General features: G+C 38.6%; 2 protein-coding genes across 2 annotated transcripts; one reads left to right on the top strand and one right to left on the bottom strand.

Moving 5' to 3' along the window:
• Positions 1-22,807: 22,807 nt before the first annotated feature.
• On the bottom strand, positions 22,808-56,167 carry PDHX (pyruvate dehydrogenase complex component X). Its single transcript, XM_059849203.1, has 11 exons — positions 55,997-56,167; positions 49,736-49,819; positions 44,874-44,974; positions 39,961-40,166; positions 38,599-38,697; positions 33,795-33,966; positions 32,235-32,382; positions 30,275-30,333; positions 27,442-27,600; positions 25,250-25,314; positions 22,808-23,992 (listed from the first exon to the last, which is right to left on the bottom strand). Exons 1-11 carry the CDS (start codon positions 56,136-56,138, stop codon positions 23,728-23,730), a joined length of 1,500 nt encoding a protein of 499 aa, XP_059705186.1. The 5' UTR covers positions 56,139-56,167; the 3' UTR covers positions 22,808-23,727.
• A 154-nt stretch (positions 56,168-56,321) lies between these two features.
• APIP (APAF1 interacting protein) lies at positions 56,322-69,339 on the top strand. Its single transcript, XM_059849206.1, has 8 exons — positions 56,322-56,550; positions 58,797-58,897; positions 61,728-61,776; positions 63,119-63,236; positions 64,235-64,370; positions 66,924-67,091; positions 67,626-67,748; positions 68,896-69,339. Exons 1-7 carry the CDS (start codon positions 56,446-56,448, stop codon positions 67,723-67,725), a joined length of 777 nt encoding a protein of 258 aa, XP_059705189.1. The 5' UTR covers positions 56,322-56,445; the 3' UTR covers positions 67,726-67,748; positions 68,896-69,339.
• Positions 69,340-72,089: the final 2,750 nt, after the last annotated feature.

Raw genomic sequence — 72,089 nt, 5'->3', positions numbered from 1 at the left:
CTTTTTTCTTCCTCCATTTAAGAATCAGGCATCTAGTTGTTGGGGTTTTTTTGTTTTTGTGAAATACTTTTAGGTCATGTTATTACAAAGAATAAAAACACTAAGAAAATGACAAAGCACAGCTAAAAGAGAATAAAAAATTCTATATATGGGGTTTAGCTCAGTATCCTCCTGCATCTCTCTTTTTGAAGGATGCCTGGCAGGAATCTATCTCATTTCAATACTGTAGATCAAGAAAAACAATTTATTACAGTAAGGAAAGGGGAAGAAGAGAGGGAGAGACAAGACTGGTTGTGTTGGGAATTGCCTTCAAGTGAGGAAAGAGAATCCTGAAATAAATACATTTTAAGGCTCAGAGGCTGGAAATACAACACATAGTCCTGTAACTTTAGATTATTGCTTGGGTTTCTGGTCAATCCTATGTAGATAGAGGCATAGTTCCATGTGCTGGTGGCTTAGTAGCTACCATACGTATAGCTCTACCTATTAAAGTAATATCTATTTTAAAAATCATATTTTTAGGCCTGCTAAGTTCTGAAATGAAATTTTTTTCTGTGTGTTTGCAGTGTAAAGTAACTATAGGCTATGGAAAATTTCAACCAAAATGGCTGGGTTTTTTCAGAGCATAACATTTGAAAACCCTAGTGTTTTATTCAAATATCCATACTTCTGACATGTTTGTTATTTCCCCAATTCTTCTAACACCTACATACTTCACAGTTTTACACAGTGGCTGTTGCATCAGGAGCATGACTTATTCCAATCCTCTGAGTGCTGCTAAAATTCTAAGAGTAGCTGACTCCCATGTACACCCCATGGCAATGATTACCAAATATTCCACCTCCACAGGGCATGCCCAAGCCCAGGGCAAAGCACAGCTATCCCTGAAACTGCTGAAATCCACACAGCCACACAAACTCCAGGGAAATAGAGGCTGCCAGAGTTAAGGAGAGGACAAGAGGTGACCTATATGCAAGTGGACTGCAAAAAGAAGCATGTGGAAAGACCTGGCAGGGAGAGAAAACCTGGGCTGACTCAGTAAGGAGGGAGGACAGAAAACAAGAGGGAAATCACAGTGTAGAAAAGAAGGAGTAGAAGAGCTCATCTCTGTGTTGAAATTAATAAATGTTGCAGCTGTGTCCACACTCATGCCATTTCTCTCCTGCCAGAAGTGGTGTCCCACTGGATGTAGAGGAAATGCCTTCCAGAAATATGGTCCCTCTACAGTACAGCCTCACTGTCAGATAGCACTCCCTCACTTTCCCTCTAGTGATGGTCTGGGTGCAAGCATTGCCACAGGTAAACAGTCCTGTTAATGCAAGGACTGTGGTAACAAATCAGCTGGAGAAGGAAAGGTTCCAGGGCAACCCCTTAGATGCCTTCCAGTACTTAAAGGGGATTTATAAAAATAGGGAGTGACGCTTTACACAGTTGGGAAAAATGGTTAGAAACTACACAGTTAGGAAAATGGTTTGAAACTAAAAGAGGAGAGCTTTTGATTAGTTATTAGGAACAGATTTTTAACTCAGAAGGTGTTGATGCACTGGAACAGGTTGTCCAGAAAAGTTCTGGATGCCCCATCCCTGGAAATATTTGAAGCCAAGTTGGATGGGGTCTGAGCAACCTGGTCTAGTGAAAGGGGTCCCTGCACATGACTGGGTGCCAGAATTAGATGACCTTTAAGTTCCCCTCCAACTCAAGCCTTTCTATGATTCTATGAAAATGAAGAAATACTAGCATTCATTGGTGTATGTTCATGAATCAGTCTTGATGCATCAGTTCCTTATATGCATAAAGAAACCACCTTCACAATTTCATAATTAATACTTCATTCAGCATGCGTGCTACAAAACACTCTGGGAAGGCAGGAAAGCTCTGAAGTAAAAGTGATTACTCAGTTGGTAGCACCCATAATCCTCACAGAGACTGGGAGGTATGCAGCAGTTAGACTAAGGGCCTGCAGGAGAAAAAGGTGTGCTCAGGATTGAGAATTAAAGGTTAAACTTAATTCCTCTCTCTGCCTCGTATTTTCTGCCTGAAACTGGAGAAGTGGCTTGATCTAATGTCTTATTTTTTTTAAACAAGTGAAGTCTGCATGTTAATTTCTGGGTATCAGAACTGCAGCTGTAGCTCCAGTAAAGAAATCATCTCATTGGCTCACAGCTGCAAGTGAAGTTTGAGAGAGCTATACTTTAGAAGTATGAAATTCAGTTTACTCCTACACATTCTCTAACAAGATTTCCTGCATGTTTCAGATTTGTCAGAACTACACTGTCTCAAATCAAGCTAATTGTTTCTTTTAATCATAAAACCTACTGGAGGTGATAAGATTTGCTTGTCTCAGGGGCCTTTGTGATAACTGCTTTTGAAGCATTCAGGGGCTATAGAAAAGCACAAGTCACTTCAGAGCACATCTTGGTCATCAGACACAGCCCTAAACACCAATCACAGAAAAATGAGGCATGAGCAAAATACTGCAAAGATGCTTGTTAAGTGAGCAGCACTGTGTATGTCATGCAGCAAGCATCCCTGAAGTCCTGGGAGGGTTAGGAGAGAAGGAAGCATGTGATATGCATTGGAAAAGAGAATTGTAATCAGATGTATAAAGAAGCTACGAAAATGGAAGCACAGATGAACCTGTTTCTGCTGTTTCCTGATGCTTGAATGTTTGCCATTGGGACTGTCTTAATGTTCTCTTCAAACTTCATGTCTATAATTAGCAGCTTATTTCCTTTTCTAGTTAATTTCAAGTGGTTTCTTGGGATACTTAGTGGGGCACCTTGGGCCATCTATTGCCAGGGTAAAGTCAGTGACAGTGGGGAAACCAGAAATAAGCAGCAGCTAAGAGAGTGATGAGATTTAAGCTATTGAGATGTGAATATTCCCATGTGATTAGTAAGGAGAGAGATTAATAAAGAACACCCCCCAAAACCCCCATTTTCCCTGGAGTTTCTGGATTATTTACCAAGCTGATATTTAAGCAAAAGAACCTATCCCAGTCAAAGTGGCTGTGTCCTCCAAGAGCCTCTACTGACGAGACAGAATTGAATGGACACAACTTTCACACGTTGGAGCATCTCTCACCAAGACAATCCTTATTTCCTTCTTCTAGAATAAAGTATAGCCTCTTGCTAAGGGACTAAAACTGCTCTGCCTGCACACACCCATCTCCAAGCAAGCCTAGAAAATTCTTCTCCATTTATTCCTCCAAACAGCAGTTTCACAGTGAGGCAGCACTGCAGGGCAGAGCAGCAGAGGCCCATTCAGATAAAAATGCCACTTTAATACCTCAGCTACAGCATTTTTAAACAGTATCTGGGCTCTTCAAAATATAAATCCAGTAAACACTTTCCTCCTGTCCTGCTCAGAGGGAGGAAATCCTTGACAAAGAAATAAACCCATGCCTCACTGTGGAAGATTTTCTTCTCCTGCTCCACAGTGGACATTTTCCAGTTCCAGGATCCCCTGTCAGCTGGGGAGTGTCCTGATACAATTAGCAGAACTTTAATCTTAGGGAGTCACAAGGAGACAGAGACAGCAGATCACATGTGCCAGGAGAGAAACAGAGAGAGAAACTGAGGTCTGTGGTCTATTAATAAAAATTTTATCTGATTGCACCCCAGCTGATTGTTACTACAGCAGATTGTAACAGAATTATCTTAAGGTGACAATGGGAAATTACACCAGCCTGGGAAAATCCTGGGTTCTGAAGGTGTTTAAAATGTTTTTCCCATTAATTAGCATCCACTGAAGGCAGATCAATCAAGGTACATATGGGTGACAACTGCCCTAAACAGGAACTAGTGAAGATTCCTATGATTCACATACACATGGACTTTCCAAAAAAATCCTGCCAGACATATATAAAATCTGAAGTTTTAAAGGAATGAAGGAATTAAGTTAAAGGACAAGGGAAGGGAAGGGAAGGGAAAGGGAAAGGGAGAGGGAGAGGGAGAGGGAGAGGGAAGGGGAGAGGGAGAGGGAGAGGGAGAGGAGACCTGGCAACATATATTCTGTCAAGTACCAAGAATCAAGCAATCCAGCTATTTATCTGCTCTACTTTCAGAGCTCAACACTACTGATCTAATGCCATTTCAAAAGTACTGTTAAGTGAGCAGGGTTTCTTTTCTTAATTAAAAATCCCTTTGCATTCCAAGGTGCCAATCCAGCATTATTCATCAGAAATTTAATTAACACAGTAGCCTCTAATAGTGGAGTTCATTTTCCTATTAGGTTTAATTTCCATTCTAGCAATATTTCTTTTTTTCTCTTAATTACCTGATCACTATATTCCAAGCACCACCAGTTTTATCTCTTTAAGAGACCTGAACTTTATTTTAGTGTCCTTCATATTTTATACTAATGGATCATGGGATTTACTCTTATCTTTTGAATGGCATGAACTAAACTAACTTAGGATGCTGTTTGGCATTCATGACAGAAATGCTATGAAATTCACATCTCAGCATTAAAACTACCAAGTAAACTACAAACCACATCAATTTCATTTCTCCATCCACCAGTTTCACACAGCAATATCTAGTCAACATTTATTTTATGGGTACTTATAATGGATAACAATTGCTATTTATTTGACAGTCCATCATAATCAATTTACTCTAACTGCAGGCTACATTTGAGGATAATTTTGTCACTGCAATACAACAACTGATTGAAATCACATTGCTTTGACAATTGTTTATTTCAGATGACTTTGTGTTAAAATTTAAGGAGGAAGAACATGGTGACTTGAAATCTGATTAGAATTCTGGGTCCTGCTTTTAAATGCAAAGAAATGTTCATTCTATAGTCACAGCAAGTTAACCATCAGCATTCTGTGTGCAGCTGATTTAATCCTGGCTGAAAAAAAATGCACAGCCAGATGGGCAGAATATATATGGAGAACCCTTCCCAGAGCCACGGGCAGGATGCAGAGAATGAAATAAGGTCCAATGTTAGTCATCTGCACCCCAAAACTTCCCTGTCCATAATTCAACAGCTCCTTATTCATGGGTGGTGATTGCTACACTGCCATGGCAAAAACCTCCTCTTCCCAGTCACACCCTAAGCTGTTTTTCTCACCCAGGAAATAAACCACAAGCAGGTTGCTTTGCTGCTTTTCTGGTTTCAACAGTACCTTATTTTGTAATGCATTATATAATTATTGCTTCTTTCTGGCCTGTTCCCGTAATGATTTAAAAAAATAAAAAAATTTCCAAAACAAGTTTATGATTCATTGCATGGAAAAATAGAGAAAAAACAAGTGAGTGTTTTCTCAAGTGTTAAAGATCCTAAGTGGTCTTTTTCCACAGCAAAATATTTTAAAAGAAAGTTTGCTCTGAAGAAATACAAAGCCAGCCCCCAGACATATGCATAGACATTTTAGCACCTGCACTCCCTCTGCTATTTATTTCCAGGTACCTTCTGTGTCCTCTTGTAGGCTTGCTTGGTTTTTGGCTTGCATCAGCAGGATTGAAGCTTGTGGTACTCTCCCCATAACAAAACCAGAGTGATTGAACTCATCATTTGCTCTGTCCATGTCCAAACACCAGCTAAATATGACCAATCAATGCCTAGAAAAATCGAATCTTAAGTGATTTGCATGCAAAATTCTGCAGAGGTACGAGACATACTGCATTTTAAAGCAAATATGAATAAATGCAGAAAACAAATTGCAGATGTGTCTTTCATATAAACTTGGAGTACAGGGGAGACAAGATTTGACAGAGCTGAATTCATATTCTAAGAGCTCCTGGATGCCAGAACAGCACCTATGTGTTAATTAGGAGCTCTCTGTTGTTATTTTTAATCTTGACCTACCTGCAGTGAAATGCCAGGCAGACACATTGTAACTGTGAGCAGATGCAACTTCTCTTCCAGGTTTCACAGGTGTTTGGTTCATCTGGTTTTGTGTAAAAGCAAAGAGAAAAGGGTGTTAAAAAAAATTTTTAAGGGGTTTTATAGCATGAAGTATGAGTTTGAAAGAATAATTTAATTTTAAAAGTTTATGTGAATCTTGAGATTAAACTGAAGTCCCAAATGCTCCTGTTTGCTGCAGCAAGGGCTGCCTTTGCTAGCAGGAAAGTAAAACTGAAGGCAATGCAGCAAGCTGGGGCATGTTATTTCTTAGGAGCTGGTTATGGAGATGCTGTGAGAGCAGCATTAATAGCTGAGCAGTCATTAATTCAGCTGCTCCTGCCTGCTGTGATGCTCAGCAAAGCTCCAGACTCAGTCATAGGAATGTCTGTAGTGCCAGCAGCACAGCAGAACACCCCGAGACAGCACTGGCCTGCTGGCTCCAAGCCTGCACAACCCAGCTTTCCAGAGGTGGAGGAGTCACTTTTCAAGCAGTTTAAATTAAGGGAATCAGCATTTCCAAGTTACCAAGCACCAAGCCTGGGACTCCCCTGCTGTTCCCTTTCCATACTGTAACTCTTCCCAGCTCCAAGAGAGTCACCAGCCATTCCACAAGTACTTAGGCTGAGATTTACCTGAGACTGAGAATTACAACCAGCACTCCCTGAACTCCTCTTGAGAACACAAGTTATTTTTATTGCAGAATAGATATGTCAGTGAAACAACACAACAGTATTTAAAAATCAGTGCCTTTATTCTCCTTACAGCCATTTTAAGAAAACACTTTCTTTTAAAATAGAAGCCTAGCCTTGCCTCACTCTAATTTTTATATTTTCCAGTTACAAGGGTATATCATTGTCCATTTACACACAAGTCATATGGGCAGCATGCAGGCAGGACTGTTTTCAATTTACTTAGTGGGATTTGTTTATCTGTTTGCTTACTCTGATTTATGTCAAATGATTCCTGCAGGCTTAATGTTTCATAAACAAGAAAATCTGTATTTTCTGTTAAATAGCACACTCATCAGTGTGCTCTGACACAGATAGCTTTCTATTATAAACTTCTCCAATAAAATGATATGTGCACAGAAATCAATATGAAACTGAATTCTTTTGATGACTTCAGGTAAAAAAACTTTAGGTAAGAAGTCTCCAAAAATTCAAAGAAAATACCCTGGATGTATAGTTAAAAAAAAAAATTGAAATAGAGGACATGATAATAGACAATTTCATATTTTTATCATATCACCATTAAAAGTTCTTTAAATCTTACTACCTATGATTTATCTGTTGTGATACAAAGTTGCTTTTTTCATAGAGCAATTCTATAACACAAAGTACTTGGACTTTTGCAATGGAGTTACTCTGTACCAATTTAAAAATTATTTTTCCAAGCACAAACAATCTGGAAAAGTCCTTTGAGAAAGGGCAGTTCTCTCTTCCATAAAGGGCATTCTTCAATTTACTAAAAAAAAAAAAATACAAAAAAACTACCAGTTGGCTAAATTGTTCTCTTTCCTAGTTGGTATGTGCATGAATAATACCAGCACGTCATACAAACCAGGTATTTACTCAGGGTATTTTCTGCCAGTAGACACACAGACCCCAACAGCAGCCCTTCAGCCTCACATTCTCCAAGCTTACTCAGAAGATAACCAGACACATCTGGAAAAGACAAGACAGTTAAATGACTCAGTGAAAATTATCAGATTTCCAAAAATTGTCTCCCTGATGCAATAAAAATATCTTTAAAAGAACAAATGAGTCATGTTGCTATAGCAGGGCAACGTTTGCGTGGATTGTAGCTGTGTAGTACAATCATGGAAAACTTTGTGGCAGGGGATAATCACCCTCCTGTAACCCAGGCACGCAGGCTTTGCTATTATCTCAGTCTAGCTGCTCACAGTCCAAGGCTTCCCTTGGCTTCCCTTGCTGTGAACTACCACACTCAGAATTTGACAAATTCCTTTGCTGACACACACGTCATCTTTGGCCAGGATTATTCCACCCAGAAAGACTGATAGTGAAGCCACAGTGTGCTGCAATTCCTTTGGCACTTTCAAATGTTTACTTCTCTGATGCTTAATAAAGAAGCACCTGTAGAGAGAGATGTCAATCATTGAGAAGACAGCACTCCCACCTTCTCCCATCAAGCATTATGACTGAAAGAAGGAATATAAGATATTTACACCTTTCTTTTGCAGGAGACATCACTTCCCACTGAAAACTAGGCTGCAGGCAGGAGGGTTATGCCTATTTTCTATGATAAATGTCTGGCTCTTCTTTTCTCTAAGACCTGAAATGACAGAGCACTGATTCACCATTAGACAGCTAACCCAAGAAATGTGTGCCTGCAAAGAACCAGATCAAAACAGACTCCTACAAACCAACAAGGATTCAGGGAGATCTCAGCTAAGGCTGTGACTGCCAACAATCTAATTTGAGCTTTGAGAGAGATTAGACCTATGGCTTATGTCCTTTAAATAATTTTGGTTCCTGCTACTGAATACGCTCAGAAAGTCCAATTACAAAATTCATCAAGAACATGAGAGTTAAAAGTGGGATCAGATTTCTTACCATCGATGGGATATACCACTTTTACTTTTCAACCAAAACTGAACAATAAGATAATTTTTCTCTAGAGGAAGTAATAATTGACAAGGCATGGGCTTACTCCTGAGCAAGTCTGTGTCAGATTTCCTTTCAGAGGAATGCATGCTAAAAACTCCACTCCACTGAGCCAGAATCCTGACTGAAAGGGCAAATGGGCCTCTGAAGCCCAGAACGGGGTCTCCAACCAGGAATTTCATGTTTTCATACACCTCAAGGAATGACAAAGGTAGAATTCCAAGCACAGAAAAAAAAAGGCCAGATTTAAGAATTGCTTCTCTACTGGCCTCTGTAATTCTGCCCTAAACAACCAGACTGACTTCCAGCCCAACTGTCCATGTATTGCATGATGCTTAACGTCCAGATGTTCCTTTTGTTATCCAAGACTTCTCTCATTAGCTTCCAAGATTTTCAGTAATTTTGACAGCCCAAGAGATTAAGAAATCCTAGGGCATGAATTAGGAATATAATTGTTAGTACTGGGACAGCTGTGTGCAAAATATATGTGGGAAAGTCTCTTATAAAAGCATGTACCAAAGTCTCTTCCTTCTGAAAGAAGCAGTGAATTGGTTGCCTTGTTTGGTAGCACATATTCTCTCAAAATCCATAAAGCAGAGTGTTCAAAGTCAGGAGTGTCTCATTTGCCCCTTTATAATGTTCAGATGCTGGATGGCAAGAAAAAATCAACTTCTGCATGCCAAGTTCACCAGGCAAGGCCATTACAATCATAACAAAAACATGACAAGAACCTGTATTCTTCCTTCATGTGTAGCTAGCATTTACTCCACAAGATTTCATTGGAATGAGAAGCCTCCTTGCATGCACCTCTGATCCCAGTCTGAGGAGCATTGCATCTTCCTCTTTATGCCTTTCAGAGGGAAAAAATGCCTTTCTGAGCTTTGTCAGCTTTCATGCAATATTTTCTTTCCTTCTTCTATATCCACAATTAGTGGCAATTTCAGGTGAGAAGTCAAATAACATCACTAGAGTGTTCTCTCCTGATTATGACCCCATAGCTCTGTTAAGGCAGCAGAAAACACAATACATGAGCAAATGTTGCATTGCCTGAACTAGCAAACTGCCATGTCTGGAAAGTAGGTGAACTGAGGCAGCACATTTCATCCTGAAAATATGACTTCTGTTTGTTAAAATGCAGTTAGTTCAGCATGACATGAAGTCAGTGGGAGGATTAACTCATCTCTATTTCTGTCCCCATGTTAATATGGAGCTGCAGTCAACATTTCAAATGTTACTTTCAAAGGAGATGTGACAAGCATAAAGAGGAACCACTAACGTTCTAATTTTTTTCTTTTTGATTTCACTCAGTTTGCTATGCCAGGCTGAGGTCCTGACTTTCAGAAGAAAAAAAATTCTTCCATTAAGTGTCCAGAAATGTGTTTAGATGAGCAAAACAAGCATCAAAATAGAATGTCTTAAAAATTACTTTATCAAAGAGATCTCACACTAATTGACCAGTAGAGTTTGGTGTTGTCAAGAGATCAGCTGCTCCGTGTACTGAACAATTTACAGATCACCATGCATGAACACTACAATTTGCTGATCTGCTAAAAAACAAACCCAAATCTAGATGACAAACCAATCAACTTTTGGACAAAAGTTCCAAAGATGTTTTGCCATTTAAGCTAGTGGTTGTGATAATTCTGTCTTTTCTTATACAATGCCAGAGATTTGAATAGATAAATTATGGAAAGAGGTGTCACAGCTGAATAGGTTTACTCTGAAAAATGTTTAAAGACATTATACCATGGGCTGAAGTGTGAGCTAATAACTTGTACAAGGCATGTATTGAAAAGGAGAAAGAAACTTCTGTAGCAGATGAAGCTATCAAACAGCATGAAATTGAAAATTCAGTCCCTGAATGCAGAGCTTGATTCTCGGAGTTTGTTTCTCAGAGCCTGCTGCATTTAGGGAAATAAGATATTTGTCACCCTCAGAAGAAACTTACACAAGAAATTCCCTGAAGTGGAAAGATGACACGTACCTCCTCAGAACTAATCAGGGGAGTTAGCTATGCAAACAAATTTCATTAGTTATCAGACTGTTTTGGATAATTTAGTCTCATGAGCCAGGGTGTAATCACCGGAAATTCCCTCCCTCTCCCCACCTCTATGTATAACTTTGAATAGATTCCTCATGTGTCTTGTTCCTGTTTTACTTTAGCTCATCTGTCCTACCACACTACAGAGAACAGCATGCAGAAGTGAGCTCTTACCTCCCAGACTGAATTGCTAGACCAAAACAAGTGACTGGAACTCCTGCTCCACTGAACCTAAGCTCTCTGCACCTGAGTATTCCTGCACTCAGAAAGACTTCACAGAGATAACTTTATTTTCCTCTATACACAGAGACTGGGAGCCACAGAAGAAGGTAGAATAGTGGTCTAGATTCCTGCAGGTGGAGGTCACCCACAGGTTTGGATGAACCCATGGAACTGCCAGCAGGCAGATCACTGCCTCAGGCTTTGACTGCCCCACGGGTGAGCTGCACACAGTGGAAGGCTGCTAGCCATTCCCTGGATCAGCTTTGGGAAAAATGAGCTTTGAATGAAAAGAGCTTTGCAGTCCTGAAAATAGGCCCAGCTGTCAGAAAAGAGGGGAGTGGAGAGAGCATAAAACAAAAACCACAGACTTGCATGGTCAGCTAGGCAGGAGAGCACCTGGAGATGTCCTAGGGTTCCTTTGGCCATCAAGGCAGCTGCACCCACAGCAAGCTGAAAAAACTTGCTCATCTTGGATCTGCTAAGAGAAGGAGAATGTAGGCCTGAACTTTGGGACTGCCATTTTCACATTTTTATTTGAAAATGCATAATTAAAAGTATGTACTTCTATGTACAAAGGGTCTGCTCCAGGAGGTAAGCTACTGACAGCCAGGGTCCAATGTCTGTACTTTGCTTTTCTTAACAAATGACTTTCTGCACTCTGAGAAGCTCCATGAGGAAGTTAAATCATTCTGGAGCTATTTCCCCAGGTAAGGACTTTGCTGCAAGTAACATGCTCAAGAAGATTATTTTCTTCATCTTTTCTCTGTACTGACTTCTGGGTCAGCCTGAGGCTGTTGCAAGGCAGGGTACACCCTCAGAAATTCATTTAAGCACTATGAAAAGGGTGGTTTTCTTCAAGAGTTTTCTTCTGCACAAATTTATAAAGATGATGTGTTTTGTTGAATCCCTCTGAGGCTTTCAGCAATATTGCATTTATCATTTACCATGGTTCCTTTGGAGGTACCGTGTCATCACATAAGCATAAGACCCATCCAGCAAAATACTTACAGATGCCAAAACAGAGCAAAGGAAGAAAACTGCCTCAAGGGAAGAAGGTAAGGAAAGAGATATGAGAAAAGAAGATGAGGCAGTCTGGAAAATAGAACAGTGGGTTCACATGGCTTTCTGGAACTGGAAAGGTTGGCAGCAGGTAGGACAGGTCATTCTGCAAGCCAATCTGCAAGCAGATTCCATACAAATAAAACATTAACTACCAAAGAAACATTCTCTGGTTGCATTGAGCAGAAATGTGCCCCTTGTCCTGGCTATCTACCCCTGACTTCAATGACCCCTGAGTGGAAGACTGAGTTGATAGCCCGTGCCTTGTTTCAGTTGCAGCCATCAGTCACAAGGCTGTGGCTGGCCACCACAAGTTTACCCAGCACTGCAAAGCTTCTGCTCTTTCTGGAGTCTGTGGAAGCTGCAGAGAGGAGCTGGTGTTCACAGGTCACAGTGCATTTGTGCTGCTAGAAACACGCTGGCATATTATAACAATTCTGCTGCTCAGACAGAAGAGCACTGACAGCACTTTTCTTTCTCAGAAGCAGACTGCAAATAATGAATCAGGGAGACACAGTAACACTGTAGTAAACATTTCAGATTAAGCTTATTATTTATGAAGCACAATGGAACTTTTCTCAAGAAGACATAGCAGTGTTGACTCTTCTAATACACTGCTGTCATTTCCTTAGCTTATTTACTGCCATAGAAATTAATCTGCTGTTTTAAGGACAACAGCAGTTACTTTGGTGGTTTGGCAGTGGATCTAAATGTCAGGCATGGAAATCCTGACATTCTTAAAGTTTAAGATAGTAAGTGTTTTATTCTATTATAGGCTGAAGAGTAAAAAAATACTGTGGAAAATTCAGGTCCCAATAAGAAGCAAGTTTCTTCCAAATCTAGAGGACAGCTGTATTACAGGCTTTGATTCTTGTTTTCTTCTCTCCATACTAGAACTTGAAAATTTATGAGTGTTATACCTATGTCCATACTTAATTGCAAATGACTTATTTTCCAGACATTTTCTCTGCATCACTCCAGCTGTTATAAGGTCATACAGTAAGTCAGAAGGCGGATTTTTTTTTTAACTTGTCTTAGGTATCAGCAATTCTCTTCCTCCTATGTAATTCTGTTTTCTGTCCCTAGTACAGGCATATTTAGAGAGTTTTCCACACCCTTTGGTCCATTCCAGAAAACAGAGCTTACTTTATAGTAGATTAAACTGAACTTGTTTGGTGAAATAGGCTCAGAATCAGAACACAAGTTCTGATTAATTAATCTGCTTCAAATTCCAGCAGATTAATGATAAACAGTACACTGTTGAAAAGCAGCCTGGAAAGTTACAACCAATTCCAAAGTTCCAGAAAGAATGAATGATATCCCACTGGAAGTTAATCCCTCTGCCTTAGGGATGACATACAATAACAGGTATTTAGCTATTATAGAGAAACTCCTTCCCTCACAAGTACCCACACTACTGTTAATAATTCTGGAAAGATTATCTTCTGTGTAAAATTCCAGATTATGGTTTTTTTTTAGCTAAAGAGCAAGAACAATTTTATAAAAGAATCTGCCATAGAAGGTGTTGATATGTGGATAAGAGATCTGACTCCCTGAAATGTCAGATTTTAAAAACATGGCTGGAGAAGGTAAAGGCAGAAAATCTTTGAAGCACAGTGTTCTCAAGGGGCATACACAAGGGGACAGAGAACCACTCTAAGGCAAACTTCTTCCCTGGTTTCCCAGACCTGCTCTGCTTCCTACAGTGCCAGCCAGGTCACCTGCACCTCCATTTTTGATCTTCATCTCTAGTCTCTGGCATTTGTTTTTTTTCTTGGAAATCCATAACTGTCTTAGTAAGACTCTTTCTGAAACCTTCTATCTCAACTGCCAACATGGCCTCCCCTCCAGACAATTTATCTTCCTTGGAATACAGTTGGAATTGCATTCTCATCTGTTCTAAAAATCAAACCTAATTTTAGACCTAATTACCTAACTTTGAATTACAATAATGTTAATTAATTGTTCATTCTTATTCCAAATAATCAGCTGCAATGGTAGTGGAAAAAAATCCTTTGTGTGGCATTTATGGCAATTAATTTGCTTTGGTGTTGAAGAACAAAGGCATTGGTTTGATGATGTTCTTGGTTTAGGACAACAAAGCTGGTGTGTTGTAATCAACACCAACATGTTCATGCATCTCTTGCTTTCTTCCCCTGTTGCTCTCCTGCCCCAGTGTTGCCCTACTATTCTCTAAAGAAATGTTTTATAGTGTACATGCAAAGTATGTAGTATGTAGAGATGCCTAGCTAATTGGTTTTGGAAAGCAATGTGTGCTGCAAAATGTCTGTTTAGTTTTAGTGAGATTTTTGTCTTTTTTATGTCTAGGTTGAGGGCTTTTTCACTTAAGAAAATCAAAAAATTCATACAGAAGTAGTAACTAGATTTCATATTAATTTACCATGTGTACTGAGGAGAACTATTAAATTTTAACTGTTATTTCTACTCCAAATACACAAAAATTAAGATGACTGTCTTCTTGGCTGGATGTGTTCAATATGAAATCAGAGCATGCTTCTAATTTATTTTTTGCACATACCATACAGTGTTAGTAGCAGTTATGTGTTTTTCAGTTCCTGATTTTCAAAAATTTCTGTGTTTTCTTTCACATGTAAATCATGTGATAAGCACCTGGTGAGCAGGCAGTCCTTGGAAATCTGGGGTGACACTACGTTCGAAGTTTGGAGTTTCCTGGGCACCTAAAATTAAAACTCACCAGTCATTTGTGCACAGTTATTTTTGTGTCAGGACTCACTAGACAGAGCTTTCCTCCCCTTCAGGTCATGATCCAAATCTCCAAGTTAAAGATAACAGTAGCTGATGCTGAAGATTGGATGAGATTTAATCAATCAAAAGTGAAGACAAAAGTGTTTCCTGTTTCTATTCCATTGAAATTCAGTTCACTGCTATGAAAATCTGATACCTACCAGAAAAATAACAAAATCAAGCTGTTTTCCAGCAAACCTTTTGTTATCTTGTTGAGAATAGCATTCTAAATGACTTCTTACCTTTTACAGTGAAAGTACAAAGGTCCTGTCAAAAAAACAAACATTCAATTAAAAAAAAAAATCATTCAAGCTTATTCTCTAGGGAAACAAGGAATGGCAAGTCCAAACCTAGCAGTGGTTTCTCTCTGTGCTTAGTGATGTAACTGAGTGATGAGTTTGTTGCTTACATGCAAGCCTCTGTGTTATTTTACACACCTTTGGATATCCCATCTGGTCTCCAGCTGCCACTGCTGAAAAGCAGCTATTGTCCCCCATTCCTTTTTTTTTTCTTTTTTTTTTTAGTCAGATGTAAAGGGCCACTACAATCACAAAATGGCTTGAGGGATAAAGAAAAAAATTAAAACAGTAGAATAAAATTATAAACCATGCTAGCTTCAACAATGCATTTTATAGATCAGTCAGTGAACAGTCTCTACACAAAGTGATTTGGTAACAGTCAGAGGAACCCTGCTCTAAATGTAAAACACATTTTGTCATTAAGGAGACCTGCTTTAGTGAATCTGAAAGAATTAAACCAGTTTATGGGTAGACAAAGGAATTCTTTAGAAGGAGTGGCAAATCCTGCTGGATTACATGAACAGCTTACAAAGGAGGAAATAAAGTAATCTTAATATTTCTCCCTGCTTCACAGGCTTTCAGTACTTAGTTCAAAACAAACTATTCAAAGAGTTTTCTGGCTAGGCAAATGAATACAACAGCACACACACATATATATAGAAAATAGTCACCAATTCTTACTTAAAGCCACTGCTTTGCTCGTTTGCAGAACTGTGAAGATAAATATCAACCAGTTTCTGTCACAGTGCTGCTAAGGAGTTAGCTTCAGGGAGAAACAGCACAAGCAAGGATTATCCAGAGCCAGTGGAAGTGGACGTAATGATTGAGGAGGGACAGCAGCCTGGGCTACAGAGAAGGAGGCAGCAGGGCTTGAGGTTTTTGCCATAAGAGTAAGATTCACAAACTGCCTAAATTTCAAGAACTACATCTAACAAACACAAACCAAGTGCCTCTGGATCATCTCAATCACAAACAGAATGAGCTCAACCCCAGGAACATCCAGACTTCACATTTCTGAGCTCAACCCCAGGAACATCTGGACTTCACAACAGAAATTGTTATTATTTAAGATGCAGTGCGGGGCACTGTTGAAATCAGCATACAGAATACAGAAATCTAGTTCTCTGGTAAAATATCTCTCACCCTAATTTCTGGAATCTTTAAAATGTCCCTTAGTAGCTGAACCAGATTATAGAATCGTTTAGTTGGAAAAGATCCTCAAGATGAAATCCAAATGTAAACATACCACTGCCAAATCCAGCACTAAACCATGTCCCTAAGTGCCACATCTACACATCTTTTAATACCTCCAGGAATGGCAATTCAATCATTTCCCTGGGCAGCCTGTTCCAATGCCTGACAGCACAGATATAACTCCAGTCACACCATCCCCAGGCTCAGCCATCCAGTCAGTTGTTTACCCAGTAAACACCTATCCAAGCCACGAGCAGCCTGCTTCTCCAGGAGGATGCTGTGAGAAATGCTGTTAAAAGCTTTACTCAAGTCAAGGTATCCACAACCTTTCCCTCCACCATCTACCCATCCACAACCTTTCCCTCATCCACTGAACAGGTCATCTTGATCAGGTTGGTGAAGCAGCACCTCCATTTCCCAATCCATGCTGGCTGCCCTGCACGTGCTGTGTGATCACACTCAGGACAATCTGCTCCATGACCTTCCTTGGCACTGAGGTCAGGCTCACAGACCTGTAGTTCCCCAAACCCTCCTTCCAACCCATTTTGTACATGGGTGACACTTTTGCTGAATTCCAGCCAGCAGAGACCTCCCTGTTTAGCCAGGACTGCTGGTGAACATTGGAGAGATGTTTCAGCTTTCTTCTGTGTGGTCAGTTGCTTTCTGTGTCTTCTCATAGTTTGATTACTTGAAAGAGGTGAGGCAGCCCCAAGAGACACATGAACATAAAGGGCTTCCTCACTGATATTTCACATTATCACTGGAAGCCAAAGGCAGCTTTTTAAGATGTAGTTGGAGCTGCTATCCTAATCTTTTCAGTCTATTGGCACCTCTGTGGACAGTCCCAGCATGTTTTTATTTCAGAAATCTACATTCTCTGCATACGAGCAATAAAACAGCCGCTAAAAGAAGGACAGACAGAAACTCACAAAAATTTAACTCCTTCTCAGAAAGTTGATTCCTCACAGGCTTCAAAAAATGTTGCAGATTTCTTTCAAGTCCAGATATGCTTCTGTTGTAAAAAGGTCTGTTTGTATAAGGATTTCAGAGATAACACAGATTCTTAGGACTTCATGGTGAGGTGAGTCAAGGTTTTCTGGGATTGTTGTAAAAACTGATTACACATTGCCAGATAAGAAATTCCTCAAATTATTTAAACAGCTGACACATAAATGGCCTCTTACTAAAATGACCTCTTACTTTAAGAGTGGTGGTCAGTACTAAAATAATCTTTATGTATACACTTTACTGCTGGCATAAATCTACATCTGAAACAAAACTTGTGCAATTGAGCATCTTTGGAATGTCCTTCAGAATTCTAATGAATGCATTTTTATGCATAGATATAATTCAAAATTTTGTAAAAACATCATTGTGTTTATAAATGTTTTGGTAAACCAGGTCATTATTTCTTCCAGCACATTCAAACTAATTTTAACTGGGAAAAAGGGAAATCGAGCAAGAAGAAATTCTATATTGTTCCCACATGGCTGAAAGTCTACAAAAAGGCCATCTTTACATTTCCTACTGTTGGTGACAGGGGCACCTACTCCAGATAATTTACCCAGCAGTTACATACTTCAAGCAAAGAAAATTGCAATCTCCAGTTGTTTAATCTGTTCTTCGCTTATGAAACTCCAGCTAAGCATTCTAAATTACCACAAAAATAATAGCAAACCACATGAAAACAATTATTTTTAATACCACAAGAACTTCTGAAGAACTGAAGAAACCCCTAAAACCTCCAGAGTCAAAAGAACATATTCTAGAACTTTTAATTAGAACTTGTGGTTGCTATGGGAAAAAAATTGTCACTTATAACAAAACAACATTTTTATGTAATTAATCTAAAAACTGAAAAAAACCCTCAAAACAAACACCCACCACTGTCTCAGTGTTTAGCTGTGCAAGAATCCAGAGTTCTTATGTCACTGAGTTCTCCACAGAGTTACTGTTTTCCTGTCCTAATGTTGCTTTCTGCCACCAGTTAGGCAAACTGTTGTCTCAGTGGAGGATTGTAGCTACTCAGGAGGGGGTTTTGGTTGGTTGGTTTTTTGCTTGTTTTTCTTGATGCTATTTTAGAGATAGCATTTCCTGTGGCGTTGATCTCAAATTCTGAAATTAAAAGCAAATTATCAATTACCATCCATGTTTGATTTGAATGGCATACACAGACACACACTACTGAGCTGTACATAGTGCACATCCACAGGAGGACAATTACCACACTAGGCAGCTTAAAAATTAAACTGGACTCATAGAAAAGCACAGAGTAAAATAATGGCTTAGCATATGCCTAAATCAGTCCCAATACCATGTGTTTTCTTAGATCAGATATGTTAGATTTATCTGTAATCTATGTTAGATTTATCTGTAAATTGAGTATTATGCAACTATTGCAGGTTTTACTTGGTTAGATGTCTTTTTATTATATAACCAAAAAAAAAAGTTTAAAACCTCTTTAATTGGACAAATTATTCTCACACAAGACAACTCTTCCTCCCTCCACAGCTCCAAAACACTGTGATGAGGTAGGTACAAGGGAAAGCTGCTTTCTCACCCAACGATTGCTTCACAGATTCTTCAGGGTGTCTCTCTTAGCCAAGAGTATTTGCCCCCAGCTATCATTGCACCTGTCTCATCACTGTTTGAGCAACAGATGCAATGTTGCAATTACTCTCTTCAAATGTAATCAGGACAGGTTTCTCTCAGGCCTCCCCCAGTGTTGTACCTGTACACACACATCGAAACACCAACATTAAAGCAGAAATGTTGAAGTCTCAGCAGGGGAATTCAGAAGTCTGCCCATGTTCATCCTGTAGCCAAAATCTGACAGGCTTTGGCAAACATGGTTTAAAAAGCAGCAGATGGTCTTTACCTGCCCTTCTCTGCACATACAGAGATTGTACACAGGCCCTCACACACACAGGAATTATGCATTTCCTTTAAAAGGAGGTCGAAGAAGTAAAATTCCCTTTCTAAATGCATTATGGAATATTAAGTTTTGAAGTATCATTTCCTTTAGAGTTTGCCTATAACAATTACACAGTCAGATCATCTGCTTATACTTTATGGCTTAAAGAAATCCAGGCACTCCTTGATAATGTATAAAATACAGATAATGCCACACAAAGAATGCTGCTCAAATACAGGTGAAAAAGACTCCTTTCTTTTGACTTTCTTTCATCTCCACAATAGCGATTGTCTTCAAAATTAAAGATGTCTTCCTGCAACTGCTTAAATCTAGTCTTTGGCTAAAGTGCCTCTCTCAGCTCAGACTACACTTAAAATATAAGCCATGTGAATCTGAGACAGCCCTGACAGATGAATTTCAATAATCACTTCTATGAGTATTATCCACTTCAGTAAGAGGGCCTCGACCCTCTGTGGGCTCTGTCTGCAGCTGTCAGAGCACACAAATGCATATGGATAGCAGCCAAGGAGGTACCTTAGAGCATTGTTTCAGATAATTTCACATATCCAGAAATGTTTCTTCTGCTCCAGCCTGGGACTCACTCAGAATTGCTAGCCCTCATTATGAGCTCTAGTACGACACCACCTGCTTTGAAGACTGTGATAGTTATAGTAGGTTCAAAATATGAATGGACAGAGAAAAGACTCCAAACCTACCTGAAAAAGCTGTAATTCCTCTATATTTGTCAACAGGGAAATTCAAGGTGTTAAAACATCTGATGAATTTCCCTGGGCACGACCAATTAACTTCTGAATTGACTCCAAGAAAACTGCAAATTAGTTCTCTCTCTAAATACTCTTGGGGGTGGGGGTGGAATTTGAATGTAACTTTCATTTGAATCTGTGCATTGTTTGTATTTTAAAGGAATAGTAAAGGTGCTGTAGAATTCTTTCCTAGTATCCTAGAATGAGCAAGTAAGATATTGCACTCAGAATATCAGGTTGAAATTCACACTGTAAGTCAAAAGTTTCAAACTTCAGAAAAGTGTAAGAAGAGTTCTTTTCCTGATCAACCCAGGGATCAGTTCCTGTTCTCCAGGCAAGGAGGAGGAAACAGCATGTTGCTGTCTGTGGAAACCTCCAGAAAGTCAGCTGCTAATGCAGACTGGGACGTGACACAGCAAGTATAAGCATCTGCACAAACAAACAGCCTCCTCAGATATGTAAGCTTATAATTTATTTGGCAGAGAAGTTAAAAGTATACCAAAGCTGCAAAATGAAACATAATTATTTCTTAAAATAGGCAACTGAAACAAGAATTAATTAATGGCTAGGTCAATGGAGAGTTTCTTTCAATTGATCAGATCCCCGCAAACTGAAGAGTGTACTGTAATGCACATCACACAGAAAATGCAAAAATCATGAAACTGATCTGCTGCTTTAACAATTCACTTCACTCTTCATACAACAGTGAGCAGAAAAAAATGTTCACAGCTGTCCTTTCTTCCTGTCTAGGTCTAGAATATAAGAAAAACTTCCAAAGTATAAAAGGGAATCTTCTCTTGTTCTCTTATCTTTTAAGGAGATAAATAGTAGCATTCATTAACATAGCATGAATCACTTTCCTTAGTAGAGGTACTGAACAAACAGAAATGTCCGTCATTTTCCAGCTACTTATTTTCTCATAATGACACAAATGTTTAACTTGCCAGGTAGGGCCATTATTATGGAGAAAGGGAAGAACAGTATGGTTATTGTTGCTGAATAATTATGTACCACAACACCTACAAGTTGAAACAAAATTGACGTAAAAGCAAAGGAGCGCAAACAGAGTTCAAGCAAACAGTGATGGTTTTTCACTGATAAAGATGAAAGATGCAGATTTTGTAAAGTAAGCATGCAAAGTAAGCCTGTAGCTTCTAGTAAGTGATTTTCACCCCAGTTTAATCAACAGGTGATTTCACCCAGATCCTAAGTTTCTGTGTTTCTTGGACATGTTTCTACACATCTCTAGCAGGCTACCATGAACATCCTCCTGCTTCACTCAAGCATGACTACACAGAAAGAAATCCCAAGTTTAAAGTTCAAAACTTATGCTTAACTAAAGAACATGCTGAAAGGTACATCCATAATAGATTAAACGGGAAAAAAACTGATAAGCTGAAAGAAACTGCTATACCGGCTTAGAGGAATCTGCTTTCTATGCCTTTAATATTTTAGGGACAAACAGAATAGAACATCACTGCATATGAGTCAGCAGTGTGCCCTGGCAGCCAAAGGAGCCAACTGTATCCTGAGGTGCAGGATACAGCAATAAGCAGGAATTAAAGAAATTTTATTTTATAAGGAGTAGATTGCAGGAAAAAAAATGCCCAAAAGTCAAACATTCTGACATTGTAATTAGGGATTAAAGTGTGACACACAATTCAATATTTGCCAACAATCATTAAGTCCAAAATAGCTTTTTTTTTTTCTCCATACATGTCTCCTGCAATGGAAAATTATACAAACACAGTATGTATCCTAAAAGCACGCATTTCCAGCACACATTTCCATTTCTATGTTTTTTTAAAAAAGTACTCATAAAAGTAGATGTCTTCATTGTATTTCTTGCTTTGTATGTAAAGAATAGGCTGGCAGAAGACATTTGAAAGAATAAAATACGGAAAGCTAAATTTTTCATCTATAAAAATTTTACTTTGAGGAACATTTGCTTCAAAAGCAAGCATACCCGTTACCAATTATTCACTTTCTGACAATTTACCCATTGTTCCTATCCCAAATCATCAAGAAGATACTGAATATTTAATCTGTATGGGCACATATTTGTTGTCTCACTTCTGCTGAAGTGCTATATGTTGCCAAAGGGTACATTTCCTCTGAATTAAGGAGATTTGACTGCTATCACCCATCTGAACTCCACACATTTCCTTCACAGGCCGATGACTGACAAATTATATCTACTTCAATGCTGGCAAAGCAGGCAGGCATAAAGAAACTGCAATTCAACCTGGTGTTAGCCTTGCCCAGTTCCGAGGCTCCAAAGGTTTATTTAACCTGCAGAAACTGCCTTGCCTGCTGGGACAGCACAGCGGATGAGAGCACCCATACCGGTGAGACGGACACAAATCCCGTCCCATCCCATCCTTACATGCAACAGCGCCTTCCAGTGGCTCCGAGGGCGCAGCAAAAGCACTGCCTCGCAAGAAGGGATCGCAGAGCATGCAGAACTGCAGCGACACAGAGCAGCCATGCAGCCCTCACCTGCGGGAGCACCACCTAAGGGTGCCAGGGAACACACAGCACCACTGCAGAAACACGCACTCAAGTGAAAAGCAGGAAATCAGATTTATAATCTGAAAAAAAATCTGCTGGGCAGAGCAGATTCAGCAAATAATGAGATCTTGTACATTAAGGACAATATAGGAATTGGTCCTTTTTTTTTTCCCCCCACAGTAATACGAGGTTAAACAGCTTTGGAAAAACTGGAAGTCAATAATTTCAAATTGCAAATTAATCCTCAGGAACCAATCTTTAATATGGTTTATCAGTAAAAAACTCTCGGAAGTACAGAATGGCTAATGTCCATTCCTGCACAGTAAACTATATCTGGTAATCAAAGATCTCTCTAGTCAAACTAATAGTTTGTGAAATTTATGACAGAAGAAGCTAAAGAAGCAAACTCATTTATCAAAAACTCTCACCTCAGTTTAAAGTAAAGGCTGTCTTGCAAGTAGCTGTTTACTCGTTGAGCTGCTGCCATAATTCCTACAAATCATTAGGAAAAAGCAATTGCACAAACCCCAGAATAAGACAAACTCCCATAATTCTATCGACAATTTATATTCTCATGAGGTCCTGTAAACACAGTTATTTCATAACATTTACATGCAATATGTGGTTCCATATTTATATGTAAGAAAGATACCAATCTAATTCTGTTAAAGTTCAGGCCACTGCACTTGAGCCTCCGAGTAACATTTCAATTTACACTGATGATGAAACACTTTCTACTTACATCTACATTCCATCCATGCAAAGAACAGCATTAATCAGCAACTATTCAGTGTGCAAAATTTGACCTTTCATACTGGGACCTCTATGAGAACACTGCTTGCACAATTAGGTTCTGGTTTTTTCAATTCTTAAAATAGGCTTTTAAGAAAGACTGGAACAAATTTTTAGCAGGGCCTGTTGCAATAGGAGAAGGGGTGATAGCTTTAAACTGAAAGCAGGTAGATTCAAACTAGATACAAGGAAGATTTCTACAGTGAGGGTGGTAAAAGACATTAGAGGTTGCCCAGAGAGGCAGAAGATCTCCCATCTTTGGAAACATTCAAGGTCAGGGTGGGTGGGGCTCAGAAGACATCCCTGGTCATTGTAGAAGCTGGACTAGACAATCTTTACAAGTTCCTTCCAACCCAAATTATTCTATTAATCCCTTTTATATTTCATGAAGTTTTATTGAGGTTTTTTTTACAGATGAGATTGACTTTCCTATGCAAACATGTGCCATTGGTACTATGTGTTTAAAGAAATGTGGTATGTTAACTTCAAAGTCTTTTAGCTTTACAGTATGAAAACTGGTTGTTACAGAAGACTAAAATCATGAGTGTTTCACATTAATTCATAAATTAAATATTTTTAACAGTCCATCTTCAGCTATTTACTCCTCTATACAGAAAAACAACCCTAAGTATATAATAGTTATCTATGTTGTCAAAACAGGAAGCAATCTTCCCTGAGTTTAATTTAAGGCCAGTCGCATTGGATTCTCTATATTGGCTTTCAAGGTCTCCAGAAACTTTGAAGCCAGTTCATCATCCACCACTCGACCATCACTGGAGAGAGTCACTGTCATGAGCTGATGCTGCTCAAGTTTCTCATTCCCTTCTTCATCTTCCACAATCTTGAGCTCTGGTCTTGCTCGGCCCACAGCGAGAATGCAGGCCTGAGGAGGGTTTATGACTGCTGTGAAATCACTGATACCAAACATGCCCAGATTGGAGATACTGAATAAAACAGAAAAAGAGTTTCAGTAATATCAGCAATTACATATTCCCTCCAAGAAATAATCTATATACAAGAACTACTATGATTTAAATTCCCTCCAAGGCAAAACTCGTTAAGTTAAAAATAGATCTGAACTGTTTTCAGTAGAGCACATTCAGATTCTCAAGGGTTTGGAATTTTGCAATTAAAAATTATGCACCTTTTAAAAAGTCCCATTTCTTTACAGCAATGTATTCTTGCACTGCACACAGTGAAGCCAAAAAGTAAGCCAGCAAAGCAATGTCTTTAAATATACTTTGCCTGTCCCAGTTCCAAGCCAAATGTCTTTTAGACTGAACGTCACAACTGCAAGTTACAATGGCTGCTGGTATCCACTAAGCAATAAAATTTGGGCATCTAGGCATCACTCAGGTATGAGATTAAAACATTTCTGTCCATGTCACCACGTGTCAAGTGGTATATTAGGAAAGGCTTGGATTCTTCTGTGACAAGTTGTCTATGGAGAAGCTGGCCCATCATCTCCTCCTTTCTGGGTATAGTTACAGCAAAGAGTGGGAAAAGGATCAAATGGTACAGTCCAACCATGAAATGGCACCACTGCCTTGTTACCATACACCAGGTCCTGAAGTGTCACATCCACCTGCTTTTTGAACATTTCCAGGGATGGTGACTCAACCACTTCCCTGGACAACCTGTTACAATGCTTGACAATCCATTTCATGAAGAATTTTTTCTTAATATCCAATCTTAACATTCCCCGGTGCAACTTGAGGCCACTTCCTCTCCTCCTGTTACTACCTGGGAAAAGAGGCCAACCCACACCTCGCTACAACTACACTCCTTTTAGGCAGAAAGGGTAAAGAGTGATATGGTCTCTCCTGACTTAACAATCCCAGTTCCTTCAGCTGTTCCCCACAAGACTTGTGCTTAAGACCCTTCACCAGCTCCACTGCCCTATTCTGGACACACTCCAGGACCTCAGGGTCTTTCTTGTGGGGATGAACCAAAACTAAACACAGGACTCAAGGTGTGGCCTCACCAGTGCCAAGTACAGATGAAATGAACCTGTAGTAGGGTAATTGTTTCCCCCTGATACAAGACACTCAGTCTAGGTTTGACCCTCAGAATCATCACAAGGAGTTTCATCCTAAACAGAGCAATATTTTAAAAGCAATGCATTAAAAGACAGTGGAATAGTTGAGGATAAAACAGTTCTGAACCAATGGTGCATGTATTAAATGCTGCTAGAGTTTTACCTAAAAGATCCTCCCTGGTACTCTTCTGGTAACAGCTTTCCATCTCTGGCCTTCTTTGCTAGAGCCTAAAGAAAATGAAATAAAACAGGCAGAGAAAAGAAAGAAATTAGAGTGTTGTAATAGACTTTTTTTATTTCTGTAAGACATTTTAAGTGCCATAAGTAAGCAAAAGTCACTTGCTTTTGGATTTAGGGAAGCACCTCAGTAACACTGCTGTTGTATCTGTAATGATTTGGCATAGACTAGGACACAAAACTTCATTTTCCTACCAATATTGCTGTTCAATAAAAGCTGCTCTCTCACCTTACAAATATTGTTCCAGTTTTTACAATAAACCACCATTCTCCCTGGTGATTTTAGATTATCTACCAAAATACTGACAAGAAATTCCCAGTATTCCTAACATATTTGTTTAAAGAAACTGACAAGGTACCATTTCAGAACTTTCTACCAGATTGGATGAATATATTTCTCCCAGATAAACTACCTTTTGGAGGCTGCCTTTAAGGCCACTCCTTCTGTGATCTCCATTTCATTTGTGATATTTTTCTTTAAAATTCAACAGAAGAAAGCTTCAAATACAGCCCAAGAAATTCATACTATGTTCCAAGATAAGATCACAGAATTGTACAAAATTTTAAAATTCATAATAAGCATGTCAAAGTTACAAGAATACATTAAGCTTTAGTTTAGGCTTTTTCTCATCTCTGAATAATTAGTGAAGACAGCCATAGAAACAGGATTCACACAACAGGATCAATATAAGCATGATATGTTTGTGCAATTGCATTATTTGAATGATGACAATCCAGTGGCAGGATGCATATGACCTGGAAAGAAGTCCACATTAACATGCAGCACAAGGGGATATATAAGCAATTACACAAAGAAAGCACCTGCCAAACTACAGGGAGACTGACAGAGAAGCATCTGCAATTCCAGTGTGTGCACATCAGGGACGTGTTTATTTCAGTAATTCTGTGAAGAAGCTGAAAAGCAAAATGATGTTGGTGTGGACACCTATGTCACGCACATTCCACTTGAAAGGCAAGGGGAATGCTCACTATCATGGCTCCACTGAACATAACAGAAGCTGCATTTCCATCATGAAAACTGCAGGACACTGACCTGTGGTAAGAGAGGTTTGCAATACTGCACACTATTACAGGTAGTGGGGATCATAATGAAAGCACAACATTGAACAACACTTCTCTTCCTGTCATTCTATCACTAAACCCCCAACAATCTCAGCTGACCTTCCTCCTCAACTGGCTACTAGCGTAAGGAATTGTTTTCACAACACATTCAGCATAAGGTAAGCAATATGGGCTGGAAAAAAAAAATATTAAAAACACCCACTGATTAATGTTTTGTGGTATGACCCATCTTTTTCTGCCACAACTTTTCGGCTGTTCCCCTCCATCAACACAGACTATTATGGCTTCTATGGTTTCACACAAAAGGCAAGAATTTACGAAATAAAGCACTGTCTAGTTTGGGGACACTTATGTCCTAGGATCTGCTTCCATTGCATTCCTCAGATGCTGCAGGCCTTTGATTAGCACTCATTAAATGATGAAAAATGGCCTGTCTTGGGACATTTCATCATTCATTCTGCTTTTGCCTGCCAAAAACCACTCCTTTATCTGGCAACAACTGCCATATATCACTTGGACTGGCACCTGATCTATGCAAAATACTGCTCATTAGTCTGAGGATTCTAATGTTATATCCTTAATTGAACTGCATATTGAAAAAAATGCAGACAGAAATATGTTCCATAATATAACTGCAAAGAGAGTAGAAAATGCAGACACAAGAAATTTTCTGGGAAAGGAAAAAAACACAAAAAACCCAAAATCTCAAACTCCAAGACTGGAAATACTAATGAAACTAGCATTAAGTAGCATTCTCTTGAGGATTAAAGAATCACAATTATATTAAATTGCAAAAGTCTGTACAGTTTATTTTTCAGCAGTCTAGCCACCATTCAACTAAATAACACGATGTTATTGTTGATGAAAAATGGAGTTGCAAATTAATAAGAATTTTGAAGTGTAAGTAATGCTGAAACTGCTTTAGTTCCACTGCCTTTGTTATTACTGATGTGTATCTGGGTCACGCTACATTTTCTGCTACAAAAAACTATACAGCTGCTCCATTCCTCAGCCTGCTGCACATTTCAGACCTACCTTTGCAGAGGCAGCAATTTCCTTTATTCCCTTGGCAGCAACATCTTTTATGATTGGCGTAATGAGCCCTCGGTCCGTTGCCACGGCAATGGAGATGTCAATGGACTGCAGCCGCCTGCAGGCTTCCCCATCCCACGTTACATTCACATCTGGCATTTGCTAAAACACAGACAGACAAAAAAAGAGACAGCTGTTAGAAGAATAACAGTGCAATCAGTTATTAAGAAAAAGGAAATTCCTCTAAGACACATAGCTACCTACAGGCACTCACCAAGTGAATTAGCTTGCACTGATTTTATTCATATTTACTTTGTCAAAAAGCATGAAATGAATGCACCAGAAACTAAAAAATGGCAGGACAGACAGAAGTTTGTTTGGCGTTGCCAGGAAAAAAAAACCCACATTATAATAAATTTTTTCACCAATACCACCTTATGATGGCCAGCATGTAAAGCCTCAAAGCAGCACAATTTCTCCCACAAAATAAATCACAGGATGCTGGATTTTAAAGATGGAAATGGAGACATCCTACTATACCCACATGTTGTTTTTCACTTGTGTCTCAAGCATGATTCTCAACAAATAAAATATGCTGCAGGTACACTCACTGTTACTCAGATGTTCTCCTAAAATGTATCAGATTTTTTTTGTGGGTGGACTAAGTTAAAATTGAGATGCTCACTGATAATTTCATTTAGTTTTTTTTAGTTATTGAAATAAAGAAGGTATTCCAGAAAAGATACGGGAGGGACACAATATCAAAAATGACTCTACTGTCTATCCAAAGTAACTGCATTCCTAGGAAGAAGTGGTATGACAGTACTCTGAGTTCCTATTCTTCAACACCAGAATGTATAGTGGGGAAAAAAAAAAAGAAAAGAGAGAAGAGAAGAAAAAAGTACATAGTATTCTTCTTTGCAAGTTTAACAAACTTCTAGAAGTCTCACGGTTCACAAAGTTGTAAGATGCTCTCAAGGGGGTGCTGTGCAACTCGAACTCTTTATATAAAGGTATTCAAAAGAGATGGTAGGGACAGAATTTGTCACCTCAAGAATGAAAGATTTCTTTTTAAAGGACAGCTGCTATAAGGAGCTGTTGTTACAAAGCTCAACTACTTGAGGATATCAGCCTGGAAGTTTTACTTCATTCCTGCACCCTTCTCCCTCCTAGTTCCAGAAAGCAGAATGGTTCTACAGGGCTGTCACCTGGTGAGCCCACTTGTACATTCACAAACTCTTGGCTGTCAAATGTCAAGATCAAGCCGAAGCACAGAAGCCATAACTGGACTTGCGATATCCTAAGTGAAGAAGAAATTTAGCAAGTTCAAGAACCAATACAACCAGTATCTTGAGGCGTGCCATAAACTGTCAAACCAGCTGCAGTCAGCTCATTAGAGCTAGAAGAACACATTTTTCATTGTTCAGAAATAAAACAGTAACAAAATATTCTCTGAAGAGTACCCAGAAAAGAGTCAATGAAACTGCCTTGAATTTAAACTTGAAGATATATTCACACCACCCAGTTTCAGGGGGGAGAGGCACAGGTGGAATGGGTTTTCTTTTTTTAAAGCAGTTGCCCACATCTTTTCCTAAAATTCTGATAGAAAGTAGATGAGACATGAGCTAGATCATGAACTTGTTTCCTCATATACTGAGTTAAATCTGTTGGGTCTTTTTTTAATGTATTACTTTAATAGTCAAACAAATGCTAGCATAGATTTCTAACAAAGCAATAGGATAGAAGAATTTTATTCATTACTTCCATATCAACACAATAGTATTTTCAGCTCAAAAACTAACAGCCTCCTCAGAAGACAAAACACAAAACCTCTTGCTCTTGGTCTCCTGTTCCTTTTACTTACTTTCTGGTGCAGAGATAAGTTATCCTACACTCACAACAGTTCATGGTAAACTTCGGGTGTCACTATCTCCTCACAAAAGGTTTCATTAGGCCACTAAAAAAGCTTCTTGTTATGTACACATTAACAAAAGCACAGCACGTATATTTAGCTCCTCCTTTCGGTTCTGGTATTAACTTGCACAGGTTTTTTTCCAGTCTAAATAAGGCCTCAAATTTCTCTCAGGCACTTGTTTATGAAACTGTGTAGAATCCTGTCTATTTTCTGTCCAAATAATACATTAGGCTACACCTCTTAAAATTACACATTAATATTTAGTACACGTTCAACTAGAAATCTGTTAAGTCTTTTCTAGTCCAGTGTTCTCTCAATCCCATACATTCATAGGAATAGGAATGCTCCCCCAACTTAAACAAATTCCTCTCTCAACTTCTAAATAGTTGAAATTATCCTTACAAATGAGAAAACCAGCTCTCACATCCTTTCCACTGTTTTTCTATTACTGTGAGGTAATCCAGGCAATGAGAATTCCTGGCAATGAGCAGAGTGGTTGCCAGAATAATTTTTATTTCAAAGCAGGTATCACTCAATGTGCTGTCAGAATACACCTGAGGTAATAACAAGGTTTGTGTAAGACTCAGATAGATGTTTGCTTATAACTAAAAGAAATAAGATGTAACTAAGACTAAATGAAAGATCTTGGCAATGGCTTTAGTCTGCTGACAAAACAACTACTGTGATTTGCAGATGTTAACTGCAGTAAGTGGATCTTCACTAAGAAGTACTCATTTTTATAGTTCACAGCACAGACAGTGAAGAGAATTTTACCTGGAAACCTAAAAAAACCTGACAAAAAGTAATACAGAATTACCAGCTTTACTGTGATCCCACTCATATCTCCACATACTCACAAAGTACTTTTCTTGTCTCCTTAGCAGTTTACGACTAAAATTTTTAAGTCAATTATTTGCTTACCTTCAGCGTAACTGCTGTTGCCTTGATAATAAAATCATTTACAGATACTTTAATGTCATCTGCAAAGGGAAACAGAAAAATTTAAAAAAAGGATAACAATCATTGTTCGTAAGATTTGCTTTATCAGCATTTGTGTGATGACAAGATTCTAGTGATTCAGCAGATTTATTTCTTTGAAGCATTAAGAAAAAGTTACTTATCTTCAAACTCCAATAATAAAAGAAGGAAAACTTTTTCCCTCTTGGGACAAAAGGCATATCCATCAAGAAAAATCTCATGCAAAGACACTCAGGACAGTTTCAGGAGATTGAAACTAGTAACTAAAATCAGGAATGGCATCAGAAGCAGGGATAATAGATACAAAGCAGATTAGGCCATAAAACTACCCTGAAATGCATGACATTTACACAATATTAAACTTATCATTCTCACAATTAAAAAAAACTACATTACCCTTCCACCACCATCACTACTATCAGCAAAACTGATCAAGCAGCAAAATCGCCTAATTTTCACATGTGGTTTATGGCAGGTATTATACATAACTTTAGAAATATTTTTGCAAGGGAAAATAATTTATAGAAAATTATATCAAGTGAAACATTCTTAAGTCATCACAAATTTAGAGGAGTGAACCAAGTATCCACTTACCACATAACTGGCCTGCAACATTTGCCATGATTAGTAATCTATGTATAAGAAGAGAGACAGCATTCCAACAGAATATAATGGAACTTTCAATTACTATGCTGCACTGACAGAATTTCCCATCAGACAAACCTGCACCTTCATAATCAAATATACACTGGTTTCTGTTTACATACTACATTCCTAACCCTTGGCAAAAATGTCACTGTCCAGTAGTACAGCAGCAATACAGTTAAATGATCCACATCTGGTAATATTTTGCCCTGCATCACTGAAGTTTATAATAGTAGAACACCCCACAATTTCCATCAGACTAAACATAAAAATCTACCAGGACAAGCTCTATAATTCAATTTCATGCAAAGACATATGGCTTTTCCACCTCTGCATTTAAAGGAAATATTCATTAAGAATCAACAAAGGAAGGAGAGGTGTGAAAAAATTCTAGTGAGTATTCCTAAGATCCATTTTTGGTTCATTCCTTATGAACTGCTGCTGTTTAAAGAAAATAACAGCATCAGAAAATGTCTTTGACATTTGTGAATAAGATACCATTAGGAAAAATAACAGGTAGAAAAATGACCTGGGTACTGTTGCATTAAAAATTAGTCACTCAAAACTCCAGTGGGAGGACAAGCAGCTCCTGTATCATCATTTAGGAAATCTGAATATACCTGTCAAATTTAATTTTAGACCACACAAACAGATAAACAAGCATGGGCTAGTCACTAGCACAGAACAGTTGGCCTCAGTTTCTCAATCAGTACAGCAATAAAAATGTCAATTAAAACTATTCTGCATTATTCTGAATGCAGAGCCCACATAGTTAGGAAAGCTACCATTTGAACCTATAAGCTTTCAAACCATGACAGCAACCATGAAGCTTTAGATCAAAACTTGAAGTGTCTTAGACCTAAAATTATTTTACCCAAGTCACAGACTTAGTACAAGTCTCAGAGGTGCATGTGTCCATCACCAAACAGAGCATCACTACTGCTTAAGCAGCCAGGTTACTGTGGAAAATAAGACTTCAGAGTGATGTGTGAGTTGGCAATGGAACACCTCTGTCTTCCTGTATCCTGACAAGCTGTCCAATTCAATAATTGCCAGGAACTACAGCTTGAGTCCAACATACTGATAAAAAGCTATTTGAATGCATAGTGGTCTACCTATACAAAATCTACACCTCCTGGGGAAGCTCAGGAAAACAGGAAAAATTAAACATTAATATAACCCCATTAGTATCGTGTAAATTAACATTAATATAACCCCATTAGTATTGCCACACGTTAAAGTAAATCAGACTACTAACCTTTGGCCAATTCTTTTCTTAACTTCAAAACAGCATCAATGGCACAGTCAGCAGCAGCATATGCATGAGGTATGGTGGTTTTAGACTCTGTTAATCTCTTAGCAATAACCCTTCGGATGTTGCTAGCTGGGATTTCTGTGAATGTACCCTGAAAGAAATCATATGCTGCATATTAAATATCAGGACACCAAACACAGTTCCCCTTTGCTGAAAGTACTCCAGCATTTATGGATTATCATCAGTGACTCCCGCCCATGTCAACTATCCCCTAGCTATCCAAAAGTGATACATTCCAACTACTGAAATTAACGACAAAGACCATTGAGTGTTTAGTCTGTTTCTATTAACTGGGATCAACACAACAGGTTTTACAGAACCATTCCATTTTACAGTATAGAATTAACCATGTTTAAAAAGAAAATAATCCAAGTATTGAGGCATTTCTTTTCAGCCAGAGTATATAAGCACTGTTCTATCTTCCAGGCTTGGCATATCGCTCAGATTATGCTTTGCTCTATTTAAATTATAAAAAGAACACTTCCTCTGTAAGCTACTGCATTTTCAATTCTCTATATCGCTCCTTAAGACAGGCTTTACTGCATCTTTTATGTTATTCTTCCCTCTCCTTCCAGATATATCCAATAATGTTTCAATGGCCAACTTCTTCCAAGAAGCAGGTCAACTTGCAAGAAATCTCTTAAAATATTAGCGACTATAGAAAGCAAGAAGATAAAGGATTCTGTAAGACATTATTCTGTATACTTTAGCACATATCCCTTGCACATATAAGGATTCTATGAACCCTTAGTACATACTCAATAGTACTCAACACACAATAAATTGCAATATGTATGTTCTGTGCAATCATAAAAATGTTTTATTCTGTAATGGATCTAAGTCTGACCTTTGAAGTTGTTTGGCTCTCTGTAAAGTGGAAAAAAAAAAAAAATAGAGAAAAAGGGCAGCATTTCCTGAATATTATGAATTGTAGCGACACTGTAAACTTCAGACTAAAAAGATACATCAAATTTAGTTCTAGAACCAGAAAACGTTTTTCACAAAAGCTTTTCAATTTCTACTACTGTCTATTTCAGTAAGGGCATTTATTCTTTAAAAAATATTTTCTGGTATTTCTAACATTTCAATTTAACATAGAAACTTAGTTAAGTTCTAGAGTTTGCACAATTACTCTCCAAGGCAATCCCCAAGTAACCTTTTCATTCCTCACTTCTTGACAACTAATTCATGGACACTTACATCTTGCAGGAAAGCAAACAAAGTACAGTAAAAATAAATCATCATTTTCTTCAAGGCCTGCAATATAAATTTTTCCATCACTTCAATTTCAAGCTACACAAAATAGTATGCAGACCATCATTTCTAAGATTGCACAGTTTTAATTATTGCCTTAGAATCACTGAAACACACTAAAAATTGCACATCCCTGAGCTTGACATCTGGGTGGCCTTAGTTTCCTGCCTCTCCCTAGATCTAGAAATCTCAGAGCAGCTTTTGCACTATTCAGCTGTAGCAATATAGAAATCTTAGGAGAAATGTTACCGGTGCAGCAGGTTGTCCTGGTGTGGAAACTGGTGGAATTGCTGGCCTTGGATAAGAAGTCACTGCTGTTGCTTGTGAAGGAGGAGGCACTGCAGCAGGAGCTGGAGAAACCACAGGTTTCAATTCACTGGGTTTACCTTTCTGCTTCTCTTGCAGAAGTTTTAGAGCATCCCTGGTGATTAAACACAGTGAAATACAACAAAGAAACTATTTAACAATTACCTAAGTATTACTATTCCATCACTTATTCTATTTAATTAGCCACTTCTGTACATTTAAATTTCTGTTGTCAAACCAAGCATTAAAAAGGTGATTATTATTAAATGATATTAATTTTGTGCTGCCTTTGTGGTATCTTTTTAGTAAATTCTCATTAACTTCCATGAATAAAAGGGCCTGAATATGCAGTAACAGAAAACATTTGTGTTAGAGAAGCATAACAATCATCATGCAAAGTGATTTTTGAATTGTATTAACAATTCTTCTAAATAAAAGAGTACATTTATTCAGGCTACAAAGTCTAAAGTAAAAGCTGTTTCATCTGTTGTATTTGTAATAATCTGAATTTAATGTAATTACTTAGTGCTAATAGAAAATTGAGTAATATATTTATCACTCATTTCTCTGCACCTTTCTGACATAAATTTGCAGAGTCAGGCACAGATGTTATACAGGCCCATGCTTCCTAACACCACACTGGAGAAACAAAGCCAAAGCATTCTGCAAGGATTTTTTACTGATACAGCTACCACCAGACAATTTTCCTGTTGTGGGCACAGTATGACAGAGAGGAGAGACTCCCATCTCCAAGCCATGACACTGTGTCTGCTCCAGGTGCATTTGTAAGCAACAAGCTAAAGACCAGCACCTATGAGGCTGAACAGCAATAACTGCATTTCCACCACCAGTGCCAACTGCAAGGCAAGTCAATTGTAGAGCTCCTCTCTTTAGTCTTCAGATCTGCTAACAAAAGCCTGTATAATATAACCTAGACAAATCTCTATCATTCACTAGTACACAAAAGTTCAATTCCACAAACTGGCAGAGGAAATTAAATTAAAAATCAGACTCCTTACAACACTTCCAAAGTTTTGAAACACACGCCATAAATACTAAACAAAGCTATCTAGTTTCAGTAGATTTCTGCTTGAGACACTATTCTTGAGTGACAGCCAAGAGTTTGTTATTAAATCTTTATAGAAAGAACAAAATCTCAGGACATTATGCATTCTTCATTCCTCCTAAAAAGTAGCACTCCAGAAACAAGAATTAAAAATTGAAAACCTCTGCAGAATGCCTCTTACCATAGCTGACTTGCTTCAATTTATTCTTACCTTCAATACATACTTCAACAAACAATATTGAAAACAAAAAAGCAAATGAGCTCAAGATAATTTTTTTCCTAATTAAAAGTTGTTACTTCTTTTCCCAAATTAACATGATGGCCAAGATTTGTTTTAAAATTAAGTGTTTATTATTTGACACAACTACTGTATCAGGGAAAAAAAATTAGATTTGATAGAATGAAAATCACTCCCTACCATTGCAATTTGAGACATTAAATTAACTGCATGACATAATGCAAGCTTTTTCGTTAACATTTAGAAGCTACCAAAAATTTGTTAAGGGCTTGCACTTGGCAGTCCTAGGAGAGACCATCTGGTTTTGGTGGTTTTTAGCATGTTAATTGGAAAACATATTGCCAAAATTGAGCTTATTTTTAGATTAAAAGATTCACTCAAGACTTTCTGAAAGTAACTTGTACAAAAGACATAGATAAAAGTCAAGGTCATATGTATTTGTTATACATACATATGAATAGAGATCCCCCATCAATGCCAAATTATTTAACTGGTTAAGAAAAACAGGTACAGCAGTGTTATGACTGTCATGGTTGCTTATATTCAGGCTTGCAGTGTTGCAGAGTTAGAAGAGGCATCGAGCACATAAAATTAAACAGGTTTAAGTAAAAGTCAGGTAAATAGATATTTTATTACAACTGGAAAAGGAAGGGTTGGTCACATCTTTCCAAAAACTCTATAAACTTCTATCAACATGGGTCAGTAACAGAGAAAGAGAGGTAACAAACATCAAAGAGCAGCCTACTTTGCGGAAAAGATATGAAAGTTTAGTAAACATTTATTAAACAAAAATATGCCTTACCAAACTGTTATTATTAGAAATATGCAGATTCTGGCAACTCTGTTCACTTCAGTTTACCATTACTACAGAAGTGTGTAGCCTTTTCACATCATGTTAGCCAAAACCCAAAGAAAGGTGAAAGCAAACTGAGTATTTTGTGTTCAAAATATACTTTTCTTGATACAAGTTAGGTTACACAGACACCTAAGAATCACTGAGGATCCAACAGTGCAACAAGAGATGCATGGATTGACACAAGCTTCCTGTGGTGGCAGTTACTGTTACTAAATTGCACCCAACCCCTTTCCCATGTTTCATATTCCCTTTCCACATGTTTACACCTGTTTACTGAATTCATAGATTTCCTGCAAGAAGGCAAATGGTTAGCAGAGATTCAGAGCACATCAGAAACTTCCAGGTATCAGATTTACTGCACTATCATTACAGAAGGAACTCATTCCTCCCATACAGCAGCTAACAAATTGCACACAGCAGAGATCCCAGGGTCAGCTCATACTCAATACATGCACATGAATTTTATCTCCAGAAAAACAGCACTCCATGGTGTGCTGTGCGTTCTTTGCAAGCTGAAAATGCCTGAGCAGCTCAGAGATCCCAAGACACACTGACTTAAGAACAGCTGGGAGCAACAGGGCCTCAGAAAAACACGGTTTTTAATAACCAGCTTTTTCATGGCTGCATTTATGAATCCCTAGACCTTTATGAAATAGAATGGGAAAGGGTAGTAGTAGCTGAAACAATCAATTTTAATATAGCCCTCCCAAACAGTGTCTGAGCTGATGAGTAGAAACACGGTACAATCTTTGACAGAATTTGTTAGTTACTTTGTACTGGCACACCAATTTTCTAGGATATTTCAAGGACATTTTTGAAGAAAATTATATTAAGTGATATAAGAGAATATTACTTAGAAATAACAAATAAAAAACCTCTGCCACTCCTAAAAAAAAATCACACACAAAACCAACAACAAAACAGGCAGGAAAAAACAACAGTTATTCAACCTTGAACAGACACATAAGAGAAATATAAATAAAAGTATACAGATAAATAAAATAACGTCTTGGCCTACTAAGGGAGAAAGTCATGACAGAGAATGCCAGTAGCGTGGAAGTTCCAACTGCTGTTGCAAGTTTTACAGTGAACTGAATTTAAAGATAGAAAGCTGGGGGACAGAATCTTGCTTGCTTACGTAACTCACTATCTTTCTTTCTTGTAGTCTGGTAAGTGCAGCAAAGGAAATATTTCCCTGAATATCTACAGCAGCTCTCTATAAAAATCTGCACATTTCATTTCAAACTGAATATATTAACAGTCTGTAGGCATCTGAAAGATTAACCCCATTTCAAAAGAATGGTTAAAAAACCCCAGACATTCTTCATCTTAAACTGACATTTCATAGTTAAATCTTCTGTATGAAAAAAAGTTTAAAAAAGAAATTATTTTGCTAGATAATTCTCATAACTACAGAAAAATCTTTGCTAGATCTCCATGACAACTACGAAGTGTTAATTTGTTAGCTCAAAGTCCTAGAGGGTTTCCACCTGCCATAGCCTCATTACACACCATAAATTACCATTACACTTACATAATTAAGAAAGAACTCTCTCTGATGATTTGCTGTTATATAGCATATTCTATCTATTCAATTCCTTATTACATCTCAACTCAGCCATAGGTCATAAGGAAGAAAAAAACTTTGAAAAACTGTCTGCCACTTTTCTGGCTCCAGTTCCAAGTTACACTGACCTGGTCCTGGTTATCTCTGAATAGAACTAAAATAACAGTAGCCAGCAAAGTCTGTGTAAGTAAATGATGGTACTTGTCAAAAGAAATAATTTTACTGAGATCAAAAATATTTATTTCTGCCAAAAACCTCACTTCCAATAACATACATACTCATGTGAAAAGAATGCATCATTTCAAGGCTAAATGCACTGAATCTACCACATTTTTTTATACTCAACTTTCTCACTCAAAGGCTTGAGTGCCAATCATTATATTGCAATATTCAAAAAGGTAAAAAACCTACTAGATCTTAACAAACCACAGCTTGGTAAACAAACATTCTTTAAATCATAGAGAGGAAAAAGAAAAATGGGAGAAAAACAAAATTCTGGAATTTCTTATTACACCTCATTGCTCTCCCCAGTCTAATGAAAATAAGAAAAAATTAAAATCCTGACAGATGTTAGAAGAGAACTACAAGAAAAAAGGCAAAAGATCCGAACTCCCTGAAGAAAAGAAGTTGAAGAAAATACCAGAAAACTGGTATTTTATTTTGGCTCTGAATGCATCTTGGGAAGTAAAATTCTTCAGCTGAACAGTAGAAGCTAATAGTGGTGCTTAGGAGGCAATAGGCACCATTGGGCTGAGCTGCAGCAAATATGACAGCAGCACCACACAGCTAAGATGAGACTTAAAAAATACAAATATGTGTTCTGTTTTTTTTCTAATTAAGGCCTTCTTCAAATACTGCCTAAGCCATTCTCCCTATCTTTTCAAGGGATTTTTCAAATTAACTAAACCCATCCATAGCAAAAAATGGAACAAAGACATGGCTTTTTTAATATGCAAACGTTACTCTAATGGAGGTTACTCTAATATCAAAAGCTGTAGGTTTACCAAATTATCTACATACTCTTTAGTGAAGATTCCTCGAGGCCCAGTAGGTGTGACATTGCTTGGATCTAGTCCGTGTGTCTCCAGAATGTTGCGAGCTGCAGGACTTAAGCGAACCCTGAAGAAATGAGGGGAAAACTTAAATTATTTAAATAGCAAGATTAACTTATTTCATTAATGTACATCATGAGAAGCTACATTTCTCTCTGGTCAACTACACAGCATAGCACACTGGCACAGAGTACCCAGTGCATCTTAATATGATTTGCTTTCTAAAATGAGGAGAAAAGCCAACATCTAGAGAAAATGTTTTAGATTTATTAGATAAAAAGCAACAACACACTCATAAAAGAATAAACACTCTGTTTCAAGTCTTTCCACAAAAATCCCCTATTCATTATTTCCCAAAGGAGACTATATTTGCACCTCATTGAATTTTAAGAATGATCCATTAAGCCCTTGCCAAAAAAAACCCATGTCATAAATGATCATTTGGTTCCAAACATGCTGATGCATCTCTAACAGTTGCAGTGAAACAGCACTTCTGTTCTTTGGTACTAAAATGAAAGACATAATCCTTTCAAGGATCCTTCTGTGGATCATCCTCCTGCTGCAGGTAATGCCTGGGCAATGACCTCAGCTGCCGTCCACTTGCATGAGAAAAGCCTAAATGCTGGCAGCATTCAGAACACAGCAAACCAGCAGATAGAAAAGATAATGAGGTTTGGGGGGACAAAAAATATGCACTAATAAGGAGTGATACCCTCAAACAGGATATATCCTGGGACACAAAGTGATTATGGGTTATTGTTATCTAACACCCTGGAGCTGACCCCTCCTCCAAGGTGTTTGCAATGCTTAGAATACCAATAGATCCAAACCAAACTAACAAAGGGCACAAAACCCAACTGGTTTAAGTTTTGTGCACTCCACTGTTATGAAAATATTAGCATAATTTTTTTTTCTAACATCGAAAATGCAAGAGCTTGTAAGGACTCTGGAGTGCACCACTGCTTTATTTTTCTCCTCAAATCAATAGAAAATAAGTCATCGGTACACCTGGTATCTGATGCATAAGCACTATTGTCCATCCTGCATTAGCACAACTTCTTTCCAGCTGTAAGCTAAGAATCCTTCATAATTTAATTGTAGGACAGAATATAAGTATCTTTAATTCTAATAACATTATGCTGTTTGAATTGACTTACCGGGCTTATGAGCAAAGAAATAGTCTAGGCCTGCAAGGTTTATCACTTCACTCATACTGAAACACTCTCAAAAACCAGCCTACTACTAGGTAAAAAGGGACAAAAAATAGTTCTTGGTTCAGTTCTACTGATCTAATGAAGAGTTCCATTTCATAACAAACATAGAAACTTACTGCAATTTCCCAGGTTGGTGTTGCAGTTTAGGAGGGGCTGAAACTGAAGGAGCTGCAGGAGCTGAGGCAGGTGCAGGTGCTGGTGGAGCCACAGAAGCTGGACTACCAGCATCAGCTGGTATTTCAACTTGCTTCCAGTCCTGGCCTTCCTCTACCAGCAGACCAATTAGTGAGCCCAAGCGAACATTTTTGCTTCCTTCTTCCACCTAAATTAAGAACATTAAGTTACATATTACACTGTCTGCTCTGAAATGACTAAAACCAGTAGATGTCAAAGTTTCAGGCATATTAAAGACAATCAATCAGTAAGATATATACCATTTTATTGCTATTATTAAGATATTTCAAGACTGAAATTAATTAACATTGCTATTATAAGAAGAGGAACATTATGCCCCAAATCCCATACACCTTAAGTTAGCCCTTAGAAATCAAAGTAACTTTTTATACACACAGCCTTTGCAGCTCAGAACTAGAACAGAAAAAGAAAAATTATTACAATTCTGCTGAACTTTTCATCTCCTGGATTTTTGAGTCACTCTTACATTCTCATTACTCACAATAAGAAAACCTCTGCATAAACCTAAGAATCTCAGATGTAGAAAGAGCTGAAATAAACAGAAGGACTTTAGGGTGCTGGGATGACAAGGCTGGACACAAGCTAACAGTGTGGATTTGCAGCTCCGAAAGGCAAATGTAGGAGTGTGGCCAGCAGGGAGAGGGAGATGATTCTGCCCCTCTAGTCCACTTCTGTGACACCCCACTTGGAGTGCTTTTTCCAGGTCTGGGGTCCTCAACAAGACATGGACCTGTTCAGAGTGGATCCAGAGGAGGGGCACAAAGATGACCAGAGGGCTGAAGCACCTCTCCTACAAAGAGAGAAGAGAAGGCTTTGGAGAGACATTATAGCAACCTTCCAGTGCTTAAGAGGATCTTAGAAAAGGGAGGGAGAGGACCTTTTTATACAGGCAGAACAAGGGGCAATGGTTTTACAATCAGAGAGGAAGTGTTTAGATTAGAAATGCTTTACTCCAAGGTGGCAAAGCACTGGAACAGGTTGCCTATAAGGGTTGTGGATGCCCTACTCCTTCAGCATTCAGGGCCAGGTTGGATGGGGCCCTGTGCAACCTGACCTAGCGACTGGCATCCCTGGTACAAGATGATCTTTAAGGACCCTTACAAACCAAAACATTCAATGATTCTATGTAGCCAAGAAAAGACAAAAAAATCCTAGCTTTGCTAACAAACCAGCAAAGCATAGGTGACCGTGACAGGGAGGAAAAACTGGAGGTGAAGTGAACAGAGAAGCGAAATTCCCTTGGGGCTACTGCCACTGCAGCATAGTGCTTTAGTCACTAACAAATATATACTGAAGTAAATGCTTATTTCCTCCACTGGGAAGAAAAAGGGACAGAACTTATGCTGGCTCATTCTGCAGTGGAATTTTTATGCAAAGTAGTTTCCATACTCATTTCTCATTTCCCAATTCTCATTTAGGTCATGAATGAGAAAATGGTAACAGATATTAATGTTAGGGAAACTTTACTGTCTGACCATCCAGGAGCCACTCTGGCAGTCACAGTCCCACCGCATGAGGGGGAACCAAAGCCCCTTTAAAGTGGGTGGCTCCCATAACCCTATGGGTGCCTCACCGGGCTCCCTGCACACCCTGCCCCCACATTCATACAGGGCTCCCTCACCAGACTGACCCTGGGTTTCCCATAGCAGAATCTCAGACACCTGGATCCCAAAAGCAATTTTAATTGTGGCCAAGTAACACAAAACCATCTCGAGCTGGTGCCTCTGGGAAAGGACCACAAATAAAAGAATTCCTCAGTCTGTGCTCCCAATAGTCTGGGCTCTTCCTACTGAGTCTTTGGCTCCTGCTGGCACCAGTGTCCAGTCCCCTGGCCAGTGCCACAGGTCCCTGTGCCCTCTGCTGTGCAAAGGGTCAGCACCAGGTCAAGGCCCCTTTTCTGATGCTCCCACCACATCCCCCACCCAGGGAAAAACCTGCAGCTGCACACTCAGTACCTGCTCTAAGTCTATTCCTCAACAATTAATTACAATTCTTAAACAATCATTCATCATCTGTTTTGTTCCAAATTGAACCGTATTTTAGGGGAAAAAATATAATCAGTGTTAATTTAAGAAGCAACTCTGCTGAAACAAAAATCATCATTCTGAAATTACCCTTCCAATATTTCATTCAGTTATTTAATCTTTTACACTGAATCAGATGTGATCATTAAAAGACCTATTCAGACAAAGAAGAAATATATATGCATGAGTTTCTATTTTACTGTTAGCCTGCTCTTCCTAAACCATTTATAGATTATACAGTCAAGAAAAACCAAGAAGGGTTACAGAAGTTGAATTAATTTAACCTAATAAACCTCCTATCTTTAAATGCAAAACCCAAAGCATTAAGCAGACAGTGTGCTCATCTGACTCAAGTTTTCCATACTGAACTCTGTCAAGATGGTTCAGAATTGTAGCTGGCATCAAAGGCAGCCATTTTTGTCTCATTTCTTTAGGAAGTGAGTGAAATCCAGCCAGATGCTAGCTCAGAGGCACAAAACATTTTTAAATTCCAATTAACTACATCACACGTGAAACTTCTGAGTGGCCCTTGGAGGGACAATCTTTTCAATAAGTAATCATCACTCCATCCACAAACCATTTTATAAGCCTTACACAAACATGCATTGAACACCCAAAACAGAGCAGAAATACCCACCAGACAGTGCAGAAACAAGGATCCCACCTGAGCTAGGGGAAAAAAAAATCTGAAAACTTCTGATCTTACTGCTCTCCTGTTATTTTAGTTTCTGAAATATCAGCGTTTTTCTGTGCTTTTTAGAAGACTGGAATAAAAGCCTGTCTATCCTATACTCTAACTCAAAGGCCCACCATTTCTAGCTTCCAAGGATTAAAAGAATCCATTAAAAATTGGGTTTGCATAATGATCTGTTCATGTTACTCCAACAAAGCTGCCTCTCTTCCCTTATTCTGAAAGACATTATAGTTATTTTCTACTTCCTGGCATCTCCTTCTCAGGTTCAGCTTTTGGCATTGGATTGTTACTGGATGATATGGATATAACTAAGGCTGAATGTCACTGCTCCATGACACTGATATCATGTAGCTGCTGGAAAGTCTGGCTTTGATCTATCAAAAAACATGCCACAAGAGCAATAAACACAGAGAAATTTTGAAATTTGCAATGAATTTGAAATACAAGACAAGTAACAAAAAAAAAAAAAAAACCCCACAGCTTCCGAAATAGTAATCTTACTTGTAGCCACCATGAATTACTATTAAAGAAACTAAGCAAACGTTAATTTAATCTCTCTAGGATTAATTCTTTAATACTTTTGACAGAGAGAATCCCTGTATGTCCCCCTCACACTATCTAACAAAGCAGTGTCTGCAAATGAGAATAGGTTGGACAAAATCTTGTAAAGGTTATCACAGGCAAACTGATTTTCAGAAACATTCAAAACAGAAGAAGAGAGATTTAAAAATAGTGAAAGCATGGCCCACCAATTATTTAAATAACTACATGGAAACTAAACACAGATTAAAAAATACATCTGATGTGAGACTTCATCCTGACATGGCAGAACAGATTATATGAAACCTATTAAATGTGTTGTTCCATAGCTGAACACCAATTTAGCGACACAATTAAATGAAGGAAAAATATTTCAAAAACTCTTGTCTATATATACTAGTGCTTAAATGCAAGTTATCCTGTAGAATTGAAGACTAATGACAGTTTTTGTAAGCCCTAATAGCTGGAAATGAAGTCTGAGTTTAATCTTACATCCCCTCTCCTCCATACCCCAGCCCCCCATCTATCTCGAGACTCACTTTTGCAAAGGATGTTGCTCTTGCTTATATAAAAAACGAAGATACCAAACAGAACATCACTTTTCAAATGCTGCCAGAGAGGAAAATACTCTCCCTTTTCTGTTTCTACAAAGGATAACTGTGCAAATACATGCTGATGTAAGAAAATGCAGCTGTAGCAGAGAAAGGAAGTCTAATATACCAAACCAAAAAGCTTTTGTAATAGCAGCCCAAGCACATGTCTCCAGGAACCAGTTTGTACCTGTGCCCATTCTGCTGTTTCCTAAGTAGCTGGACTGCAATTAGGACCAGTATGCCTAATTTGTATGATTATGTGATCCACATCTCATGGGTCGATGTGCCCCAGACGAGACCTCCCTAACCAAATGACGTAATATTTACTGGAAGTACTCATCTTTCATATTTTTATTCATTTTTTTCCAAATTCTTGCAATTCACCCTGTTGTTTACTTATTGTGGAGGGAGAGAAGAAACAGCTGCAATACACCACCAGCTGAGACTGCTTTAGAAAACTTCCTACTCATCCCAGTTCTTGTTCTTTCTATTAAGCTTAATCAATCTAATTTTGATAGAGGAAATTATTAGCTCCAAGAACTCTTCTCTGGGTCAGCCCATGTTGTATAACATGCCACCTTGAATGACTAGCACAAGACAATCCAGCAGAGAGATGACACACCCTGGGTAAAGTACCACCCAAAATTCCAGATTCCAACTGATTCTTAACTGTTTTCCTATAACTCAGAGTAAGAGGTGTCATAAACTACAACATTTCATGGTCATAATTCACCAGGTGTAAAACATACAAAACAACAGGTTAAGTGAAAATCCATTATATATACACCCTATCATGTACCATGTACCAATAGTGTGGTACACACAAGGCACAAATAGAGCAATTATTTCTCCCCAGGAATACAAACAAGTGCATTTTTCTGAATGCTGAGCAGAAATTTAGCTATCTAAACCAGTTTTTGAGGCAATATGCTAAACAACAGTCTGAAGTTATAATACCCTACTAAGAAATGCAGGATTCCTACCAGTATTTTAGCCAATATGCCATCATCACTTGATTCCATGGTAACCACTGCTTTGTCCGTTTCAATTTCACACAATGCATCTCCAACATTCACTGTGTCACCTGCAAAATACAACAGAACTTAAGAATACTTACCCTAAATTTCCTTTCAGATTTGTTTTAACCATGGAAGACAGATATTCACCATATAATACAGTTATTTTGTATTCCTTAATATATTTTGTAGCTTGTTGATCCCCCATCATTACTTATCATATTGGATTTTTCCTTTCCAAATAAAATCACCAAGATTCAAGAACCACAAAGTGCTGTGGCAGAACACTGACATGTTCTCAGTACTGATGTTTTCAGCAGGCCTTCCAAGAGAAGCTACACACACAATGAAATTTATTTCCAGAACTCAGTAGCACTGCCATGAATAAAATACTTAGCTTTCCATATTCACTGCTAGCAACTAGTCAGAGCAAGCTATCTAAAACTGCTTAGGACAATGGTATCATAGTCCAGTAAGTGGTGTCTACACTATTAAAGACATTCAAATAAACCTCAGGAATTTTAATGTGTTTGGGAAAGCACAGCTGCAAGCTTGCTTAATGTCCTATACAGTTCAGAAAGGTCTTTTCAAGCATTCATTCATACTTACTTAGTGAAATAAAAATATGCACAAGTGCTAGAAATTGCTTTTGCTACATTACACAAATCCAAGATTAATTCTGAAGCATACTCTTCCTCTTCCTTTGAAGAATATCCGTATCTGCTAGCAGATGATAAAGATATTATGTGTCTGGATTATTTCAACAAATCACTACTGACTAGACGTCCAACATTAAAACTGACATTACATTAAAAACTCTTAGGTAGTTGAATGTTTTGGCTTCTTACAAAACACAGGTTTTTTTTCCTTAGAGAGACACACAAGCCTAAAACATGCCTACAATTTCACATAAAGTAAATTTCCCCATTACCAGAAACGCTGCAGCAGCATTACCTGTCTAAGCATTTAGCTGAACTACAGATATCACTCTATTGTGCTTAAGGTGCAGAATTAAAACATAAAGCAGGTTACCACCTACATTTAGGTAAGGGACAACACTATAAAAAAAAAATCACCTCCTGTTTAAGGACTACATGAACTAGAAAGGGAAAATGAGGTGTTGTACCTCATTTGTGTTGAATAGACACATCAAAAGCTCAGTTGCCTACATAGTTTTATAAGTCATAAACATTCCTATTACAGAAATTGGTAGATTATTACATTAAAAGGATGAAGTATGATTCTCTAACAGCCACATTCCACTTTGCAGTAACTAGAGCACGAAAACTTTATAAGAGGAGTCAAAACTCTAGGCTCTATACAAGTGTTTTAATTTCACTGGATCCTTAATTCAAGTAGGCCATCTATCAGATTATTAGGCAAGTACTTCTCAGCTGTTAAGAAATCAAATTGTTGGGCAAATTCTGTAATTTACAGAACTAAGACTAGCAAGCAGAAAGGAAGTTAACTCTGTATCTTAATCTGCCATCAGACTGTAAGTGTTCTGCACCATTAAAAAGAAATCTCAGTGCTCAGAGATCAACAGCAGTACCTCCAGGAGGGTAGGCCAGCCAGGCAAATACCTTCATCCATGTGTTTGTCACATGTCACACCTCAACTTGAGTACCTGTTACAAGAAAACTAACTTCATCTTGCACTGGGAGGGCAACATGAAAAGTCTTCTGAGAAATGGATAAACCACTTTTCCACTACCTTTTTTTTTTGTTTTCCTTTCGTTGCTGTAGCCATAAAGTTACCACAAATTTGAGAGGCAATTGAATAAATGCAATGTAAGAATTCACTTCACTGCAGCATTCAAGTCCTGTGCATGTTTCAGTACCCAAGTGCAATAGCAAGGACCATAGTTACTTTCTTTAGAGATTACAATATGTGATAGCTCCTAATCGATGCGCAGTATGAGGTCAGTTACAAACCAGCTTTCCCAATAATTAGGATTGGAAAAAACACTTTTGCAAGCCATATCTTTGCTCTTACACTTTAAACTGAGCAGTATTTGCAACAGAAGTTGCCTGAACCAAAGCTCTCTGTAATTATACATATATAATGCCCTTGGAAAATTTTGGGTGGGGTTCAGGTTTTTTGTTTGTTTTTTTTTTTTTTTGTTTTTTTTGTTTCTTCATTTGGTTTTGATTTGGTTTTAAAGATTAAATTCCCATAGCTAAGCTGAATGGTTCAGATCTCTACTGAAGCAGAGTTTCCTTCCAGGAGATCCAATTGGCATCCAATAGCCTCAGTGCTCTGTTCAGCTACTGACAGACAAGTATCCAAATCACAAGATACAAACTGCATTTCTTAATGTTTCAAATAAAATCAGAGTTGACTGAATGCAGATACTGAAGTCCCTGGAACTGATGTCTCAAAAGGTAGCACAGTTACACTGTGTGTGGATACTGCCAGCACTCTTGCATCCTCTGTTTTCTGCCCACATTAACAAGATCATTTTGGTCTCCTGGGCTGTCAGACTACCAGCTTTCATCAACACTAATTCATACATAAAAAATACAAGTTCTTAGAAACATAGTTTTATCATTGTGAGAATAACTTTATTACCCACAGGAATCAACATGAAACTGCATTAACAATGAGAAGGAAAAGTAAAGCTATCAATTAAATTCAGCGCCTTCCCTTCTGTAGCAGTTAAATTATCTGTCCATCTTGTGAAACCATGAAATGAAAACATTTGAGACTTACACAAAGAACAGAAAGACTATCAACATAGTATTATACTGACCCCTTCTGGTTATACAGTGGGAAAAACATTTTATATGCAAGCAGTGTTCTTCTGTCAACTGCTTAAAAGTATTTCTTTTCTGGGCCATGAGCTTGCCAAACATTCATATTCAGCAATAACAGTGCTTTTACATGGCAAACACTCTAGAGAACTAGGCAGTTAAGAGCATCCCTTACAGAGAGGTGTGTAAACATTAAATCGCTTCACTATTTTCTTCAAAATTTATCTTGATATTGTCTTAATATTTATTGTCCCGACTCTTAGAGGAAACAAAAGCATTGATAGGAGCTAATTATGGTCATAGATGCAGCCAATAAGACAAAATACTATATTTGGGTTTGGTCTTCTTTCTGACTAGAAAACAGAGCAATAAAAATACTAACATAGTTTTCTTTCAAAGTCTAATAACCAATTAAGATTCGGTTTTAATTTAATTAAAATAGCTGTGAAGCTTTTTTTTCTTTTGTGTTAGGGTGGAAGGCTAGTGGAAAGACTGGGAAAAAACATTGTATAGCTTTTACATTCTAACACTTTTTATGAGGAAAGAGGATTAATTTATGTTGGGAGCAAACTAGAATCTACCTGAACTCCTACCATGCTCTCTTTGTTTTCTCTTGCAATTTTGAATGCTATAATTACTGTAAAACAGGTTACTGTTGACATTGAAATTTTACAACTATTGACAACTAACAAATATAAAAAGGACTTTGGATCATTCTTTCCTCTCTGCATCATCTTGGATTTGATTAACTGAAGCTTCAAGTTTCAAGAATCTTCAGTTAATCAAGTCCAAGATGATGCAGATTACAGACTTGATTAACTGAAGCTTCAAGTTTTAAGAACACTGGTGCAATTTCTTTTATTGACATAAATTTCTGAATTGTTCCCAGCAAATTCTGCAGAAATTCTTACTAAAAGTTTCATGAGCAAAAGGCCAAGAAGCTGTCTTTCAGCCACCTCTCAAAATGTATTCAAAATGTAGGAAAGCAAAGCTCTCCAGGAGCACAATAATGGAAGCTGTATCAACACTCAAAAGCATAAACCAAAGGAAAAGGTTTATCTAGGCACAATAGTCAAAACACATTTAGCTATCCAAATTGTGTCTGTCAAAGATAATAAGCTTTGAGTTACTTTCTTTTCTCCAGATGTATTCATCTCTTCAGGAAATCTAAAAATGCCTGTGAACAAGATATATTCCTACTGCTATCCAAATGCCTACAATGCACAATGAACGATAGCTATCTGGAATCCAAAACTACAGTCAAAATTCAGGCTTAATATTAAATTGAAGAAGGGACAGGGTAGGCATAAACAGGACAAAGGTCTCCTGACAGAACAGGAACTGCTGACTTTTCCACAGATCATTTTTCATTTACATACAACCTACGTGAAGACAAAACTTAACTTTTACCCAGACTTTTTATCCAGTTGCTCCAAAATATTTTAGAAGAAGCACATAGTTGTCAAAACACAGAGTTCAGGCTTTTTTTAGATAAAGAGGTTGGTTTTCAGTTTGGGTTCTTTTAGGTAAAAATTTCCCCATTTACTATTAGGGTTATGAAAGTAACTTAATTTCTCTCAGTTTTAACTGTAGACTATAATTAAGATATTAGAAAAGATATTCAAAAAATACCGTATGGTTCATGGTATTCCATAACACAGCAGAATAATGGAAGAGACCCTTCCCAAAGTCAATGGCTCTCAGACTTCTGAAGCCACTGAGCAGCATGACAACACTGGGAATTAAAAACGGCACCCACACACTCAACATGGAAATTTTTCAAAAATATGACCAATGCAACCTTTTGGAAGACAATTAAGCAAAAAAGCATTTCAAGAATGAACAATTTCAAAGCAGGTATAGTTCATGATGACAGTATCCACACACCAATTACTTTGCTTCAAAATACTGATCTATACTATAGATCACTATACCGATCCATAACCAGGAAGAATTACCTTATTTTTTATTTCTCTTATTTTTGTCTCCTTTATTAAGAATTATCCTATTTTTACAGAATAGATTTACATAGCTGAAAAATTACGGAAAATGCGACCACAGAAAATGCTCTCTTACCTTCCTTTTTTAACCATTTCACAATGTTTCCTTCTTCCATTGTTGGAGAAAGCGCAGGCATAAGAACTTTAATACCAGGTGTACCTGCAAAACAAGCATGTGGTTATCCAAACTGAGTACTTTTTCAGTATAATTCTTCACAGTTAAAACTGCTTAACACAAAAGAAATTAAAAGTGCATGAATCTGAAAGATAATTGAACAAAAGATTCACTATGATGCTCTTGTTTTGAAGCCTACATACAAGAATGCCCACCAAAGAGCTCAAAGGAAAAAAGGCATATTACAAGAGAAATGGAAATTCACAAGCCCTGAATTCCTAGACCTGAAGTTTTGTTGATCATCTCAAAACACATTCTCCTTCTCCTGTCATCCTTCTCCTCCTTGACTCAGGCTGTGGAATTTTTTCCAGATTAAAGCATATCTCTTAAATTAATAAAGCCTTTGTGATCCTAGTATTTCAGATGCTGATGATCCACCTCTTTCACTGATAAAGTTTGTTAATGTTTATTTATCCCTTTTACTAGAAAACTATATCTACTTTGCAGAAATTGCTTGATTTCAAGTTTCAGTGATTTTGTCTTAGCTCAGTAAACCCATATGCAGAAGCAGCACTGTGTAACAGCAATTGTGTGCCATGGTAGTGGGATTCTTCTGAGGGCAGAGCTCAGGATACAGCACAGAGCTTGGCTTCACAGCAAATTACACCTCTTGTCATCTCATCCTCTACGCCAAAGTGGATATTAATATGAGAGATACTCCCTTTCTGAACTTTTAAATATACTTATGAGCCCAAAAAAAAAGGCATCTTTCTAGATCAATTTTGTAAAAGCAGTTTTCTAGTACCTGATTTTTGAGGCTCTTTCTTGAACTATTATGTCTGAATTTGCGTTCAGTAACAAAACAGAAACAGACACATAGAAGGTACATTGTATACAATGGCAAGGCTTATTTCTGCTTCATATTCCCTTTTCTCTAACACCCAGCATTAAGGATTGTTTTCATTCTATAGGAAACAGCACCACATTTCTCCCAGTTGCTGTACTGGAGTAGTCAGAAACAGCTAAAAAATGAAACTTAGAAATTATTAATTTTTCAGGTTTTTCCTTATCTATTTTTCAGCTCAAAATTCTTCTAGGTTTTTTTCCTTGCCCCTTTTTTTTCCCCCAGAAGCTGTGCTAAGGCACATGGAGAACAGGGAGGTGATTCAGGACAGCCAGAACAGCTTCACCAAGGGCAAGTCCTGCCTGACCAACCTAATGGCTTCATAGGATAGAATGCCTACACCAGTGAACAAAGAAGGGCTGTGGATGTCATCTCTCTGGACTTACAGCACTGTTCTCTTTAAATTGATGAAAGAAGGATTTGATGGGTGGACTATTTAATGGGTGAGGAATGGGTTGGATCCACAGGGTAATAGTCATCATCTCAATGCCCCCATGGACACTGGTGACAAATCTGTTAAAGGTACTGGCAGATGAAAAGCTGTGATGTGGCAGGTTGTGGCTCACAGCCCAGAAGGCAAACATAGCCTGGGACACAAAAATCAGCATGGCCAGCAGGTCAAGGACAGTGATTCTGCCCTTTTACTCTGCTCTGGTGAGATCCCACCTGGAGAAATGCATCCAGCTCCTGAATCCTCAGCACAGGAAAGGCATAGATGTGTTGGAGGGGGTCCAGAGGACAGCCACAAAAATTATGAGGGAGGGAGCACCTCTTGTATGAAGAAACATCAAAAGAGTCGGGGTTGTTCAGTCTGGAGAAGAGAAGGTTCCAGGGAGACCTTACTGCAGTGTTTCTCTTTTAAGAGAGATGGGGACAGACTTCTTAATTGGGCCAACAGCAATGGAACAAGGAATAGTAGTTTTAATTTTAGACTGGCTGTAAGGAAGATTTTTACAATGACAGAGGTAAAACACAGAAACAGGCTGCCCAGAGTGGGGGTGGATGCCCCATCACTCAGAGGTTGGATGGGGTTCTGAGCAACCTGGTCTATCTGTCTATTTGAAGATGTCGCTGCTCACTGCAGGGGAGATGGACTACATGACCTTTAAAGGTCCCTTCCAATCCAAACCACTCCACAATTTTTTTAAAATGTGACATGGAAACATTGTCGCAAACCTCTAATGAACTAAGCAGCCATCAATGATCCTGACATTGTAAAATGCAGCAAGAGCAGAAAGTTAGTTATTCCCTAAAGTCCCCAAGACAGCAACACAATCAGGATCATGCTACCAAAACCACTTGAGTTCTGTAGGAATGAGCTCCATTGCATGGTTGATGTTACCAGAAGACTGCATGAGCAAATGTACATTTTTTTTTCTCAGTCTTTCTATGGTAGTTTCAGTTTAATATTACTCATGACTGTCATGTTTAAAAATGCATCCAAACAATGTTCCTTGTAACACTCACAATTTCCATTTGAATTACCTCCATGCAACTTTTTAAAAAAGTTTCCTGCAACTTCTCATCTGGGACTAATAAACAGAAAAATGAACTATGTTATGGATGTGAATGCTTATCTGCGTTCATTACCCAAATAAAGTTTTGTAGTATTTTAAGTATGACTGACAAATTAAAGTATGAGTTAACAATTGTCTTTTACTATACATATTTGCCCCAAAAAAATGTTTCTCAATAACAGCAAGTAGAAAACATTACACATTATATGATGCAAAGAAGGGTTCTCAGTTTCATTAGTCTAACTTGACAAGTGTGACTTTGACAACAAAAACATTATTTTGAAGTCATATTCCACAAATATCTAGGTTATTGAGAACTAGTGGACAGATCTCATTTTAAAAAGTGAAAATATAATCCACATTTTTAATGAGGAAAAAAAATTTTTAAACAGTGTGGTTCACATTTCTCTTCCATGAAGAGCTACTTAATCCATTTCCCAGAATATGCTTTGTACTTGGGCACAAATACAAAATATGAGCAACAAATTTGTACCACTGTAACATTTTCCCTTCAATATTATGAGCAACTACCAGAAAACACACAATCCATTCCAGTCCTTTCACCAAGTTAGAAGAGGAACTCCAGCAGCACATAGCCATGAAGTGGACAAATAAATAAAGCTGGATACAAAGTAGAAGATAGGACCTTGTGCACCCATTTAATGCTTCTGTCCAGAGAGGCCCATGCTCAGAGAAGTTCAGGGTTGTTGAAATTAAGAGCCAAATACAGCATGAGATACACAAGAACACCAGCCACAACATGAGTATTTCAAAGCTGTTTTAGTTACTTTTGAGTTAATGACCATAAACACACCAAGCTTCAATGTGCCTTCTCAAAGAAAATCAACCTTACAATGGAGAATTACCTTCACCAAATATTATTTGGCTTCATTAAATTAAAAAAGGGGATAGTGAAAGCAATCCCTGCATTCACATAAGTTAGTTGCACTGTACAGGCAGCCCTTACAAGCACCTTGGGAAGTAAATATGGTTGCTTTGCAACTGTGGGTGAGCAAAATGTTCTGGCAATTAGCAGAAAATCTCAAAGACTAAGCTCATGGGCAAATCAGAATTTAGAACCATAAGCAAACAAAACTTCTGAACTTCCAGTCGCCACCCACTGATTTTTACTTCTATCAACAGCAACTGTGTTATTGCACTTCAATTATGTGAATATAAAAGGAGGAAGACTTAAAAAGAACCCAAACAAACTTCACACAAACAGGAGATTGCTATTCTAAAAAGAGCTCTCTGCATATCCAAGAGAATTTGCTCTTGGTGACACGTTTTAAATGCCCAAGTGAGTCTGGCAACATTTCTGCTGCCTTCCCTCTCCATGAAGGGATTCATTAACCTGTCCCACCAGAAAGATATTTCATAACTTCCTATACACACTCTGCAGTCAGTAGAGAACTGAAAAAAGTACTGCAGCTTAACAACAATGATAAGATTATGAAACATTAAAAACAAAGAAAAATTGACACACTTTAACGTAAAGAGGTCATTCTATTGTTTTCTCTTTTTCCTCTTTCTCTGTGACCAACAAACTAGGAATTCCAATCTGAATTAATTGTTTTAATTTTGCAAAACAACTTTTCCTCTACCAGCACCACAAACAAGGACAGAAACATAGAAAGAAACAAAAAATTCATGTGACGTGACAAACTAGATCCACATGAATCAATACTTAAAATAGTGTCTGTTTCAGAAACAGAAAAGCAGAGAAATAAAAGTAATGCTACAGTAAAATTTACTTATATTTACATTGTCAAACTAGGAACCAAGGGTGAGTTTTATGTCCAAATGAGCTGTATTTTACCAGAGAAGTTTTGACTTCTCATGTTTAATTTTAGAGGCAACAATGAAGTTAAGAAAAATGGTATCACCAAAATACACACCACCTTGGAAAGCTGCTAGTAGGCGAGAAGGGCTGAATGAGGAAAGCCTGAATGACTTAAAGGTGTGATCTATCCACCCTAACACTTTAAGCTTACTGTAAGGAATTAAAAGATATTAGTCATTTGCATATCCAAATTTAGAAATTTACCTCAAGCTACATATTAAGTACTCTCAACACAAAAAACACAATAGAGTGTCTGGGAGAACTGTAGACAAAAGTTATTTAAGGAGTTAAACAATAAGTCCAATTTAGAAGTAGCTTATCGTGCATTTTATTATATTTGCATACTATTATATGTGGAAAGAAGCAAGCTTTTTCTAATAAAATCTGGAAGCAAATAACATTTATTTCAAGAAAGGTATAGACTTCCCTGTATCACACACAGCAGGTTTTACAAAGGAAAATATTTTCATACTGCAAAGCAGCAAAGGCAACCAGTGCTGGAAAGAAGAGAATGTTGAGGTCTAAACCACACTGATGAAACTGGCTCTGAACTACTACTCAGTTTTATTACACAAGGTTAATGAAAGCTCACTTTTTTGTAAGTGCACTTGAACCTCAAAGAGTTCCGGTACTTCATGCTCAGCCTCACACCAGGACCACATGACAAATCACCTGATCCTTGTTTAAATGTTTGACAAGTTGTAACTTACAGAGCAAGTAGGGAAAGATCAAATTTCATTTCAGGATCCGTAACTCTTCCCACATCTCTTAGAGACAGAGGAAAACATGGAAGGGTAAATGATCTGCCTGATAATTGTGTAACAACAAACTCCTAGAAAATTCATCTTGAAACAGTGTTGTCATAACCTCATACCTTGACTTCTATGTAGGAAAGGATGCTAGACACACAATTAATAAATTCTATTTTTCCCTGAAAAAAACAAATGTAATTGCATAAAAGATACATCACACACCCTTCTCCAGTTACTTGAAACATTACCAGAAGAGTAAGATGACAGAAACGTGGTGGAATTATCAAACATGGACCAAACAACCAAACAAACTAACTTTCTTTTTCAGTGCTTAGCTACACTTCCACTTTAAAAACACATTCCGGCTTTCAATGGTGAGAACTTTTTCCTTATCGACATCAAAGTACTTTCATATTAGAAGGCTTAATTTTATGTTCCTCTGTAGACTTCTCTTTCCTCCTTTTGAGACCTTTAACAATTCTCACACGTCTCTACGAGTTTTCTCCTACCAGGCCATGCACATCCCGACGTGCTTTCCGTACCTCCAGAGCCCAAAGCAAACCCAGCCCCGTGCAGAGCGGCTCACCCAGCTCCCCGGCCCAGGTGTGCCCAGCACCCCGCGGGCCCCGCTCGCCTCTCCACGCCGGGAACCCCGCCGGGCACCACAGCTCCCTGTGCCCTTGCCCAGCTCCCGGAGAGCCGCAGCCCGGGGAAGGATTGGCGCCGGAGCGGCTCCCGGAGGGCTATGTCCCGGGGCAGGGCAAGGGCTCCGGCTCCTCTCTCTCCCCGAGCAGCGGCGGTAACAGCACGGGATGAACGCACCGTAACCCTCGTTCCCGTCTCCCTGCGCAGCTGGAAGGGAGGAGGTAGAGCAGGGTGAAGGAAAGGTCCTTTGGGTTTTTCTTTCCCCCCTTCGCATTATCCTGCTCTGATTTTGATTGGCAATAAATCAATAAATATCCCCAAATCGAGTCTGCTCTGCCCACGACAGTAATGGAGCAGCGGGGTCTCGTTGTCCTTATCTCAGCACGTGAACCTTCTACTACATTTTCTCTGCCCTGCCCATTTGCGGAGGGGAGCTACGGAGGAGCTTCGCTGAGAGCCTGACATCCAGCCGGGGTCAACCCACCGCAACCACTCTCAACCTTCTCTCCGCCGCATGTCCTCGCAGACACACCCAGAGCAGGGCACCAGCCCGCCACTCACCCAGCAGCTCCCAGGTGCCGTGCAGGTGCCTCCATCCTGCCCGGGCGGGCAGGGAGAGCCCCGCGCCCAGCGCCGAGCGCCCGGCCCGCAGCAGCCGCAGCAGCCGCTCCCCGCCGCCGCTCAGCCACAGGGACGCCGCCATCTTCCCCCGCCCCCTGACCGCGCCAGGGCTGCCCTGCTGACTGCCTGAGCAGAAATAACCGGGCACTCCCCCAGCGCCGCGGGGCGGCTTCAGCGAGCCCCCCACGCCCCGCCTGCGGCACCTGCCGAGGGATTGGCTGCCTCTATCGCCCCAGGCGTGGGCAAATGCAATCGCTCGGCCCAGCCTGGCTGTTCGTCCCCGGGGCGCACCCGCATCTCATCTAGTCCCTGTCGGCTCCCGGCCGGGGGGAGAGCAGCGGCCTCTCCATCCTGCGCGCGGCGGCTCGGCTCCGTGCCCACTGCCGGGGATGCCCAGCGCTCCTCAGGCGCCCGCGCGGCCGCCCAAAGAAGCCCCCGAGCAAGGACCCCGCGCTGGCCGCGCCATGGCGGCCGCCGGCGGGGACGCGGCGCAGGTAACGGGGCCGGGGGGCGGCGGGGCCGCGCCACCGCTCCCAGAGCCCTCCGCCATTGCGGGGGCTGGGCTGCTCTTGAACCTTGCCAACTGGCCAGCAGTTGGCAGAGGCTAATTAGGAGGGAGGCCCTGGGAGTACTGGTGGATGGCGAGTTGACTGAGCTGGCACCGTGCCCCGGCGGCCGGCAGGAAATTCAGGCAGGAAGATCCAGGCGGAGCCAGTGTCCGGCTTTCCAGGAGCAGTGTTCATAAGCTAAAATACGCGTTCCACCTCAACACGGGGGTGAACTTCTTTACGCTGAGGCTGGCAGAGCGCTGAAATAGGCTGCCCAAGGGAATCTGGGAGTCTTCCCCCTCTGGAAACATTCAAAACCCAGCTGGAGGCTTTCCTTTGTCACCTGCTCTGGGTGACCCTGCCTTGGCAGGAGATTGCGCTGAATTGTCTCCAAGGGTCTCTTCCAACCCTGGCTATTCTGTGCACCTATATAAACGTGTTTTAAAGTTTAGTACAATTTACAGAATGTTGCCAGCTGTCAGTCGGGCATCTACCAGACTCATGGCTCTATGTTAACTGGGGTTCTTTAGGTTTGTTTTGTGATTTGGTTTTCTTTTTTTTTTTTTTTTTAATTGGTCTTTGACTGGGGTTTTATGTATTATCACAACCAGAACATGAGCTGGCAGTGCTGTGCTTCATCAAACATTGAGCATATGGAGGCATTGCCTGGACAAGGCTCAGAACACCTCTCCAGTTTGTGTGACACTGGTGGGGAGACCAGCCCAAGCTTCAAAACCAGCCAGAACTGACAGCAGGGAGATGAGAGGTATCAGCAGTCTAGATAATGTGGCCTGCCAGGAAAGTGGGAAAGAATCCAGTTCATTAAAAACAAAACAAAGCAAAAAAAAGAGCAGCAGACTGAGTTGTTGTGATATATAAAACATTATCACATTGTAGGTGAGAGGGAAAACCATCTCCTGCATGTCATCTTTGGTAAGAGAGAACAAATCTCACTGTCACTGGAGGTTGTAAAGATGAGGTTAGAGGAGGAGATTCCAAACGTTGTCAAACGTTCCCCTCCAGCAATTCAAGCTGCCATCTCCAGTAATTCACCTTTCCACTCTCCACTGCTTCTGCCTCGTGCTCCTGTTCCATGCAGCCTCCCCACCCTTAGTTCTGCAAGTCCAACACCACCTGGAAGCACTTCTTTCTAAACACCTCAGCAAAGGTATTGGCACCAAGTAACCACCTGCCTGCCTGCTGTTTTTGCTGTGTGCTGCTTTTGCTTTGGGTCTCTATTCTGTTGGTGTTGACAAAATACTCCCCCCCAATGTGGATTCTTGCTGCTAAACAAAATATTTTTCTTGGAAATGTTTTTGATGGGCATTAATGACTGATGTGAGCAGTAGAGCAGCTAACCATCTGTCATTTTAGAAAAACTTTTAAAGCTTCTAGTTGCTGCAATAAAAAAGAAAAGAATCCTACATAAAAGCACACCATAAAAGCAGCTGTTTTACTGTGCTAATGTAGATAGAAACCTTACCTCTGACACCAGAGATACCTTTGGTTAGTATATAGATATGGATATTATAGATATGTAATAAACAATGGAATATAGAAAAAACACAAGATGGGTTTTTTTCCTTCTAAAGAAATATTAAAATAATGCAATTTTCTTTCTGACTAAACTGCATATAAAGTAACTTTGTGTAGTAAAAATGTAAGAATGTAAAGTTCATAAAATAATTTTCATGTATTAGCTGTGGTATTTTTGAGTGCTGTTTAAAAATGTGTATTTAATAAAGTCTGATCTACTGAAATTTTTAAATCAAACAAAATAAACCTACAGAAAAACTGATTTAATAGGAAAACCATTAGTCAAGCTTTTAAAAATGGATAACGTTAGATGCATTTATTTTCCCTTTTTTTTGTGCAATAGTCCATAATCCTGCTAGTGTCATGTCTGTGGGCCACTGCACTCAAATCAATTTTAGATGAGATCTCTCCTGTGAAGGATAGTCAGATATACACCTTATTTGGGGGTTTTGTTTGTTTCAAGGTGTGATGTCCCTGGCAGAACGTTAAGGGCATTGTGTAAACATGCAGTTATTTTGTAATTGAAGTTCATTAGCATAAATTAGACCATTTTGCTGCAGTATAAAAGTACTTATCCTTTAAACTCAGTTTGAGAGCTTGAATTCTTAGGTGTGAGGTGTTTCTGATGGTTTCTCATTGATTTATTTTCTTTTTAGGATGGGTTACATCCAAGGAATCTTATCCCTGAGCTTTGTAGACTTTTTTATGGTTTAGGCTGGGTAACAGGAACTGGTGGAGGAATCAGCTTGAAACATGGGTAAGTAATGATGAAAGAGAGATAATGTGGAGGTGAGAGAAAGGTAGCTGTGTTTAGTCCTTGGTGAGGGCATTTCAGTTCCATGAGAAATGTTTGCAACTCAAGAGTGAGCGAGAAGTTAGAGGGGGAAATGAGCAGTAATGCCAAAATTACCCATATAGGAAGAAGGTGAATAGTCTGAATTAATCATTGCAGACCCTTCAATAGAGAGAGACAGCTTCAGAGAGTGACCTTATCCTGTCCCTTTCCTACCTTTTTTTAAGGCAGATGAATTGCCTTTAAAGAACAATGTGTTCCCTCTTTTTCATTTCACTGACTATGGAACTTAGAGTGGGTTACATCAGGCACACAGCTTTCAAATGCCTGTGGTTAAATAAGAGCAGTCTCACCCTGGATGTATTTTACAGGCCAGATATTTCCTCTAAGAAGGAAATTACTGTTCCACTGAGGTAATTTCTAAATTATAAAAATACTTTAAAATGTAAAAATACAAATAATTAAAGCACGACAGGAAGCAGCAATTTTTGGTCTGTGTCTCCTACGAGGAAGCACCACTTGGTGTTTTAATTTGCCTGTCTCCCACCTTTTCACAGTCTCCAGTCCTTTCAGTGGGAGCAGAGCTCCTCTCAGTGGCCGTTGAAAAAAAGATAGGTCCTCGTTTTGCAAAGAACCTTGCACAGTGCCTGCAATTCTGTACCCAGTCACAAGGTTGTGACACAATCTTGACAGTATCTGACCTCTCATTTTTCTGGTGTACACTTGCATGCATGCACAAACAACCATTGCTATTCACAGATAGATATAAATGCTCATGTTTGTGCTCTTTGGACTTTGTGCTGGTCATGTCACCTCCCTGCTTGATTTCGCAAAGAAAGCCACAACAGTAATAATCATGAGATGAATTAAAAGAGGGTAAATTCTGTGGGAAGATCTTTCTAGCACTAATTTGTCATCAGTACCTAGATGTAGCCTATTTTCTTTATCATTCCAGTGCAGCTCCTGTTGGTTTTGGCAAGACAAATGTAATTATCAGAGAATGCACTAATGTAGCGATATAGTTTTCCTTTGTAGCTCTATAACTTGTTTTCTTGGCATTGTTAAAAAAGGAAAATGTAAAGGAACAGTTGATATTTGATTCAAATATAACAACTGTTTTTACCAGGTAATCTTAATCAGCCTTACTCACTGTGCAGTTCATATCAACTATCAAGGAAAAAAATGCCTATTTGGACTTAGCCTAGTATGTTAAAAATGGATGTAGAATTCTTTGTGAGGTATCTTGTATTTGAAGACTTTATTTTATCATCAGATTTTCTGGTTAAGTTCTAAAAAATAAAAAAATCTGTTTTAAGAAAAATTTTGTCTGTCATAAGTTTGCCACTTGATTTCTTGCTCATACAAATGAATCAAGACTAAATTTATGCAATGCTGGCAGTGTTAATTCATGAATGTCAAAAATTACAAATATGATAAAGCCACGTTTTCTGTGCTTCACAGACATTTTACCACTTTGAATAGTACATCATCTTAAGAGTTTTATTTTTGGAAGAATTAAAATCATGGAATTGTTTAGATTGGTAAAAATCCTTGTTACCGTCGAGTGTGCAACCATAAACCTACCACTGCCAAGTTCTCTACTAAACCACATTCCTAAGCACCATGCCTTAAAGGTCTTCTGAAAACTTCCAGAGATGGTGAGCCAACTGCTTTCCTGGGAAGCCTATTCCAATGCTTGGTAACCCTTTCAGTGAAGACATTTTTCCTAATATCCAATTTAAACCTCTCCTGATGTAAATTGAGGTAGTTTCCTCTTGTCCTGTCATTGGTTACCTGGCAAAAGAGACCAACCTCACCTGACTACGGCCTCCTTTCAGGCAGTTGTAGAGAACAGTTAGGTCACCCCTGAGCCTCCTTTCCTCCAGGCTAAACACCCTCAGCTGCTCCTCACAAGACATGTGCTCCAGACCTTTCTCTAGCTCCAATACTCTTGTCCAGAACTACAAAAATCCCATGGTCCATAGGAAATGTGTCTGTAACTTGACTAATTATTCACTAGATGTCTCTGTGCTCCTGAATTTAGTACAAAACTGCTGAAGCCAAATAGTGATTGCAATTCAGAGAGAGAATATAGTTGGGGGTTTTGTGCTAAGAAAATAATGCAGTGCCATCTTGAAATCATTTTAGTTTCAATCAGTTTTTACAGTTTTTCGTTCATGTAGTCCTTGCAGGAAGTGATGCACTTCTACTTAAATTTCAGTCATTTAATTGCACTGAATTAGTGCTATCTCTTTATCAACACAACTAAACATGGAACTGCACTAGAAACCTAACCTGCACAGTCAAAAAATATATATATTTACCGTGTTGATTGTTGATTGCAGATAATTATTACTGTTTATAGATAGTTTATGGATTTTTTTGTTATGGTTTTGTCCCCTGCCTTGTCACAGATCATTATCTGTTTGCAATTACTCCTTTAATTTTTATTCTGAATTCTAGGAATTTGAGTTACTGCTGGGAGAGGCTGTTTTTCTTCGTTGGAAAAATAAGGCTGCACTTCTTACATGTGTTTCAAATTTCTGTCAAGTTGAAAGCAGGGTTTTGTACCCCTGCAAGTTAAAGATTTTATTTACAATTTATTGTACAATTTGATTCTAATTTGAAAACTATCTACCTGTCAATGTATGGGAAGAACAAAAAAGTTTTTTAATTATGAGGGTCTAGATTTACGATTTCGTTTTCAGTGGCTCAAGAGCTCGAATGCCTGTCCAGTGGAACAGTCATTGCTCAACTGTGTTTACTGATTTTTCTCATCTGCTGCTTTTCCTAGAGAAGAAATCTACATCGCTCCTTCAGGAGTCCAAAAGGAAAGAATACAGGTGTGTTAAACTGTACTTTTACCTCAGAGCTCATCTTGAGATGGAGGAAAGTGCCTTTGTTTAGAGTTTCATTTTTCCTAATGTGAAGTGACAAACTTGTTATACTATTGACTACATTACTGAAACAGCTGCTGCTTTCTCCCAGTACTCCACTATCATAGCAAGCCAGAATGTGTTTCAGTGGCCAGTGTAGATTAGTCTTGATGTTCTCCTTGCTTTAAATTAACACAAAGCAGCATGAGAGTGGAGCATTACTCCAGTCCAGCTTTGTTCTTTGTCAGGCTTGGTTGGCTAGACCTGTCTGGCTACAGTTTCAAGTTACCTGTAAATAGACATTAACACCTCATCGCTGTTTATTTTCGTTTGAGTGATTGCAAATATTTGTCTTGATATTCTCCATAAATAAATGGGCTCTCCCTATGAAAAGGTGACCTTGTCTCTCTCTCTGCTTTCCAAAAATCCCAGAATGTAAGAGGAGGGGGAAACAGTAAGCGATACCTATTTTATGACAGCAGGAACTCCCCCCGAATAGAGTAATACATGGAAAGGATTTGTCATCTCATAAATCTGAGGATAAATACAGTGAGGAGGGAAAGGAATTTCTTCACTGATAAAAACTTGGGTTCTTAGAGCAGTGTTTGCTGGGGATGTGGAGAAGTAAGGCAGGCAAAGGTATGTAAGATAACCACGATGCTCTGGTCTGTGCTTGCACTAACAGAGGATTAAGTGCAGTCAGTGAGGAAATCTCCTGTATTTGTATTTTCCTGTAAAATTGTCTTTTCTGCTGATTTTTAAAATAACATTAAAATTTTATTACTGTCCTGAACAATTCTTTGTACTATTATGAATAACTAATTGATGCAAAGGTAACATTAATGTAAAGCTACTAAAAACAAAGTTTAAAAAGAAATAGTTCTACAAGTTAAATGTATTATTTTTTGAGTTTAACTTGTGTCATTTGTTGGTTCTTTTAAGAAGGGAAGAAAAAGTACATCTACATTTCTTATTTTGAATCAGTTACTCCTTTTCCTTTTCATCAGTTGTTATTACTGAGCTACACTATCTCCTTTCTGAGAAAATTGTAGTTTTACAAATATCTGCATGGCAGCAGTCTGAAGAAAAAGAGTACCTAATACTAATTTCCATTACACAATATTGGTAAGTACTATTAGAAGCTGGAATAAATGTGGAGCATTGCAGCACTTTTACAAAGTTCAAATCACATTCTGTATTAAATACATGGTTTGTATATATTTGTTTCCCTAAAGGGAAAACAAAACTTTTTGAGGTTAAATATCAAACAAAACTATTACAGATCAAAATAATTTCTTCTTTCTTACAGCCAGAAGATATGTTTGTTTGTGACATGAATGAGCAGGACATCAGTGGTCCTCCACTGCACAAGAAACTAAAGAAAAGCCAGTGCACACCTCTTTTTATGAATGCCTACACTATGAGAGGTATGTAGCAATGTTTGCAATTCAGCAGTGACTGAAACACTGTATATGTACATCCACAAAATTGCTATTCAGTACCATATTCTTTATACATAGAAGTTACAGTGAAATAAACATGAAACTATAAAATAAATTGATTTGCAAAGGTATATATACAGTGGGATGTAATCCATAGTAACATCCTGTCACTTGCAATTTAATCTTCTCTTGTAGCTATGCCCGTGATCGTGTTTTCAGCACTGATTTTAGTGCAGAATATTGGTAGGTAGCAGTTTTATTTCAGTGTTTTGCCAATTCAGCTATTACAGTTTGAATCCTGTTGCCTCCATTGGGTAAGATTAACAGTTATAAATTAGGAATAGGTGAAAACAGTATGAAACTTTTCTTTTGCAGGTAAATAGTAATAGAGAGCTTTTGATGTCGTGCAAAATTTACATCTGTTGTTTTAGAAGGGATTTAGGGAGTCTCTTCTGGTCTTCCTGCACAAGCAGTTTACATGTGTCCTCAAGAAATAACAACATTGCATCTTTATAAGTAGATTATAATTATTGTCTGCCTATCTTCCATCATGACACAATAAGATGATGAACTTTTTTCAGAGAATCAGCAGATAATTGAGGAAAACATAAAAAGAAAGTAAAAGGCTTTAAACTTTCATTTAACAATAAGTTTGGGAATTCTTTATAACCTCAGAACTCTGATAAAATTAAGAGTGTCTCAGTCATTTTAGTATGGAAAGAAATGTACAAGTAGTGCTTCTGCTGGAATTTGTACAAGCAGCGTCTCTCCTGGAATGTGTCACTAAGACAATCCATAATTATCCCTTTTATGAGTATTTATCTCATACCTTCATTTAAGTTGCTGTATATTTTTTCCTCTCATACAGCAGATCAACATTTGCTAAGATGCCTAATCAAAGGAAATGAATCAAGTACGTGAATAAAATTTTCTTAATAGACCCATTTTAAAATTAATTCTAAATTTTCTTTTTCTGCTCCTAGGGGCAGGCGCAGTGATCCATACACATTCCAAGGCTGCTGTTATGGCTACCCTTCTTTACCCAGGGAGTGAGTTCTCTATTACCCATCAGGAGATGATAAAAGGAATCCAGAAGTGTACTTCAGGAGGCTATTACAGGTACTTCTCTACATTTAGGAGAAGAGGTGTGATAATTTGTTTTCAGCAATATCAATACAAGTCATTTGAGTTGTATACTTGAAAGTGTATAATACAAAGTATTAAGAATAAGAAGTAAAAAGACCTCTGGAATGAATGAGTCACCACTGGTTTTCTGTAAGATCTGAAGCCTGTGTAAGAGATCTGAGATAAAATCTTGTAACGCCAAGGCTGCTGTGGTCTGTTGAGCTACAGGAAGAAGCCAAATAAAGAGCTACATCCTGAGATGTTACCACATCCATGTAACATTCAGCTGAAGCTGGAGCCAGCCAGCACCAGGTTGGATTGGTAGCATTTCCAGACTACATTTGGGTGGACTTCACATATCACTGTCTGTGCTAGTTTAGGGCATGTTAAGAGAGTAGAGGATTTCAGATGTACTTGACAGAGTTTGAAAGAAAATTCAGAATAAACAGCTCATTAAAGATAATGTTATTACTTTTCAAGGATGAGCTCTGAGGTAAGTGCTGAGTTATTCCAAATTATGTGTGATGGCTTGTTTTGAGGTCTCCACCCACAGAGTGTTGAATTGGGATCTGCAAACAACATTTATATAACATGTGACAAGGAGATGAGAAATTGAAATGCTAAATTCTTTCCACTTTTTGATGTTAATTTTTGTATCTAACTATTGCCCTTTGGCAAGGGAGCAAGCCATATGTGATTTTACGCCCAGGCATATTTTATTCCATTTTGGTTGACCTGCCAACTTTACTTTCTTGTCACCATTAGCATGTGCATTTTTAATGTGGTAAAATACAAGCCCTTGTACTCAATTGTCTAACAACATTGTTTTTTTAAAAATCCACAAAAACTTTTTATATGCATTTTGAGCTCTCAAGCACTCCTAAATGTTAGTCAGGAAACATTGTATTTATTGGGTTCCATACCTCCAAGCTTTCTGTGTCATTCTATTAATTTACCAGAAAAACCCAAGAAAGCAAAGCTCCAGGTTATATGGCTCATAAGCACGTGTTCATTCACACTAGACTGATTCCACTGGCTTGCCTCACACAAGTCTCCCCACTGAATTCAAAAGAAAAATGGGACTTTGGATTCAAAATACAAAATGGTGCTTTTCAAAAAAGGGATTGCATGTTGTTTCTAGTTACACAAATCTTTTCTGGAAGCTGTCCAGGAAAGTGCTACAGATAGAATAATCAGAAGTATATGTTGGCCTGAATTTGACTCCAGTGATCTCACACTAGTTTTACCTTTGATTTCCATAGAAGGAGTATTAGATCGGTAGTAAACAGGTTTGAAAGTCAAACTGTCACAAGGTATTTTACATCCATGTTTGAATAAACATAGGCTGCTTATATTTCAATTTTAAAAAAAGAGATCCCAAGTATTTAGCTCATTCAGAGTCTTCGTGACATTTTTTAGGTATTAGTTTTTGACAGAAAGCTTATGGTCCTGCCTAGGAATCAGTTATAATATTTGTAGCAGCTTTCAAGTTCAAGCAGAAAGCAGAACCTAGGAAGCCAATCCATTAACTTATTTGGCATCAGTAGTAACAAACAATCCAAGTGTAATTGTAGTGATCCAGATTAATAAGAGTCAAAGTAGAGCTTCAAATGCCGCCTCAGTTTCTTCATTCACTATTTTTATAGCCTTCCTTGAGAAAGTGTCAGCATTGAGAGCCGTAAGAGATGAGACTTTATCTTCTGAATATTTGATTTCAGATACAAGCTGTTGGTGTTGGATTTTTTTACCATTGCTTTCTTCCCGTGTTTCACAAAAGAAAGTGCTACTAGCATCCACTCATGAAATATCTATGTGATCTCAATGATAAATCTGAACCTGAACTGGGGACTTATTAAAACTATTTAAACAAGTTTCTGCTAGTGTTAATTAAGGTTCAAACAATGCCAAATATCCCAGTCCTCCTTCAGAAGAAACTCTTAGGCAAGTTCCACTGTGTAACGTGCATCATCTTGTCCTTGGAGCTGGGGTTCTCAGGCTCTCTTGAGATCACATGTAGCCCACCAATGACTCCATCACAGAGGATTTATTTTTCATGTGTTGACTCTATTTTCTATTTATATATCTTAGCAGGACAATCTTCCAGGGGCTTTTTGGACTGCCTAAATTAATTTTTTTCTGCTCTCCAGAAAACAGCTTCATTTCCTTCTATATGATATGATTCTTTTAAATAATTTAATCTGAGGTAAAACTTGAAGATGATGCCAGTACAGGATGAAAAGTTTGAAAAAGTTGTAAAGGGACCCAACTACAAAGTGATATGGGAATAAACAGCTACACCTAATAGATTAAAGTGTTGTTTTCTTTTTGTGCCTCAAGTGTAGCTCAGGTATTGCCAGCGTAATATGAGTTCAGGAGTGAGAGATGTTCCTGAGAATTCCTATGCTACAGCATGACTCACAAGAGAAGAGAATAAAATCTAGTGCTGAGAATTTAACACAGTCAGAGGATAATTTCTTTCTTAGGGAAAAGTTTCATACATCCAAGCACAGGGGTTTTTTAAATACATGAAGTTTTTTTTTGTAATAGATACGATGATACACTAGTGGTTCCTATTATTGAGAATACACCAGAAGAGAAGGATCTCAAGGAGAGAATGGCACGTGCAATGGAAAAATACCCAGACTCTTGTGCTGTCCTGGTCAGACGTCACGGTGTTTATGTATGGGGAGAGACATGGGAAAAAGCCAAAACCATGTGAGTACAGTGCAGGAATATGCTGTCTCTTGCCTCAAGATCTTAATGAACTTAATGCTATGTATATTTCCAGCCCATGGACAATGATTCAGAATATTAAGGCCTCACTGCATGTATAGGGAGCTTTTGGGAGTGGATTCATCCATGATTCCATTGCTTGGTTTTCCTTTCATATCAATGCTGGCTGATACGGTTGCCAACATTTTTCTTTCAGACAAGTCAACAAATCCCTCCTCATATGAAACATGCAGGCATTCTCTGCTTTTATATGACACCTGCCAATACTGTTTGTGTAGCCCTCCCTTGTCCCATTTTTGGAATTTACCTTATCTGCTGATGGAAATGCAGCAAATCAATATTATGTAGGAAAATGGCACTTTCCATTCCACAGCATTGGAAATAAACAATAATAGAGCTGTCCAGTCAGACTATCACATTGTTGATAAAATCTTAAGGAAGGAAAATACTAATTTTCATAAAACATGATAAGGCTTGAGCTTTACTTACATTGCATTTTTTCCCTATTTATTTTAGGTGTGAATGTTATGACTACTTGTTTGATATCGCAGTGCAGATGAAGCAGCATGGGCTAGATCCTTCAAAACATCCAGCAGGAGAAAATGGGATCTTGTAAATGTCAACAACATTTATACTCAGGTGTGAATTTATCTGTAAGGATGATCTGTTTGGAGGGAGAGACTACAGATGACACCATCACTTCAGTCTGCTTTCCCACTCAGCAAACTTCAGTAATGCTCATCTTCACCCCCGCCCCCCCCCACTGCATTACCACTGCAGTTGTGCCTATGCCTAAAATAGTGGTCCTTTTCCACACAATGCAGCAATATATATATATTAATAGCTAGATATGTCCATTGGATATTTAGTGCCAATGTACAGCATGGAGCGTGATTTCTTTTTAAAACAAAATAATATCAAGCATTTCCAGAAAAGCCATTGGACTAAAAAGGCCAGAGCCTAGTGAGCTGATGTGGACAGAGATGTCTGAACACCCACATTTGTTCTTCTTCTTGCAGGAACAGGTTTGATTTCAGACCATCTCAGTGACATTACTTATGTGGTGCGTTGGTTGGGGGTTTTAGGGGGTTTGGTTTTTTCCTTCAGTGCGGCTGGTTTGTGTTTCACTGATTAGTGTTACCTGTTTACCTCATGTAGAAAATCACATTGACTTTCTGTTTTCTAGTGTAGCAATGATCAGTTTTGAAAGTTTTCATAAGAAATTTTTGAAGTTAAAGCCCATAGATAACATGAGCAGGGTGTACTTTACATGTAGGATACCTGAAACAATGCTCACATATGTACAGCATGGTATGGCAAAGTGCAGTGGTAGCATAACAGTTCAGAGTTGGAAAATACAAATTTAAAGGTACCAGTACTGAGATTATAAAGGAGTTTCTTGACCAAAGCAGTGGTGTAAATAAACAGGATAGGCTAATGACAAGTACTTGCTCAGGAAACATGAGCCCAGAAGAGTCAGGGACTTGGCTCCTCAGGGTGGCCCTTTCTGCCCGCCCTGGAGGAGAGTGGAGCAGGAGGTGTGCTGTCAGTGAGCCTCTGCCTTAGCAGGTGTTCAGGGTGCTGCTGCTGCCTGCAGTGATGGAGACACACTGGCTGCCACACCTGCACAAAGCTACCTCATGGCCCACAAGGGCCATTCTAAAATTACTCCTCAGCCCCTGCAATTGGATAAGTTGGGCTACTGTAGTGGCATCAATATTCCTTTGCCTATTTATTGTGACAAGTTTTAGAATATTTTTGCTTTTACTTTGTTTCTTCTGTACAGGTTGCTTACATGATGATGGGAGTTCCAGCTTTCACCCCACACTGTTGAAGCCAGAAGGGGGTGCTGATCCTCAGCTGATTGACAAATGTCAGCAGGAACTTCTAACTGTTAAACACAGCCAAGAATTAAAGGAGAGTTAAAAAATCCCAACTACTGAACAATCATTGCAGTTTCCAAGTCCTGCCAAATGCCACAGTAGAAGGAATGAAAATGCAGATGCAAAAATACTTTGAGAAACTTTGGAGAACTAATGTCACATTTTAGTTTTGTGCCTTAAAAATTCATATTTCAACAACCTGCACTTGTTGATCCTGCCCTAATGCTACATCATTTAACTTGAAATAAGTCTGCATTTCTGAAAGTTATTGTGGCTTTTATTCTTCCAGAAAAAAGTGAGGACAACCCCTTAATTACAAGTTAATAAAGTTTAAAGCATTGTTTGAACTGTTGATTCCTTCATACCATGCTCGTGTTTATGTTTTTGGGTTTTTTTTTCCTTTTTTTAAATTAAGCCTGTAGCATATGTATTTTTAAATTCTTCTAATTGTCATTATAATGAGAAGGAAATTTTATAGCATGTATTTTGTTACTGAGGGACTGCTCTGGGTCTTACCTTTTTTAATTCCTTCACTTTGAATAACACCTTTTTATGACCTCTGCTTAGCACCCCCCCCCCCCCATGGTAGATTTAATCAAACTGCTCATTAAAACAGTCTCACATAATTATGACTGTGTCTTCCTTCCAAATCTTCTGGAATGGCCTCCTGGTGGCATCAGTGTAAGCCTCGATTGACCAATTTTCTAATTGAGTGTTGAGACCTCAGTCCCGAGGGTGAGCTGAGACAGGCTAAGTGCCAGCTGACCCTGGTTTCTGCTAGGGACCATGCATTCCCACCACTTCCCCTTCCAGCATCTCTGGCACTTTTTTGGAGCTTCCATGAGGCGAATTAACTCTTCAGCCTAAAATAAAACTACTGTGGGAGTGGGGGAAAAATTGTTTCAATTATTTCCTACAAGCCACTGATAAAAACACTGAACCAAGTCAAAGGTGGGTCCAAAGAGAACCTAGAGCCAGGGCAAGAGGAAATGGCTGATGCCAGAGGTGGCAGACACCGCTTTTCCTGGGGATGACAACTAAGGTCAGTGTTTTGTGTACCTTAGGCATGTTTGCCCTTCCCTCTTGTACCTCTGTAGCTGCAGTGTGCAACATTTAATCCTTAGGAGGACCTTGGTTATTGTGAAATAATGGTTATCACTGAGTAACTACAGGTTGTTGGCTATATGTTTATTGATATGTTTTTTTGTTATTAGACACTTGTTTGTCAGTGGCAAATAGTTTGCAGTGATTCCACATCTTCTAGTGTATGTGGATTGCAGTAAGAAGTTGTGTGAAAATGCTGTTTTTTAGACCAGAGAGTGACTTTGGACAGGCTGCTTCACTTAAGCATAAAATATCTCTGAAGTGTGTTCAAGACTTGAGAGGTGCAACTGACCTTAAGGGAAAGCAGAAAGTAATTCTCTTAGCTTTTCTTCCCTGTGGATGTACTAATAAAACTTCTTCATGTGACAATCCAATTAGTCTTGAAATCTAGCTGCCATCTATTCATCTATTCATTGTGGCCTTTAATTATTTATTTAACTGTATGATTTCTGCAAAAAATAACTTTGTGTGGTATTCTGATAATGATTTCGGAATAGGTGATAATTGTATCGTTCCATGATACTGATGTTTTATAAGGATGAAGAACATTTTACATTTGATGGTTTTTTGTTTTGCATATGTAAAGACAAACCATAAAAGAATACTCACAAGGAAAGGAAAGGTATTTTTTGCCAAATATATTCCTCTGGGATTGTGCTAGTTACAATATTCGCTTTCTCATGCAGCTACAATTTGCTCTGTAGCCTTTCTAAAATCTGTAAATCATTTCTACAGTAGTAGTTAAGTTCTTTCATACAGGATTCCTAGATACTCAGATTTCCATTCAATTATTTGGAAATTAGTTAAATGCACCCTTCTCATATCTTCTCATATGAATCCTCATCAAAGAAATTAATGCCTTCACAACTGGTGGCTGCATAACCTTGTGAAATGATTTCTGTTTCCTGAAGTGCTCAGAAAGCTCTGGCAGTTCAGCTCGATTATGTAGAACAAAAATAGGAAAATGTCTCATACGATTCAAACCTTCTTGACTCACATAATTTTTAAGTCTATCTCTTTTCCTGATGTGAATAGTAGGCTTGTAAGCCAGCTAGGTATTTTTCTATGTTTGCAGCAAAGACTTGATCTCCACCAAAGCTGATTATCTAGGTTTAGTATCACCAGATAGGCTCATGGCAGAATGACATAATTCCCATTTAAATGGCTCATCCAAAAAGCTTAGTAAGTTCCAACATTTCTCAATAAAAGTAACTTCCTAGCAAACATCCTGCTTGCTTTCCAAGAAGGAAATAAAACTGCAGAATACAGGATCTTGAAATGTTAAAGAGATAGAACTCTTAACTTACCGTAAGCAGTTATGATGCCAAGATACGTTCTGTTGTAAATGCTGTAATGCCTGAACAATTGGCATCCTCTTCAACTCTGAAATTTTAATTAAAAAATTAACATTAATAAAGCCCACTGACTAGTGGAACGTTGCAAATAAACAGTAGCCTTCCCCTAAATTGTTTTTTTGCCGCACATTTTGGCAAACAGGTTTGTAACAATTTTTTGCTATTTTATAGAAGACGGCAAATGGGAAAAAAGATTCCTGGAACACTCTAAATTAATTACTCTCATTCTGAGTAGAAGAAAATATACAGTTTGATATTACTCCTTCCTGATTTCAAAATAATTTAAAGACCTCTGAAAATGTTTCATTTTTCAAGCCACTTTGTATTTAAGATTTGTTCTAAGGGGAGGTGAATCCTTGCAGGCTTTGGTCTTGTTTAGTTTTCCTACCTGTTAGGTGAAATAGAAAGTTGTGCCTTACGAGCCAGGTTGTGTCCAAGGACAGCCCTCTGAGCTGAGACAGACTTTTGTAACAGCGTGTAGAAGAGCCTGTGATTGCACTTTGCTACCAACTAATCTAAGCCTTCATGGATCTGGACATTTGCTTAAATTTCAAGTCGACTTAATGTTAAAGGCTTAATATTACTCCAGAAGAATGCTACCTGACCTGATTTTTAAGAGTGAATTTCTAAGTCCCTGA

Source organism: Haemorhous mexicanus, chromosome 6, assembly GCF_027477595.1.
Source record: "Haemorhous mexicanus isolate bHaeMex1 chromosome 6, bHaeMex1.pri, whole genome shotgun sequence".
NCBI classification, from domain to species: domain Eukaryota; kingdom Metazoa; phylum Chordata; class Aves; order Passeriformes; family Fringillidae; genus Haemorhous; species Haemorhous mexicanus.
The sequence above is the reverse complement of the archived record's forward strand: the minus strand, read 5'-3'. Positions and strand labels throughout refer to the sequence as shown.

Excerpts from the sequence above, each read along its gene's own strand:
- PDHX (XM_059849203.1), bottom strand. The coding sequence starts at position 56,138 with ATGGCGGCGTCCCTGTGGCTGAGCGGCGGCGGGGAGCGGCTGCTGCGG. Across the intron at positions 38,698-39,960 it reads CACCAACCTGGGAAATTGCA|GGTTCGCTTAAGTCCTGCAG; the intron begins GTAAGTTTCTAT and ends TCATTTCTTCAG. Across the intron at positions 23,993-25,249 it reads TACCAGGGAGGATCTTTTAG|TATCTCCAATCTGGGCATGT; the intron begins GTAAAACTCTAG and ends TGTTTTATTCAG.
- APIP (XM_059849206.1), top strand. The coding sequence starts at position 56,446 with ATGCCCAGCGCTCCTCAGGCGCCCGCGCGGCCGCCCAAAGAAGCCCCC. Across the intron at positions 63,237-64,234 it reads GAATGCCTACACTATGAGAG|GGGCAGGCGCAGTGATCCAT; the intron begins GTATGTAGCAAT and ends TTCTGCTCCTAG. Across the intron at positions 64,371-66,923 it reads ACTTCAGGAGGCTATTACAG|ATACGATGATACACTAGTGG; the intron begins GTACTTCTCTAC and ends TTTTTGTAATAG.